The 72,089-nt window shown below is 33.7% G+C and overlaps 7 protein-coding genes across 7 annotated transcripts; 3 read left to right on the top strand and 4 right to left on the bottom strand.

The window, feature by feature from the left end:
• The first annotated feature begins 4,398 nt into the window (after positions 1-4,398).
• LOC127107400 (polygalacturonase) lies at positions 4,399-6,571 on the top strand. The gene is made up of 4 exons (XM_051044676.1): positions 4,399-5,133; positions 5,361-5,650; positions 5,731-5,959; positions 6,047-6,571. Exons 1-4 carry the CDS (start codon positions 4,681-4,683, stop codon positions 6,263-6,265), a joined length of 1,191 nt encoding a protein of 396 aa, XP_050900633.1. The 5' UTR covers positions 4,399-4,680; the 3' UTR covers positions 6,266-6,571.
• Positions 6,572-15,127: 8,556 nt separating this feature from the next.
• Positions 15,128-15,808, top strand: LOC127103104 (secreted RxLR effector protein 161-like). The gene has a single exon (XM_051040391.1). It carries the CDS (start codon positions 15,128-15,130, stop codon positions 15,806-15,808), a length of 681 nt encoding a protein of 226 aa, XP_050896348.1.
• Positions 15,809-16,445: 637 nt separating this feature from the next.
• On the bottom strand, positions 16,446-18,562 carry LOC127107399 (probable fucosyltransferase 7). The gene is made up of 2 exons (XM_051044675.1): positions 18,216-18,562; positions 16,446-18,048 (listed from the first exon to the last, which is right to left on the bottom strand). The coding sequence occupies exons 1-2, from the start codon at positions 18,507-18,509 to the stop codon at positions 16,609-16,611; spliced, it is 1,734 nt and encodes a 577-aa protein (XP_050900632.1). The 5' UTR covers positions 18,510-18,562; the 3' UTR covers positions 16,446-16,608.
• Positions 18,563-19,366: 804 nt separating this feature from the next.
• Positions 19,367-22,182, top strand: LOC127107401 (PKS-NRPS hybrid synthetase cheA). Its single transcript, XM_051044677.1, has 3 exons — positions 19,367-20,559; positions 20,687-21,851; positions 21,941-22,182. Exons 1-3 carry the CDS (start codon positions 19,379-19,381, stop codon positions 22,079-22,081), a joined length of 2,487 nt encoding a protein of 828 aa, XP_050900634.1. The 5' UTR covers positions 19,367-19,378; the 3' UTR covers positions 22,082-22,182.
• Positions 22,183-22,740: 558 nt separating this feature from the next.
• LOC127103105 (protein MAIN-LIKE 1-like) lies at positions 22,741-23,818 on the bottom strand. Its single transcript, XM_051040392.1, has 3 exons — positions 23,618-23,818; positions 22,858-23,532; positions 22,741-22,761 (listed from the first exon to the last, which is right to left on the bottom strand). Exons 2-3 carry the CDS (start codon positions 23,446-23,448, stop codon positions 22,741-22,743), a joined length of 612 nt encoding a protein of 203 aa, XP_050896349.1. The 5' UTR covers positions 23,449-23,532; positions 23,618-23,818.
• Positions 23,819-53,445: 29,627 nt separating this feature from the next.
• LOC127107402 (polygalacturonase) lies at positions 53,446-55,419 on the bottom strand. Its single transcript, XM_051044678.1, has 4 exons — positions 54,874-55,419; positions 54,344-54,633; positions 54,035-54,263; positions 53,446-53,931 (listed from the first exon to the last, which is right to left on the bottom strand). The coding sequence occupies exons 1-4, from the start codon at positions 55,324-55,326 to the stop codon at positions 53,713-53,715; spliced, it is 1,191 nt and encodes a 396-aa protein (XP_050900635.1). The 5' UTR covers positions 55,327-55,419; the 3' UTR covers positions 53,446-53,712.
• Positions 55,420-59,713: 4,294 nt separating this feature from the next.
• Positions 59,714-66,420, bottom strand: LOC127103106 (uncharacterized). The gene is made up of 9 exons (XM_051040393.1): positions 66,310-66,420; positions 61,216-61,273; positions 60,940-61,134; positions 60,779-60,855; positions 60,586-60,668; positions 60,420-60,471; positions 60,246-60,314; positions 59,855-59,941; positions 59,714-59,752 (listed from the first exon to the last, which is right to left on the bottom strand). The coding sequence occupies exons 1-9, from the start codon at positions 66,418-66,420 to the stop codon at positions 59,714-59,716; spliced, it is 771 nt and encodes a 256-aa protein (XP_050896350.1).
• Between the last annotated feature and the right edge of the window lie 5,669 nt (positions 66,421-72,089).

Here is a 72,089-nt window from a genome sequence, read left to right on the forward strand (position 1 = left end):
ACTATTGTCTTGTCTGTATCTATTTGTTTATTTTCTTGTCTAATTTTTTCGGCAAACATATTTTATTCTATTTGTTTTATTTTAGTTGCTTACTTTCAAAATTTGATTGAATTATTTACTTGTTTTAAAATATATAAATGTTAACTCAAAAATATGAATCAGACTATTCGAAACTAAAAAAAAGAAAAGAGTTAAAATTTTGATTGAATCAAAAAAGGAGCTTTAGACAAATTTGTTAAGACGAACAAAAAAGTAAAACTCAAAAAACAGGTGATTGCTCAGTGAATGAACAAGTTAATAATGCAAATGCTAATAAAAATGTAAACTATGATGAAAATGAAAACCGAGAAGAGGTAGTTGATGAACAAGTTAACAATATAGATGCTAATGAAAATAGAGAAGGAATAGCTGATGAAAATGAAACTATAGTATTGGTTAATAGGCATGATTGTATTGATTCTGACAGTCAGAATGAAGATAGAGAAGAAGTATTAGAAGAATCATCTCATAAAAATATATATGACCCAAGTCAATGGATAACTATTGACACAAATCATTTTAGAGATTTATTAGTAGAGAACCGTCTATAAAAATTACTGATATAGATTTTCCTAAGGATGCATATGCAAAACACTTTTCTTCATCACTTTGCATACACCAATTGTCCAACGGAGAAAAGTGTGAAAGAAGATGGTTGATTTGTTCTCAAAATTTGGATAAAGTATTTTGCTTTAATTGTAAATTATTTAATGCTCTTCCTAGTACAAGTGAATTAGTATATGAAGGTAGTAATGATTAGAGAAATATTAGTGTTAAGTTAAAGAGTCATGAGATGAATAATAAACATATTGTTAATATGAGTTTATGGATTGATTTAGAAATGAGATTATTAAAATATAAAACAATTGACAAACATGTTCAAAAAAGAATTAATAGAGAAAAAGAACACTGAAGAAATTTTAGAATTATTGCGGTTGGTAAAACTCTTGAAAAAAACAACGTAGCATTTCGTGGAGCAAATAATTTTTTTACGAAGAACATACTATACATTTTTTAGGTCTAATTGAAATGATTGTAGAATTTGATCCTCTAATGCAAGAGTACATTCGTCGAATAAAAACGATAAAATTCATAAGCATTATCTTGAACATAGAATATAAAATGAATTAATAGATTTGCTAGCAAATGAAATTAAAATAAAAATTATTTTAAAAAAAAGTTATGGACTCAATTTTTTTAAATATACTTGATTATACTCCTGATATAAGTCATCAAGAACAAATGTCTATTGTATTACGATGTGTAAATTTTTCTTCAACCCTAATACAAGTAGTTGAGTATTTTTTAGAATTTTTAGTAGTAGATGATACATCTGAAAAAAGTCTTTTTGGTGTTATTATGAATGAACTAAATATACTTGGTCTTGATATTAGTAACTTAAGAGAACAAGATTATGATAATGGTTCTAATATGAAAAGAAAACATCAAGGTGTTTAAAAAAATATTTTTAGATGATAATCCTAGATCATTTTATAAACCACGTGGTTGTCATAGTCTAAACTTGATACTTTGTGATATGGAAAATTGTTGTTCTAAAGCTACACCATTTTTTGGAGTGGCGCATCGTATTTATACAATATTTTCTTCTTCTACTAAAAGATAAAAAATTCTACTAGACCATATACCTAGCCTTACTTTGAAGTCATTGTCACAAACACGTTGCGAAAGTCGTATTGAAAGTCTAAAATCTATAAGATTCCAAACTTCACAAATAACATATGCTTTATTGAAATTAGGTGAAGTAAATGATGAACCTAAAATAAAAAAAGTGATATTGAATGTTTGGCAACTTATGAGCTTGAAAATCTTGAATTTTTGTTAGACACGACTATTTGGTATGAAATATTGTTCGGAGTAAACTCAATTAGTAAATATTTTAAATCAAAGGATATGTGCATCAATGTTTCTATAGAGTAACTGAAAGGACTTATTTCTATTTTTGAAAAATATAGGGAATATGGTTTTTAAAATGTCATAATTACTGCTAAAAAAATTGATATCGAAATGGATATAGAACTTAAGTTTCGTGAAAAACGTATTATTCGTAGAAAGAAATAATTTGATAAGATTATTTCCAGTGAAGTTTTAAAAACTCCTAAAGAATAATTTAAATCTGACTATTTTTTGTACATATTAAATCATGCAAATACATCATTTCAAAGTTGATTTGAACAATTTAATATATGTCAAGATATTTTTAATTTTCTATTTAGTATTGAGAAATTAAAGTCATTGGAAATTAAAATTTTAAAAGAATATTGTCTTAACTAGGGGTGTGCATGGTTCAAAACCCAACCAAATTGAACCAAATATATGGATTAGTTTGATTTTTAAAACCACTTTAATAAAATCGGTTTATTTTTTTAAAATCGGTTTATATTTGGATCAGTTTGGTTAATCACCGGTTTGCACTAAAAAAATTAGTTTTTGTTTGGATCAATTTTAAAATCAAATTTCCCTCAAATTTAGTTTTCATTCCAATAATTTCTTAACTCTATCCAATCACTTTTGAAATCAATCATTATTCGTTGGCGAAGAAGAAATGCTAAGAAATTATAAAAAAATAGTTTTAAATTTCAATCTGAAAAATCAAAATTGAGTAATTACCTATAATATATATATATATATATATATATATATATATATATATATATATATATATATATATATATATATATATATATATATATATATATATATATATATATATATATATATATAAAATTCTCTTTTGTTTCACCTTCTCAAAAAACTGTTCTCTCTTTATATAATATTTTTTATAGTTACCATTTTCATGACTCCGTCCATCTTCACTTTCATTTTACAAAAGTGGAAGAAATTTCTTAAAATAAACCTGAGTTTAATGAATGAATTAATTTAAGGAAATATATTAGTTATCATATAATTTCAACTTACCAAAAAGTACTTACTATATTATGTTGAATGTGGAAGGAGAGACTAAACACATCATTTTGCGACAATGAATTTAAACACAAAGCTCTATTCAAGAAAATGTAATTAATGTATATTTTTTTATCTTATCATAGGAAACAACATTTATGACTTTTTTATTAAATATGCACTATCTTAATTGTCACTTATGAAAAATGGACTAACCATTCATATATTAGTTTTAAAAAGTGGATATTAGTTTTTTGTGATTTTAATAAAATGGATCTAGGTTAGCTTTCAAACCAAATAATGTGGATTTTTAAAATTGGTTCACCGTATTTTTAAAAGTGGTTCTTATGAATCTATTTTTTTGCACACCCTTAATCTTAACCTTGAATGTTCGTTAAAACAAAACGACAATTATGATTTTAATGGATTAAATTTATTTTCAAAATTTAAAATATTAAGAAAAATCATACATGTCGAAAATGATACACCAATTAATATACTTAATTATATAATAAGACTAAACTCTTTCCCAAATATATTGGTTGCTTATAGAATAATGTTAATTATTCATGTAATTGTTGCTTCAGCTGAAAGAAAATATTCAAAAATTAAAATTAATAAAATTTTATCTAAGATCAACAATGTCTCGATAAATATTAAATGGATTGATTTTATTATCGATTAAAAAAATATTAATAGAGTATAATTTAAATAAATATTATAATAATTTAATTTAAATTTTTTATTAGAATATAAAAGATCTCAATTTAAAGTCCGCTTATGAAAGGTACAAAGTGCAATATTTATAGGCAAAAATCTTTTTATTAATCAAAATATTCTGTTATGGGATTTAGTCTTACTCATCTATTTTGTATGTAGTATGAAATTATCATTGTTTGGAGTACATGCCGTCCCACATTTGTTTTTTTCACCTCTTTCATCACACTTTCTATTTCGTCTATCCAAGTTTACATCATTCTCATAAAATGTGTGTTCGTATAGAAAGCAGTTTGATTAGTGATGCTATAAATATGAAACACAAGTAAAATGTCAAGTTCCAATTCATAATTTTCTCATCAGTAATAAATTAAAATATTGAATAAATGCATATAATTTTTTCATCAATAATTTCCTCAAGTGTTTTGACAAAAAAAAAAAAGATATGGATATAGCCCATGTGCCAATCGGTTTGTATTGTATATCCTTTGACATCTCCATTTTATATATTCCTCTTCCTTTTATGCATGAACGAATCTGTTAAAAAAATTCTTTCAATTCAATCCATGCATTGCATATACACCTAAATAAAAGAGAGAACACTTACGGTATTCAAACAGTTGTAAAAATACCAAATTAATTAATGGATAATTAACACACAAATGAAGGCCACACGCAAAGGCCATTTCCGAAAAAACAGTCTCCAAATTATCGGCGCGACTTTTCCTTTGCTTTCAAACATTTTTCGCTCTAAACTTCAATCAATTTTTCACTTTCTATAACTTGTACATTTGATAAAAACACATGAAAAAACTAACATAAACTATTCAGTTTGTAGTAATTAAGCCAATATTCGAAATCCTTATAGCTATAAATAGCCTCATAAACCGTTACAGCCCACTACCTCCACCACTTCTACCACTCCATCTTCCAACTTGTTCTCTAATCATTCATTCACATCTCATCTCTCTCTTCCAGTTTCTTCAACATTTTTTCAACAAAATGTCAAACAATAACTATCCTCTTCCCTTTCTCTTCCTCCTAATCACACTATCTTGTTCCTTCCATTTCTCAACTGCAAAATCATCCACATACAATGTAATCAAATTCGGAGCCAAACCTGACGGAATAACCGATTCCACTAAAGCATTCCTGAATGCTTGGACTAAGGCATGTTCATCGCCGTATCCCGCAGCAATTTACGTTCCGCAAGGGAAATTCTTACTCGGAACCGTAACATTTAGTGGAAATTGTGCTAACAAAGCTATTTCCATAACGATTGATGGTACTTTGATTGCTTCGTCTAATTACCGTGTCGCCGGTAAAGGCGGTACGTGGTTGAGATTTCAGCATGTTGACGGAGTTTCGATTCGCGGCGGTGTGCTTGATGGCCAGGGGACTGCCTTGTGGAAATGTAAAAATTCAAACAAAAAGAATTGCCCAACCGGAGCCACGGTAATGTCTATCAATGCATTGCCATTGCACATGATTATTATTTTTCACCTAATATTCATAATTAATTTAAGAGAATTGCTATATATATAATAATAGAATTTAAAAAACTACTTTCTTAGTGGGGAGTATGGGATCATGGAACTGCTTAATATCCTAATTATTTGAAGATTTTATTTGATAAGGTGATGAGATGAGAGTGATTCATTTTATTTTGTGATGGTTTTCAGACACTGGAATTTATTGGCTCAAAAAACATTATGATCACTGGATTGACATCTATAAATAGTCAAATGTTTCACGTAGTGTTTAATGGATGTCAATATGTAAAAACACAAGATGTAAACATCGTGGCCGCCGGAAACAGCCCGAACACCGACGGCATCCATGTCCAAATGTCCTCCCATGTCACCATCATTCACTCCAAAATTCGCACCGGTGATGATTGTATCTCAATCGGACCTGGAACCAATAGCTTGTGGATTGAAAACATTGAATGTGGACCAGGACATGGAATAAGGTAACAAATCTCTTTGATCTTAGTAATTTTTATTGTGATACTGATGACTAAAGTCATGATTTGTTTGATAATAATGGCAGCATTGGAAGCTTAGGATGGGAATTAAATGAAGCAGGTGTACAAAATGTGACAGTTAAAAGAGTTACATTCACAGGAACTCAAAATGGTGTTAGAATAAAATCATGGGGTAGAGCTAGCAATGGATTTGTTAGGAACATTTTTTTCCAAGATGCAACTATGGTTAATGTCCAAAACCCTATTGTCATTGACCAGAATTACTGTCCAAACAACAAAAACTGCCCCGGGCAGGTTGGTTTTCTATATAACATCTTATTATAATTTTTACATGAAAATAAGCTGATTTTTTTGTTGTTGTTGAAATTATTATATTATCAGGCTTCTGGAATTAAAATCAGTGATGTAACATACGAAGACATTCATGGAACATCAGCAACAGAAGTAGCAGTGAAATTTGATTGTAGTTCAAAGTATCCATGCAATGGGATAAAATTGAAGGATGTTAAACTTACTTACAAAAACCAAATAGCTGAAGCATCTTGTAACCATGCTGCTGGAGCTGCATTGGGTTTAGTTCAACCACACAGTTGCTTATAAAATAAATTTGCTATAATCACAAAAAACATATTATTAAGGAAAGATTCTTGATATATATAGATAATGAATTCGTACTAATAGCACTATGTTGTAATTTGAGAAGTTGCTACTTTTTGGTTCATTGCTTGATCTGAGGTGTTTGTGGCCATTGGGCCACATTGGAAGCTGGTGTTGCAATTGTTATGGACAATATTGAAAGTCCAATTTTCTATTACTTGATTGTATTTCTAGTATTCAAAATTTATACGCATATATTTGTAACAAGGAAAATGAAGGGTATATGAATTATATTGGAATTTTTATAGATATTCTTTTTGTTTGCTCTGATCTAATGATTTAGTACTTTGTATAAACTTTCATACTATTTGGATCATATGTGTTGGTTTCTTCGTTTTTCCATTAGACTATTGTTTCCACTTCCCTTAGAGCCTAAGCTCTTCAAAATTTAGGATTGATAGATTCAGTTACTTGATGAATGGTAAAATTAAAACACTAGAATATCACAAAAACAATCTTTCACAAACGGCAACAATTACTTCCAGAGGGAATACAAAGGTCTTGTTTGATAAAATTAAACTATTAACAAACCAATAATTGAAAAATTATATTAGGAATTTCACATTAGTCTTTTGGGTTGGACTTTTCTCATGGATTAAATTCCATCACTTGATACTTTCATTAGGAGTGATAAAAAAGCTACCATCAACGCAGTGTCAAAAGAGTAACAATTAGATGAAAATACTTAATGTAATATTAAAGCGGCAATTCTCATTGCACTCAGAAAATATTCTTCGCATTGTCCGGGGAATGAAATCTGAATCAATCCAATGTAACAATAATTTTCTTCATCAGACATGCATTCAATGCAAGTAAATATTTCTCTGGATTACAATCTTCGAAGACACTCTTCACTAATTGAAATACGGACTAATTCGAGAGAAAAAATGAATTATGCATTATCTTGTGTGTAAACTCTGCATATGTGGTACTATGTGGTACTTTTCATGATCATAAACATCTTTTCTTAAACTCTTAAAAAAATTGCATTCTTATTCAAGCTTTTCATTTGCAAACATAATTCTATTGTATTTCGATGTCAAAAGGCACAAAATTGACTGAAATTTTAAGTAATGTACATCTCTATAAATGATGATCATTATAATAATCAATTTTAATGATCTATCAATGGAGATCTAGCCCACTACGTAAGTCATCTAGCATCAGATGCTCTTGGTACTCCACAAATATCCCATCAATTTTTCCGTGGAGGACAATGGCATGATACCCGAATTGTCGTTATGCTCTCTCAGGAATATGTGAGTACATATGTTAAGACCCACAGTCCGACCAACCAAAGTATCAATATATCACCTCCAAAAATTGTGCCTAACATTATTTGTCGTACGATGTGCCAAATATCATCCGCAAGAATGTAGTCAAGCACTAGTTTGTACGACTCAGTCCCTAAATTCCCTCAGAGTGGTTTTATCTAGCACACATGTGGCAAATTTTCAATATAGTCAGAAATATACTCCCACCCAACGATAATTGAAAAATACTAGAGAATCCATGTTTGAAAATGGTTTAGATGAAATATCAACAAAGATGTAGTACAAGTATTATGAAAATAACTATTGACATGTAAATAGATTACATGAAATAGACAGTTGCTTTCAGTCATTTGTCTCGTCTTCTATTGACTACCTTTATTTAAGAGTACAGGTAGACCAAATAAGACAACCCCCAATTATAATCATGAATCATCTTCAAGTCCATGAATGTAGTTAAGGTAGACAACATTGTCATATGTCGCACTTTTGTCCATGAAAATGAGTGTGTCAACCAAATATAGGAAGTACGTCTTCAATGCACATTGTTTATGATATGCGACATGTGCATTGTCACCAACATTATTTTTAACGGCAGTCAAATGGTCAATATAATTGTCCTTTGAAAATGAAAAATCTAGTATGACATCCTCTCGTATCTAGAGTCTCATTTTGGGCCTTAGTTGGATTAGCTCCTAATACTATCACCATTAGGTCGAACGTCTCAGATTTATGAATTAAAGAGTGGTCTAAGTTTTGGTGTAAGCCCTAAAGGCCAATAGTTTTATTAGAACATGATATTTGTATTGAATTATCTAGTAGTAATAATAATAAGACGTTTCTTTATTATGTTTGGTTATTCAAAATAATAAAGTTGTAATTCCTATTGGATTGACCCATTGGATTGACTGCATTTTGCAAAATAACAACAACGGAGAAGTGCTCAAGATTATCTAGCTTGCTTAAGTTGTATGAAGGTGGAAAAGGGACACATGTTAGACACAATGTTACATCATGAGGTACGACATCTGGGCCTTACGCAACAAGTTAATACTGATGCATTTTGGAAGAGTGTCTTGTCAAAGAATGGATAAGATTTTATCGTTATTGGTTTAGCAATATGATTAAGTGATTTGTGCAGCAGTTGGACGAAGATTGATTTAGATTTAAATGAAGATTTAAATTTGAATTTAAATTGAAACAAATCATATCTTGTCAGAAAGATTTATGGAACAAATTATATCCAATAGATTTTGCATTAATTCTGGACGAAATTAAAATTGTGATCCAAGGAGAAAAGCCTAGAGTTATTATGCTATATAAGAAGCTCAAACATTTAGAAGACAATCATTCACATTGAATATTTTAGAGTGATAGGATTTACAAGAGTCCTTGTTATTTTTATGTACACCACACTATATTTCAGTAGCTTAGTATAGTTGTAGGTTTGTCTAGTTGAGTTGTAATTTCAATATCTTTATGTACACCTCTATATTTAAGTAACTTGGCATATAAGATTTTGTCTAGAGTTGGGTAGTAGTATTTAACATTGATTATTAAGTTGTAATCTCTAATAACGGGTTATGTGATTGAGAAGAAAGTGAGTAGCTTCTCATATTTAGGGGAAACCCTAAATCGAAAGTCATTGGGTAGTATTAGGAAGAGATATTGAACAACATAAAGTTTATTGTTACATGTAAGACTAATTATTCTAAACTGCTAATATTTAATTTCCTCTCTTGGGTTGTGGACTCAACCCCCCAGACGTAGGTGTTGTTTGCATCGAACTGGGTAAACAATTATTGTATTCTCTATTACTTTTCTCTCCATCATCTTGTTCAATTGAATTTGTGTTATGTGTGGTGATTCTGGTTTATCTTGTCAAACATGTTGTCTAGAACATCATGTTTGACATCTCTCCCTTGAGAAACAAAATTACAATTGGAATTAGAGAAGACACCCTAACCTGTTGGGTGAGCTATATGGAAGATAAATTATGTTCAAATGAAGAAAATTAAAGATATAGGATTAGTCAACAAACCACCTGTTTTGGATGGCACCAATTATGATTATTGGAAGGATATGATGGTTGTCTTTCTCAAATACATGGGCAACAAAGCATGGAAATCTTAGGTATGCCACTGATTGTACTAGACCCGACATTGCATATGTCGTAGGATTGTTGTGCAGGTTTACGAATAGACCGAGTAACGAGCACTGGAAAGGTATTGAACGAGTCATGAGGTACCTTAAAGGGCCATGGATCTCGACCTACAGAATCAGAAATTTCCTGTTGTACTAGAAGCGTACAATGATACATATTGGAACACCTTATCAGATGATTCCAAAGCCAATATTGACTATATATTTAGTATAGTCGGGGGAGCTGTATCTTAGAAATCAAAGAAATAGACTATCCTGGCTTAGTCCACAATTGAGTCTGAGATGATAGCACTATCCATAACTAGTGAATAATCACGTTGGTTAAGATGTCAAATAAGAAGAAGGCACATTACCATCAGAGATTGTATGTCTAAAGGCGCTGTAAGAGTGGATCATGTATGCACTGATGAAAACTAGCAGATCCTTTGATGAAAGGATTAGCTAGAGAGAAAGTCTCTAACATATCCAAGAAATATATGGCTAATTCCTATAGAGAAATGAGTTGCTCATGATGGTAACCTGACCTAGATGACTGGAGATCCTAAGAAATAGGTTCAATGGGTAATAACAAGTTGTGAGTAATATCAGATGATCATGCAAGTGAAGCATGAGTCCTGAAGTAATAAGAGGGTGAGATAGTATAAGCTCTTAATGAGATCTATACTATGTATGAGAAAGTACCTATGCTACATGAGTACTCTTGATATACTCGCCTTTGTAATTGTGGAACTTGAGTGGGTTCCTATGGAATTGCGAGGAAGAATTCCTAGAGGCTTCACTAAACCAGAATACACATGCATGGCCATTAAAGCATGAGCTATTAGAATACACCTTAAGAAAAGGTTATGTGCGGGTCTGATGTCTGAGATAGAGTTAAGAAAATAGTGTCAATATTGTTGAATCAAAATTCTACTTTCTACACAAATATTCAAGTTGTAGACACCTTTGTTTATGCACATTCTTAGAAACGTTTGACGTTACTTCAGAAATACTTTTTAAAATTCAAGTTGGAGATTGCTGGAACATTATGTCAATATTCAAATATAGGGAGATGAAAGCTCCTTAAGTCCCACATTGTGTGTTAGTTGAAAAACACCTTAGTTCCACATCGCTTAGGTGATATATCATAACTATCTCACTTCATTATATAAGAAAAATCCTTGTTTCATTTCAAAACACACCAAAAACTCATTTTATTGAGTTTTTCCTTTCTCACCCTCATAACTCTACATCTTTCGAATTGTCAAAGCGCTAACTTCTCCCCCTTTCTTTCTACTCGTTGAATTTTTCGAGTATTTTATTGAATTCTCTATAGATAATTATGTTAATTTCTCCCCGTTTAAGTTGAAAAATTACAAGTATTAATTTTTGGATTCTCTTTGGAGAATTATTTGAATTTCTCTTGTTTGAGAAATTATTTTGAGTGGTCAAGTGACCATTATTGAATTTTCTTTGGAGAATTATTGAAATTTCTCTTTGTTTGAGAAATTATTACGACTGATCGTTATACCAGATACTATGAGTGATATTTATACCATATTCGAATGGTCTTTGTACCATAAGAGGGTGTATTTCTAGAATGATTATCTATATAATATAGAACTGACCTGTTTTATCCTAGAGGCGGCGCGACAGTTTGACTGCTTTGTATAATTTTAGACAATGTCCTAAAACGTCTTACAAAGAGCAACATAATACGCGACCCAACCCGATAATTTTTCCTGTGATTGTGGTAAAATTAATGTGTTGTAACCACCACTATCTTTAGTATGCATTATGAGAGAATTGTAACCATCACATTATAATAATTATCTTTATTTAGATTTATGGTAGAGTTGTATCATTAAGATTGAGAGAACCAAAAAGTCCTCATCTTGATTACCAACTTATTGTTTCGTATGTCAGTTTCCTTCAAGCCTATATAAAAGTGAGTGTGTGGTGAACTCAATAATATAAGAGTATTAAAAAAATATATATTTTCTTACTCTAAATTCTGCAACAATATAATTTATCACATACCACCTCTAGAATACCACCAACAATATAATTTATAGCAATGTTAAAGTTCCTTTGTTTGAAGGAGAAAATTATGATTTTTGGGCTGTTAAAATGGAGACTCTATTCACCTCTTTGGATGTCTTGGAGTTCGTCCAAAACGGGTATGAAGAACTAGCACCAAGAAAGGCTGAAGAATCAGATGAAAAGGCTGAAAAATCGAGCCAATGATTTGAAGAATTAAAGAAGAAGAAGAAGATCACAGATGTTGGAGTTCTCAGGATGATTCAAAGAGCAGTCTCTCTATCCATTTTACCAAGGATTATGAGAGCAAAAACATCAAAGGAAGCATGGAATATTCTACAACAAGAGTTTGAAGGAGACTTAAAGGTGAGAACTGTGAAACTTCAATATCTTAAGAGAGACTATGAAAATGAAAGAATGAAAGAGAATGAGAGTTTGAATGAATACTTTAATAGACTCTTTGAATTGGTGAATTAAATGAAGTCACATGGAGATACAATAGATGATTGCAGAATTGTTGATAAATTCTGATTAGTTTGACAGAAAAATTTGATCCTATGGTGGCTGTTATAAAAGAAACTAAGGACCTATCAACTATGTTTGTTCAAGGATTGATGGGGTCTTTAAGGTCCTACGAGCAAAGGTTGTTACGACACTCTGAAAAATCAATTGAGAGTTCCTTTCAATCTAAACTCAATATCCAGCCCAACAATGGTGAAAATAAGCCCCCAATACAAAATAGAGGCGAGTCTTCTAGAGGTGGCAGATTTGGAAGAGGCATGGGCAGAGGAATAAACTCACGAGGAAGAGGCGCGAATGACGGAAGATGGCATGAAGGAGCATCAAATAAATGGTGTAAAATTTGTAAGAGTAACACTCATAACAAGAAGGATTGCTGGAACAAGGGCAAACCACAATGTCACAATTGCAAGAGATTCAGGCACATTCAAAAGGATTGTCATTTTGCCAATCCACAACATGCTTCATTTGCAGAAGGAGAAAATGATGAAGGTAATTTGTTATTTGCTTGTCAAAAAGCATTTTAAGAAGATAAAAATGTGTGGTATTTGGATAGCGGTTGTAGCAATCATATGACCGGAAAGAAAGAAGCTTTTATAAACATTGATTCTTCATTTGGCTCAAAAGTTAAATTGGGAAATGGAGAACATGTTGAAGTAAAAGGAAAAAGGCAACATTGGAGTTACAATAAAGCAAGGAAGCAAGGTCTTTCATGACACTCTCTATGTGCCAGAGTTGGATGAGAACTTACTGAGCATTGGACAACTTTTGGAGCATGGCTATTCTCTAAATTTTGAGAATCATGAGTGCAGAATTTTTGATTCAAAGAGAAGAAATGTTGTTGTTGTAAAAATGACCAGCAATAGAAGCTTTCCACTTTCTCTTAATTATGAAAAAAAAATCAGCATGATTATGGCACAAGAGACTTGGGCACTTGAACTACAATAGTCTCAAGTTGCTTTATCAAAAGAAGATGGTTTATGGGCTGCCAATAATTGAAGAAAAATCTGGTGTGTGAAGGATGTATGCTTGGCAAACACCACCGCCAACCATTTCCAAAGGAAGGAGTATGGAGAGCCAAACAAGTGTTGGAACTTGTACACACAAATGTGTGTGGTCCTATGAATACTTTGTCTCATGGAAAAAACAGGTATTTTATCTTGTTTATTGATGATTTTACCCGCATGACATGCGTATATTTTATGAGACAAAAATCTGATATTTTTGTAATTTTAAAGAAGTTTAAAGCTTTTGTTGAGAAACAAAGTGGTAGGTTTATAAAAATGTTGAGAAGTGACAGGGGGAAGGAGTACACCTCGAATGAATTTCACAAATTTTGTGAAGATGAAGGTGTTGAAAGACAACTCATTATTGGCTATACACCTCAGCAAAATGGTGTATCTGAAAGAAAGAACCAAATCGTGATGGAGATGACGAAGTCTATGCTATTTGAGAAAGGTTTTCCTAAAACCTTTTGGCCCGAGGCTGTTAATAATGCTGTGTATTTGCTGAGTAGATGTCCAAAAAAGGTTGTATGGAATAAGACTCCATTTAAAGCTTGGAGTGGAAGAACACCTTCAATTAACCATCTTAAAGATTTTGGATGTGTTTGCTATGCTTAAATTCCTAAACAAAAGAGGACAAAGCTGGAAGAAACAAGTGAAAGATGTGTCTTTATTGGCTATAGTTCCATGTCAAATGAAACAAGGTGATCATTGGCCATGATGTTGTATTTGATGAGAAGGCTTCTTAGAATTTGGAAGAATACAAAATGAAGGAGAAAACAGTCCCTGCAACTTTATTACAACAAAATCCAACAGCTGAAAAATGAGCAACCAATCCCATGTACACCAAGTTCTTCATCCTCTCCAAGTTCACCAATTTCAAGTTCATCATCTCCCAGCTCAACTCCAATAAAATTGAAGGACTTTAGTGATATTTATTCAAGGTGAAACTATTGTGTTGTGGAACCATAAAATTTTGATGAAGCAATCAAAGAATATGTTTGGAGGAATGTGATGCAAGAAGAAATAAATGCAATTGAGAAGAGCAAAACATGACAGCTAGTTGAAAAGTCAAATGACAAAGAAGTTATTAGAGTAAAGTGGGTGTACAAATTGAAACATAATCTAGATGGTTCAATCCAAAGATACAAGGCTAGATTAGTAGTCAAAGGATATGCACAACAACCTGGAATTGACTATAGTGAGACTTTTGCTCCGGTTGCACATTTAGACACCGTGAGAACAATCATTGCGTTAGCAGCTCAAAAAGGTTGGAATTTATACTAACTTGATGTGAAGTCAACTTTCTTGAATGGAGAATTAAAAGAAGAGGTGTATGTGCAGCAACCTCAAGGCTTTGTGATTAAAGGCCAAGAGGAAAAAGTTTACAAGTTGAAGAAAGCTCTCTATGGGTTGAAACAAGCCCCTAGAGCATGGTATGGTGAAATTCACAACTACTTCATTCAGCAATAATTTCAAAGAAGTCAAAGTGAGCCTGCCTTGCATGTGAAGCATCAAGATAAAGATGATATCCTTCTTATTGCCCTTTATATTGATGATTTGGTGTATACGGGTAACAATAAGAAAATGATTGAAATTTTTAAAATAGAAATGATGAAAAAGTATGAGATGAGTGATCTTGACTTGTTGCATCATTTTCTTGGTATTGTGGTTTACCAAGATGAATATGGAGTTTTTATTTGTCAAAGGAGATATGCCGAAAATATTTTGAAAAAGTTTGGCATGTATGGCTGCAAACCTGTTGATATTCCTTTAGTGGTGAATGAAAAATTAAAGAAGGAAGATGATGAAGATTAGTATATGCAAGCATGTATAGAAGTTTGGTTGGAAGTTTGTTTTATCTTACAACTTCAAGGTCCAATTTAATGTTTGCTGCTAGTTTACTCTCAAGATTCATGAGTAAACCAAGTCATTTACATCTCGGGGTAGCAAAGAGAGTTCTAAGGTATGTCATGGGAACCATGAAACATGAAATTATATTTGAGAAGAAATCTAAACTTGCATCTAAAGGTTATTGTGATAGTGATTGGGTCGGAAGTGTTGATGATATGAAAAGCACTTCAGGTTATGTATTCAACCTTGGTTCAGGTGTGATCTCTTGGTGCTCAAAGAAGCAAGATACTGTGGCACAATCTTCAGCTGAAGCTGAGTATTTAGCAGCTGGTTTGACTACACAACAATCACTTTGGTTGAGAAGAATATTAGAAGATATTGGAGAGAAACAAGAGGGAAGTCTACAGCTTCATTGTGACAACAAATCATCTATTGCCATGGCAAGGAATCATATTTTTCATAGTCGGACCGGACACATTAACATAACGCATCACTTCATTCGAAGTGTGATTGAAGAAGGAGACGTGCAGTTAGCTTTCTGCAGTTCACAAGAGCATCTTGCAAACATTTTTACTAAAGCACTACCTAGAGGAAAATTTCAGCAACTTAGAGAAGGAATGAGAGTTAAAGAGCAACACATTAATGGGGAGTGTTAAAATTAATGTGTTATAACCACCACTATCTTTAGTATGCATTATGGGAGAATTGTAACCATCACGTTATAATAATTGTCTTTATTTAGATTTATGGTAGAGTCATATCATTAAGATTGAGAGAACCAAAGAGTCCTCGTCTTGATTACCAATTTATTGTTTTCTATGTCAGTTTCCTTCAAGCCTATATAAAAGTAATTGTGGTGAATTCAATAATATAAAGTATTAAAAAAATATATATTTCTTACTCTAAATTCTGCAACAATATAATTTATCACATACCACCTTTAGAATATCATCAACAGATTGATTTTCAAAACCGTAAAACAACTTTCAAAACCGTAAAACAACGACAAAAAATTCAATAGAAAGAGTATAAGGGTATTCAACCAATTATAAAGAAAATAGTTAGGTGTTCCTTACAAAACAAGGTAGTAGATTTAGTAGATTAATCATCCAATCCTCAAACTTATAGTCTAGAGCTATGGCTTTTCTAAGCAAACCAATCCTCAAACTTAATTTCCATACGAGTATAAATGGATAATTACATTTTGCTATTATGTATATATTTGATTTTAAAATTTTTGACTTATGTTATTGTAATTTGTGCAAGTATACCAATATCTAAAACTCTGTATCATTATGATAACAAGATCTTGCACCATTACTTTTTGTGAAAAAACGTGGCAGTTTGAACTGCTATTATTTACATCACAAAATCATCAATTTTGCACTTCCAATTTGCATAATAAATCTAAAATAGAACTACAAACTCATGAAAAATCTCTAACTATTTAAAACCATTAGCTTACAAGCTTTACACCAAAACCAAAATCCTTACATTTCCTCATATAGAGAAAAGAAGAAGAAAACTCCATTATAGGCTTTCCACTACAATAATGCTTAGGAGGAGAATGATAACAAGGTTCCATTGAGAACTCTCTTTCACAAGCTGGATAATGAGTCTCATTGTTTACTAGCTTATATAAAAGCCATGGCCTCAAATTTCCCAAACCTTGAGCCACATATCCAAAAGTAGACAAAGAAGTAGTAACCAACACATCAGATAAACTTAACAAATACATATCAACCCAAGCCTTCATGTTATGCTCATTATCATTAAATTTCTGTTGATCTTCATGACTTGGTTGAAAAATTTCTATTACTTCTCCTGAAACCGTTGATTTATTCATATACATCGTCTTTAAATTCTCACCGTATTGTGGATTTAAAGACGCCACAAGAACGACCTTTGTAGTCGTTTTAGAAGATATTGAACTTTTCATATCAAGTACTTTCGGAAGAAGATTATTTTCTAGTGTGCAATTTAAAACTAGATTTGCAATTACTTGTTGTGGAGTTGTGACAGGATTATAAACTCGTATCTGAATGCCTATTTTCTCGTCTGCTTTAGCCAAGTGTTTTTGATAGATCTTTGTGATTAGTCTCCACGCGGAATTTGAAGGGTGGAAGAGGTAGCGTCCCAGATGGTGAAAAACCGTGTCTTTCTCGACGAACATTTTCTCAAGTTCCGTGTTGAAAAAAGGTGTCATGAAAAGAGAAGGTAAGAAATATTGATCTGACTGCAAAATCAACAAAGGAACCTTAACGAGAAGAGCTTGACTATCACCGCAGTGAAAAAATTTCTCATGAAAATTTTGTTGGTATTGTAGATTCAGAAATAGTGTCGATGGCAAATCGGATTTTGAATTATTGATAACGTTTTTCTTCTCTATCATGCTTTGATATGTTTCAACATGTTTTTCATTCCAAAATGGAGAGGTTTTTGGTAACAACCAAGTTGAATTCAGAAACGGCTCGCAAAATAGACGTTGTTTGTCTTTCCCGAAACTTACCAGCATCGCGCGGTTCGTGAGGAGAGCATAGAGAAATGCTGCAACCATGCTAACCATTTGGTTCCCTAAACCATTAACAGGTTTCCAAATAAGATATTTGCACATTTTAGCATCACCTTCAATGCTCTTTGAATGTAAAATCTTTGTCATGGTTCTGTGGTAAGGTTTACTATTAGGTCCACACCTTCTATGAATTTCTTCGTACTTTCGAAGTTTCGATATCAAATACGAAGAAGGTTTATGAGGCGAAGTTTTGCGGTACAAATGAGATTGATACCTACTCATGCATGATGGTTCATCAAATCTAGAATCTAGAAGTCCATCAAGAAATCTCTCAATGATTTTTGTGGAACTTGTCAATGAGCCATTTTCAATTTTTCCTTCCACCTTAAAGGAAATAGAGTAAGTTTTAGACCATAGCAAAAAATACAAAAATCAAAAGACGGGTTTGGGTTTGGGTTTGGGTTTGGGTTTGATTTCGAATTCTCAATTTCTTTAGAGTTTAGTGTATGAGTCTAATTACTTATATGTTTGAATAAAAAATTGTTACTTACCTTTGACGCGGTGTTGTTTTCGACATTGTTATAGGCTCCTTTGAAGTTGTGATGTGATGATGTGTTTTGAACTGGTCCTCCATTGGTTGTAACATTTGTAATGTTGTGAGCATTTTTATTCTGTCCAACAAGTTGTTGCATCTTGTCTTTTGTAAACACCTCAAAGAGAGAGAAGCTTGATTTTGAGTGCATGGTGAGAACAATAGAAAATGCTATGAAGATTACAACAAAGAGAAGTGTGAATTTCTTGGAAATCTGCAGCATCCTAACCTTGGTGACTTGAAGAATTTCCATGAAATGTTGGAAAAGATGTTAAGAGAAAAGAGTTTAGAAGTTAAGAAATAGATGAAACAAAAACCATGTGAACAAGAGTTTTTGTTCTGTTTCTAAATCTATAATGCTTTTTTATTTGGTAAACTTAGTCTACAATTCATTCTAATAATGAGAAAAGGACAATTTCATACTAGTACAAATATGTTAGTATTATTTATTTTTGACTATTTATTAACTTGTTCCCTACTTAACTAACTATAATTGATAAATATAATTCAGTAACTGATATTAATTTTAGATAAATTGTTAGACACTTTTGAATTTTTGTTGAATATAGATACTTCAAAATAAATTTTATTTTTTAATTAAATTAATATTAAAGACGACATGACATTATACAGTTGAAAATTTTACCTTGTACCCCTACGATTAATCCCATACCCCTACAAAAATTTAAAAATTCCCATTTTACCCTTAATTGGTTTTAACCAATTTACCATTTCATTTTTACCATTCAGTTGAAAATTCCAAAAATTACACTTTCACACCCCTCGCACCGGAACACTTGCAAAAAGACTTCCGGTATGTATTTTTCCAAACCGGAAGACTTTTGGGAAGACTTCCGGAACACAAAAAAAAACAAACCGGAACACTTAAGGAAAGAGTTCCGGTTCACATAAAAAAATTTCAAAAAAAATTTGCATACCGGAACTCTTTGGAGAAGAGTTCCGGTTTGCTTTTTTTGTGTACCGGAAGTCTTTCTTTAAGTCTTCCGGTACGTGTTTTTTTTTTTTTTTTTTAATTTTTTTTTTTTTTTAATTTTTTTTTTTTTTTTTTTTACAGAAATGGAAAATCTTCCCAAAATATGTGTAGATACTACTGATGCGTTTATGACGACGGAAAGATTTGGTACACGAGAAAAGGTTATCAGATGGATTAAAGAGGTTGGAATCGACAATAAAGTAACTGTTATTATCAGTCGTTCAGATACTAAAACGGGGAAGAGAGGGAGAAGTAACAAAATAATATTTGGCTGTGATAAAGGTGGGAAACACAAGATTAGTGATAGTGGTACCCAAAGTGCGTCCAAGAAATGTGGATGTCCATTTAAAATCAGGTCGACTCCGGCGAAAGATGGATCTGGTTGGAAGATTGATGTAAAATGTGGGTTACATAATCATGGTTTACCTGATAGATTAGAAGGTCATTCGTTTATTGGTAGGTTGACCACAGATGAGAAGCAACATGTCGCTGATTTGGCAAAGAGACATGTAGCACCTAGAAACATTTTGCTTTCCTTGCAAGACAAGTTTCCTGAGAATGTCACTCGTATTACGCAAGTATACAAGCATAAGAGTGTGATAGAAAAAGAGATAAGAGGTCCAAGGAGTGAGATACAACATCTGTTTAAGCTTATTGAGGATGCAGGATATGTGTATTGGAGTAGAAAAAAGGATGACTCGGAAGTGGTGAGAGAGATATTTTGGGCACATCCTGATTCAGTGAAGTTGTTGAATATATTTCCGATTGTGTTAGTTATGGATAGCACCTACAAGACAAACAAATATAGACAACCTTTGTTTGAAATTGTTGGCATGACATCGACTGAGTTGACTTTTGCTGTTGGATTTGCATATATGGAGTCTGAGCAAACAGAGAATTTTTGCTGGGTATTGGAGAAATTAAAAGAGTTGTTTGTGAAGAAAGACATGTGTCCACAAGTGATTTTGACAGATAGAGATCTTGCTTTGATGAAAGCAATTGAAGTTGTGTTTCCCAACTCGATTAATTTGCTATGTAGATTTCACATTAACAAAAACGTTGGTGCCAAATGCAAACAACATGTGGTGAATGACCTGCAAAAGACGATAGACACATTATGGATGGAAGTTGTCTGGGCTAGTGATGAGGTTGAGTATGGTCAGCGGTTGCATCAACTTGAGCAAGCATGTGTTGATTATAGTGGATTTATTAATTATGTGAAAGACACATGGTTGACTCCACATAGGCATAGATTTGTTGGAGCATGGATTAATCGAGTCCTACATTTGGGTAACACAACGACTAATCGGTACGTCTTATAATTTTATATTTGATTTTTTTTTTATGTTTTTTGATGTGTTATTTTCAATATCTGATATTTTTAATACTTGATATTTTCAATATCTAATGGTATTTTTTATATCTGATATTTTTAGGGTTGAATCTGCTCATTGGAAGTTAAAGCAGATGTTAGGAAACAGTATAGGTGACATGGTCAAATGTTGGGAAGCCATGAATAACAACTTGAGGTTACAACTGGGAAACATTAGAGCTTCATTTCAAAAGAGTTTTTACGAAGTTGAGAACGCGCACGTAAGTCCCTTTTATGGTTATTTGCGTGGTTCCGTATCTCGAGCTGCTTTGAGACGTATTGCTGAAGAGTTATTGAGAGTTGATTATGTTGGAACTAACAGGCAAATATGTGGTTGTACTCTTAGAACATCTTATGGGTTACCTTGTGCTTGTGAGTTAGGAAGATACAGAGTAGGTGGTATACCGATACCCATTGATGCTGTTCATGTTCATTGGAGGAAACTAACTATGGAAGTTGAGTTAGAGAAAGGTGAAGATGATGGATCAGAGGTGGATATGACAGCTGCAATGGATGAGTTGTGGAGACGATTTAGGTCATTAGATGTTGTTGGGAAAAGGGCATTAAGGAGTAGGGTATGTGAACTAGCATACCCAACAATGACAACATTGTGTCCACCACCTGAGAAAATAAAAACCAAAGGAGGAGTGAAGAAGAAAGGGAAAAAACCAGCAGATTATGATGTTTATAGGGACCCTTCGTATCATGAGTATGTTGATAAGGCATCTCAATCTTCACAAAGGCAATCTCAACCATCACAGACTTCGAAGAAGATCAAATTATCAAAGAAGCAACCACAATTCATTGTTCAATTTCCTAATCATATTAGGTCATACATTGAAGATGTAGTTAATGTTGAATCAGATGGTAATTGTGGATTTAGAGTCATTGCATCATTGCATGGATATGGTGAGGATGGTTGGTCAATGGTTCGCAGAGAGTTGGGGTTGGAATTAATAGACAAGGATAGGTCAACTTTGTATGACAAGTTATTTTCTAATCGGTTGTCAGCTGTGAGAGAATCTTTGATGATAGAATCGTTTGGTTCACAGCCACCTGAAAAATGGATGAGTCTACCAGATATGGGTTACTTGATAGCCAATCGTTATAATGTTGTACTTGTTTGTTTAGGCAATCCGTGCATCACTTTCTTTCCGATGACAAGTTCACATTCACCAAATGTCTCTATTTATTGCATTGGTTTTGTTAACCAGAATCATTGGGTTCAGGTATGTATTTTTATGTCTAAATATTTTAATTATTCCAGTTAATATTTTATGTTATATGACTTAATCTTTTAATTATTTTACTTTATCAGGTTAACATGAAAGAGGGGTTTCCATTGCCACCGGTCACATTAGATTGGAAGAAATTTCGTTCTCATATAGCAACTACTTGGATGCTAGGATTTGCAGGACGTATGCAACATTGGCAATTACTTACACCTGTATTAGCATGATTATGTAATCAAAACATAAATATGTAATCAAAACATGAAATCTATATTATTATGTCTATTATATTCAAAGCTTAATACATATAATCAATGTGAACGAGAAATATGCAAAGCTTCAAATAAATCAGAAAACTGTGGATCTTCCTCTTCAGCATTAACCTGTCTCAGATAGCGACGAATCAATGTAGATACACGAGCCCAATCAGGATCAGATGGCCCGGCGTCATATACAGGAACGGGTACCTCTCTAGGAGCGTCACGATGGGGAGGGACCAACCGTGGATGGGAAACACGATAATACCACTCCAGATAACCGTCTACTACCTCAGATGGAGTGGTGGCCACGGAAGATGAACCGATCACATCGACAACACTCTGATGGTAACTGATCCAATCAACATCAATATCCGTCGCCATCATACAATCCAGAGGTGGGGATGGAACATACTGTCTATACCCGAACTGACGTAAACATCTATCAGGCAAGTATGGAACAACTGTTTCACCCCACTTCAAACAGCCCCTGTAAAGACATATCTCATCAAATACACGTCATGCTCTATGATCCTCAAATGGTCGCCAGATGACGTCGGTAGGTGTCAGCTCGTCCAAAATAGGTCGTAAATCATCGACCTTCAGGACTCCCTGTCTATATGACCATCTCATCGCTCGTGAATCCAACACTGTTACAAAATAAAAACATAATAAATAAAACAAATTAAGTTACAATATTTTATAAAATGAATCCAACACTTAATTAACAAAATTAAATTATATACCTGTAGGAGAGTAGGATATCCACCTAGCTGTTTGCAACTGTACATGGACGCATCTCCAAGATATCGGTAGAGGGTAACTAGTGCAGCTGCTCCCCAACTATATCCTGAACATCCATCCAAGTCCCTAAACAGGAGGAGGTATCGTGCCTCTACAAGTGTAAAGGTCTTATCAGCAAATATGGTGGAACCCACCAACATCAATAGATATGCTCTAGTCGCATATGCCCAGCTGGAAGCAGCCCTATGATGTACGAATATATCATATAACCACTCCAACTTGTAATACGACCCCCTGCAGCTCCGAACATGTGACTGTGCCTGACTCTGTGACACTCCTAGGTAGTCCACAGCAAGTTCAACAGCTAGCTCTTCAGTCACATCCTGAGGACTCCAAAAGATACCCCTAATGGGCAAGTGAAGTAGACATGCGACATCATCTAAAGTAATGCTCATTTCACCAAACGGCATGTGAAATGAAGATGTCTCTAGATGCCATCTTTCCACAAATGCAGAGACAAGATTTGTGTCTATCTTGTTCAGACTCGTTCTCTGCAGTGAAGCTAAACCGGATCTAGATACCCAACTCTCCATCTGTGGTGGAAGAGCCAATGGAACCCTAGAATTCAACTTCAGTCCATGTCCGGCAACCTTCAACTCTTTCTTTGGTCCTCTTTCCTAAAAACAATTAAAACACATATTAGAAAACAAATTATAAAATATTCAACTATTATTCATTTTCAAATATAGTCCGTTTACTTACCTCACCGAACCATATATGTCGAGCAACATGATGCTCGTACTTCACCAAAAGCGATGTATCGTACGGCCCTCCTGGATATCCAGTCGGCTCAGCTGCAGCTGCAGATGAAGATGCACCCCGGTCTAACGTGCGGACTGGAATCCGGCCATCTGCACCTCTTCTTCGAACCACTGCAAAAATAATGTAAAAAAAAATAATTAAAAAAAAAAAAAAAAAAAAAAAAAATTACGTACCGGAACACTTCAAAGAAGAGTTCCGGTACACATCATCCAAACCGGAAGACTTGAAGAAAGTGTTCCGGTATATAAGTATACAAACTGGAAGACTTTCTAGAAGACTTCCGGTTCAGTGTCCAAAAAAAACAACAAACCGGAACACTTAAGAGAAGTGTTCCGGTATACAATTTTCAAACCGGAAGACTTACTCTTAAGTGTTCCGGTATACAATGCAAAAACGCCAAAAAAATTTCTTCTCCGGAAGTCTTCAACGAAAATGGTAAAAAAATTTTGAAACGGAAAATATACCCTATTTATATGAGGGTATTTTGGTCAAAAAAATTTAAATGTAGGGGTATGGGTACAATTGTAGGGGTATAGGGTAAAATTTTCTATACAGTTGGATGATTAGTACGTCTAACTAAACTCCAAAATATCTAAGTGTTTACTTTAATTTTATTATTAAAATTAATCTAATTAGTTATTTATTTATTTGTGCAGTTCTCAAATAAAAATATTTTTTGTGAAAGTGATGTAGTATTAGTTTTGCAACTAAAAAAAGTAATTTTTGCATAAAATGTTTTCTTAAGGTCATTTTTGTATAAAATATTGTGAATTTGATAATTTAACAATTTTTTTATTAATATTTTCGATACAAATATTTTTTATAGGTACTTAAAAGAGAATTTTAAAACACTTATAATAATAATATTAAGAAAATTAAATTGGTGGATTGGGTAACTCAAAAGTTAAATGATTGTAAATTATTAATTTCGGATTTAATCACGACATCAACATTTATTTATATTTATAAATTAAAGTAAAAAACTGATAATATTTAGGTTTAGTTACACTTTTGATTCTCCTATTTTATTAATTCACGAACTGGCCCCTTCTTTTAAATTTAAACAGTTTTAGTCTTCTCTCATATTTTTTGACGCAATCGAAAATACTAGGGATTAGCAAACGTTAAACCTAGAATGAGAACACCGAATTGCAAGTGTAAAACCTGTTAGATAAACTCTGGAATCCACTAGATAAAGAAAATACTGAATTTTATTAAATCAAAGATAATCCTGACAGTCACTCTCAAGAGTGTATAAATATACTTAAAAAAACCCTAATGGGCTTTTAATCCTAAATTAGAAATACAATTGAAAAAATAAACCCTAATGTGCTTTAATTCAAAAAGAAAGAAAAAGAAATAGAAATATGCGGAAAATATCAAAATGTTATTTTTGTGTCTGAAACAAATTCAGATGGCTTAAAAAGCCTTCTTGTATCAGTCTCCTATACCTCTGAAAAACTCGGCCCCGAATTCTCATCTTGATAAAAATCCTCATCTATTTGATATTCATGAATGTCAGCAACATTGAAAGTATTAAATATATTCATGGAATCTGGGAGAGCTACCACATACGCATTATCATTGATCATTTAGGTCACTTTAAATGGGCCATACTTGATTGACTGCAGTTGGTGTAAGTACCAACTACAAACCTCTCCTTACGCAAAAACAACATCACATCGTCTCCCACATTGAAAATTTTAACTTGAGACAAATCCTTTGGTAGTTCATCTGTGGTCAACTCCTTGAACTTCTCTAGGATCCCTAACACTTTTTCTAGAATTGTTGTTTCCTCGTTTACAACATTAATCAAACTTTTAATCACCATTGGACATAAAAAATCACTTTCTTTAACAACCTCATCAAACTCCTTTTCACTTTGCGTCATCACTAAGAAACTAGACTTCTTTCCTCCTGGATTATTATCAAAGTGAAAAACAGGAGCCATAACAATTTTGTGTGTGATATCATTATCAAACTACCAAGACCTACCAAGTAAAATATGATAAACATCCATATCAAGAACATCATAAAATACATGTTCTCTATAATGATTTCTGATGGAGATATGAGCTCTGGGGACTAGTGTTACTCGAACTGGGGAGACCTTGCTTAACCAATTGATGGTATATGGCTTCTCATAGGGTTCGGTGGACAACTTTAATTAATATACCGATTTTTGTGACATCATATTCTCCATCCTACCACTATCCATAATCAAATTACATAACTTGTTCTTGATAGAACAATATGTTTTAAACAAATTCTTGAGCTTCCTTTCATCTTTGGATGCTAGTAAAATTCCCTACAACACAAAACTTACCCTCTCATCAGATTCTTCCTCTGCAAACTCAACCCCTACATATTCATTGTTCTCAACTGCATGTCCTACTCTTTCCTTTTCCTCTTCTATTTCTTTCGCAACATCATCGACTCTTCTTGTTGAACAAACATTTGATATGTTACTTCTTCCATTATAATGATAACACGTGTCTTCAGTGGGTTTAGCATATGGATTATTATGCCTCTGGACTGGTGCTTTACCTTGCTGGACATGGCTAGGACTTCTAGTCCCCTTATTCTCAAGGTTGGAATCCCTGGTTGCTGCACTCTTTTACTTAACGCCTATTGTTCAAAGTTATTTTAGGGTGAATACCTAAAAGGTGATGAATTTCAAGGGAAATTCTCCATCAATTCTTCCTTCAAAGCTAAACTAGGTGCCTTAGCAACAATCCATACAGTTTGTAAACCCATATTCTCATGCAAGGATCCCTTTAAGCCTTTGATAGATCGAGCTACCTTATGGATCTCTGATTCTCCAAATTTATTATGCTCAGAGAAACACATGAACTCAGTTGTGTATTCAATCACATTTCTCTTGCCCTAACCACACTCAATATACATCTTATAAAGAATATGTTCATAATCCTCCGGTAAAAACCGTTCCTGAAGGAGAATGGCAATCCAAAGCGCAGCGGAATTTAAAATTTCTCCTTTAATGATCCTTACGAATGGGCATGATCAGTGATAGAATCTTTACCTCTTGTGGCGATCACGAACGTTGAACGATGACAACGCCTCTACTCAGTCCACACGAACGGATTCCTTCAATCCCAGTGCTAGCTGCTACGAATGAAGGCTTTGAGTGAGAGAGAGAGAGAAACGAAATTGCAAGTGTAACAATGCTTCTACACAAGGGTTCTATTTATAGAACCACTTGTGTGGGCTGCAAGCTAAAAAGCCCACTCAAGTGCATATGGACCATATCTTATAATATGCCAAAATCACTTAAGCTCGTGGTACCTTACTATATTTCGTATTCTACTTAAGTACACCGTACCTTACGATGTTCTATAATTCACTTAAGGGCACCATACATTACGGTATTCCTTAGTTACTCTATCTCTCATCAATCCGTCCTTTGTGTGTGACCCTATAGGTTTTCGCGGCATTGGCAATTATATTAAATCATGTATTTAACATAATAAACAGTGAGCGGTATCTAGCAACACATCACTGCTACCCAAGACACGAAAATGTCATGTGATCTGAAAAATCCTTTTGTGATAATAATTATGTGTATAATTATCCTTTTGCCCTTATGTCTATATTGAACACAAGGCATAGACCGTGTCATCCTTGTCCAGTTCAATATTGGACCCATAGACATTTATCCTGTTACGCAGGATGGGCAAATTCCATCTAGGTCACTCATGTCCCTTAGCATGCTTTGTGGAGTACCCATCAATTGTCTTTATGGTCATCCAATTACGAACAACGTTTGATCAGCAATAAGGCACTCAACTCTACATCTAGGGTCCATAGTGGTTTCAGGTCGAAGGGTGCTATACACCATTATCACCATGAGAATAACTGATGACACTTTGCATAACATTCTATATAGTATTCTCATAGCGGGTCAATCCAGTATAAATATTACTCTTAATATTCATACCTATGTTTAAGACTTGATAACTCTTTATCCATGATCCATGAGATGTGATCATCAGTCTATAAACATAATAGTCTTCATGCTTTAATGTTATCCCAGTTCACAATAAAGCTTGACTACGGATACTTTAAGAATAGTATCCTTATGTTTAATGTGACCTCATGATTAAGTCATACTTGATACATTAAACGGACTAACTATTCTAGGGACTTTATTAAACAAATATAATAAAGAAAAAGCCTTTTATTATTAATAAATAATTCGATACAAGTACCAAAAATATTGGCCTCTAGGGCTTACACCAACAATCTCCCACTAGCACTAGAGCCAATCAGGCATTCCCCTAATGCCCATAGATCTAGTATGACCATCATGCTTCTGCTGCGCAAGAGGCTTTGTTAGTGGGTCGGCAATATTGTCAAGTGTAGGTACTCTGCATATTTTCACATCTCCTCTATCTATTATCTCTCGAATGAGGTGATAACGTCTAAGTATGTGCTTGAATCGTTGGTGAGATCTAGGCTCCTTAGCTTGTGCGATAGCACCATTGTTACCACAATAGAGACCAATGGGATCCACAATGCTAGGAACTATGCCAACTTCACTAATGAACTTTTTGATCCAAACAGCTTCCTTTGCTGCACTTGAGGCAGCAATATACCCGGCCTCAGTTTTAGAATCAGCAACTATATCTTGCTTTGAACTTTTCCAACTCACAGCGCCACCGTTTAAGCAAAACACATAACCAGATTGCGATCTAAAGTCATCCTTATCTGTCTGGAAGCTAGCATCGGTGTATCCAATTACAGCCAGTTCTTCCTGACCTCCATATATCAAGAATGAGTCCTTAGTCCTTCTTAAATACTTAAGGATATTCTTGGCAGCTACCTAGTGAGCATCACCAGGATCAAATTGGTACCTACTCGTTGCACTTAAAGCATACGAGACATCTGGTCGAGTACATAACATGGCATACATGATAGATCCTATTGCAAATACATATGGAATCTTATTCATGCGATCCCTTTCTTCCTTAGTTGAAGGGGGTTGTGTTTTTGATAGACACAGACCATGTTGCATAGGTATGAATCCTTTCTTGGAATCATGCATATTAAAGCGTCTCAGCACTTTGTCTATGTATGTACTCTGACTTAGGCCAAACAGCTTTTGTGATCTATCTCTATAGATTCTGATTCCTAATATATAGGCTGCTTCACCTAGGTCCTTCATAGAAAAGCATTTCCCCAACCAAGACTTTACTTGTTGCAGGGTAGGGACATCGTTTCCAATGAGTAATATGTCATCTACATATAATACTAGGAAAACGATCATGCTCCCACTAACCTTCTTGTAGACACAAGGCTCATCTTCGTTCTTGATGAATCCATATTATTTTACGGTTTCATCAAAACAAAGATTCCAGCTTCTGGAAGCTTGCTTCAATCCATAGATTGATCTTTGTAACTTACATATCTTTTGGGCTTCTTCTGGTATGTCAAATCCTTCAGGCTGTGTCATGTACACATCCTCAAGAAGATTTCCATTAAGGAAAGCAGTTTTGACATCCATCTGCCATATTTCATAATCATGATATGCAGCGATAGCAAGTAAAATCCGAACAGATTTAAGCATTGCAACTGGTGAAAAGGTTTCATCATAGTCAACCCCATGAATTTATTTATATCCTTTTGTAACCAGTCTTGCCTTATAGGTATGTACCTTACCATCCATGTCAGTCTTCTTTTTGAAGACCCACTTGCATCCTATAGGGTTAACTCCTACAGGAGGCTCTACCAAGGTCCAAACTTGGTTTGTGTACATGGAATCCATTTCAGATTTCATGGCTTCTAGCCACTTCTCAGACTCGGGACCAGTTATGGCCTCTTGGTAGGTCACAGGCTCATCTTGATCCATGAGTAATACATCACCTTGATCAGTTATGAGATATCCATATATCTCAAGTATGTGACGTATTCTGCTTGACCTACGTTGGTCTTGTTCTACTTGAGCAGGTTGCTCTTCCACAACTACTTGTGTTTCCTGCTCTAATTCCTCCATAGGTGTATCGATGCTTTGTGATTCTTGAATTTCTTCAAGCTCTACTTTCCTCCCACTGATTCCTTTGGAAATAAAATCCTTTTCTAGGAAAACTCCAGTTCGAGCGACAAACACTTTTCCCTCAGAAGGATTGTAGAAGTAATACCATCTTGTTTCTTTAGGATACCCCACAAATAAGCATTTGTCAGATTTGGGCTCAAGCTTAGTTGAGATTTGTCATTTCACATAAACTTCGCAACCCCAAATCTTCATGTAAGACATATGTGGTTTCTTACCACTCCATATCTCATATGGTGTCTTCTCAACCTTTTTGGATGGAACATGGTTAAGTGTGTAAGCTGCTGTCAATAGTGCATGTCCCCAAAAGGAGTTTGGAAGATCGGCGTGACTCATCATGGATCGGACCATGTCTAACAGGGTTCGATTTCTTCTCTCAGATACACCATTCCATTGGGGTGTTCCAGGAGGAGTAAGTTGGGATAGGATCCCACACTCTTTCAGATGGTCATCAAACTCTAGGCTTAAATACTCACCACCTCGATCTGATCGAAGAGTTTTAATATTCTTACCTAGTTGGTTTTGTACTTCATTCTTGAATTCCTTGAACTTTTCAAAGGACTCTGATTTGTGTTTCATTAAATACACATAACCATATCTACTGAAATCATCAGTAAATGTGATGAAGTACTGAGAACCTCCTCTGGCTGGTATGTTCAGTGGTCCACATACATCAGTATGTATGAGGGTCAAAAGATCATTAGCTCTTTCACCTTTTCCTGTGAATGGAGACTTTTTCATCTTTCCAATTAAACAAGATCTGCATGTCTCATATGATTCATAATCAAAAGAGTCCAACAGTCCATCTTTATGGAGTTTGGAAATGCGTTTCTCATTTATGTGGCCTAATCGACAATGCCAAAGGTAAGTTGGATTTAACTCATTAGGTTTCACCCTTTTAGTATTAATGTTATAAATAGGCATTTCAATATCAAGGACATATAGTCCATTGTTCATTTGTGCAGTAGCATAGAATATATCATTCAAATAAATTGAGCAACAATTGTTCTTTATTATAAATGAAAAACCAAACTTGTCCAAACAAGAAACGGAAATAATATTCCTACTAATTGCAGGTACATAATAACCGTTCTCTAACTGAATTATTAAACCACTAGGTAAAGTCAATACATAAGTTCCTACGGCTAAAGCAGCAACCTTTACTCCATTGCCAACTCGTAGGTCGACTTCACCTTTTGCCAAATCTCTACTCCTTTTTAGTCCCTACACATTGGTACAAATGTGAGAACCGGATCCAGTATCTAATACCCATGATGCAGAAGTAGATAAATTAATTTCAATAACAAAAATACCTGAAGTTGAAGTCTCTACTTCATTCTTCTTATCTTCCAGGTACTTTGGACAGTTTCTCTTCCAGTGTCCGGTCTTACCGCAATGGAAGCAGGTGCCTTCTTTTGTTATGCCTCCACTAGGCTTCAAAGCAGCAACAGTGGGTTTGGGTTTGGCAACTTCCTTGCCTTTCCCTTTATCACCCTGCTTGGTGGGCCTTTTGTTCTGTCTCTTTCCATTTCTGATCATCAGAATGGACTTCCCTTTTGACTTCAGATTCTGCTCAACAGTTCTTAACATGGCTAGCAGTTCAGGAAGAGATTTGTCCATATCATTCGTATTGAAATTTAGGACAAATTGACTGAATCTATCTGGCAACGATTGCAAGATCAAATCAGTCGCAAGTTTCTTTCCGAGGGAAAAACCCAATCTCTCAAGGTTTTCCACATACCCAATCATCTTGAGCACATGGGGACCTACAGGGGCTCCCTCAACTAACTTGCCTTGAAAAAGAGCTTTTGAAACTTCAAACCTTTCATGCCTTGCTCGCTCTTGATAGAGCATCTTCAGGTGTTCGATCATATCGAACGCTGCCATGTTCTCATGTTGCTTTTGCAATTCTGAGTTCATGGTAGCTAGCATGAGACAAGCAGTTTCATTGGCATCATCAACATGCTTCTTATAAGCATCTCTTTCTGCCTTAGGTGCAGAACTAGGAGGTTCCTCTTCAGGAACAGGTTTCTCCAAGACATACAACTTTTTATCATGTTTGAGGACAATCCTCAGGTTTCGGTGCCAATCCAGAAAATTTGTCTCAGACAGTTTTTCCTTGTCAAGGATTGATCGCAAGATGTTGTTAGAGGTGTTTGTTGTCATGGTAATCTACATAAGAATTAATGAAAATATAAGTATCAATAACATATTTAATTAGGCCTTTAATTAAATATGCTCCCACTATTTTACTCAAAACAAATTACCCTCACCATTTGATTCGGAAAATCCCGTTGGAAGATTTTCTAGTGGGTCACTTCGTTTTAAGTCCGCGTAGACGGATTACACAAAACTAGGTTATTTAGGTAGGAACTCCTTCCAATTGTATCTAATACAACTCTCGAACATTTTAGTTGGATGAATAACTCCTTATTCTAATCCATCACATGGATCATTTCCAACTCTTGCTTTTAAACATATATAATCTTATTATAATTTGTTTAGTTAAGTTTGACCCATTGTTTTAACAATTGGATATTACAATTATCCCATCGCACCTTACTAATATAGAACATGCACCTCGCGTAGGCGAAACCTACATTATCCGATACTAGTCTTGATGAGTGTTAATACTTGGAAAGCATAAACTTAATATTTAATTTGAGGGAATTTGCAATTATTCTGATCTCGCCGGCTTATTTATCATATAAATCGTCTCTCACATGAATCAACATACATTCACATGCATCAACATACATACATAATGAAACAGTTATGGCCCCTAGCGCAATTGTTCTCCCAAGCCAATGAGAGAACCTAAGCTAACCTAATAACAATCTAAGCTTCTCCAAGCAAGATCTTCAAGGTTGTCCTCCTTTGATATTGACTTCTTCTCTTTCTTCATAACATTATATTACATAAAAGAAACTCGTTTTACATACGAGCGAGTGAGATGAGAAAAGAAGTTACATTGAGAGATTAAAAGAGAGGCACGACACGCAGGTCGTATTTTAAAATCCAAAACAAAATAAAGGAAAACTAAGGCCATAACCGATCACCACAAGACAATAATAATAAACACATTATTATTATTATTAATTTTAATTCTTTTAATTAATTAAAACCAAATTAAATTTCGACGACCGATCACACTACGCAGAGTTAGCCGGGGGTCCGCTGCCCGAGCAGCGCCCCTGCTCGAAAATTTTAATGAACAATTCATTTAAAATTGACGTCGTTTTTCGCATCAACACTTGATACTTTAAAGCACAACCCTTGTGCCGTCATTAACCCTAATTGCATAACCTTTTTGACAACATAACCCTTGTGTCGTCATTAACCCTAATGCATAACTCTTTGACAACACAACCCTTGTGCCGTCATTAACCCTAATGCACCAATTTCAGACCGTCAAACACTTCTCGATTGTTGATTCAGTATGATTGATCAATACTTAATTGCTTCACCATACTAATGTCGGATCAAGAAGCAAACGACCATTGATCGCTCAAAGGAAAACAATCATTAAGTGTTTGAATGAATGAAACAGAAACAGTATATCATATATACTGTATTTTGCATCAGGATTACTTATATCATATATATAACTTGATCGATCTCAATTTAATTACTCGTTTATTCTTTGATTCATTATGTCTTTTAATCGTATTAATACAGAAAATACAGAAAATAAACAGCTATCAGATGCATGGTTTCGTAAGTGGCTCTGATACCACTGAAGGAGAATGGCGATCCAAAGCGCAGCGGAATTTAAAATTTCTCCTTTAATGATCCTTACGAATGGGCATGATCAGTGATAGAATCGTTACCTCTTGTGGCGATCACGAACCTTGAACGATGACAACGCCTCTACTCAGTCCACACGAACGGATTCCTTCAATCTCAGTGCTAGCTGCTATGAATGAAGCCTTTGAGTGTGAGAGAGAGAGAGAGAGAGAGAGAGAAACGAAATTGCAAGTGTAACAATGCTTCTACACAAGGGTTCTATTTATAGAACCACTTGTGTGGGCTGCAAGCTAAAAAGCCCACTCAAGTGCATATGGCCCATATCTTATAATATGCCAAAATCACTTAAGCTCGTGGTACCTTACCATATTTCGTATTCTACTTAAGTACACCGTACCTTACGATGTTCTATAATTCACTTAAGGGCACCGTACATTACGGTATTCCTTAATTACTCTATCTCTCATCAATCCGTCCTTTGTGTGTGACCCTATAGGTTTTCGCGGCATTGACAATTATATTAAATCATGTATTTAACATAATAAACAGTGAGCGGTATCTAACAACACATCACTGCTACCCAAGACACGAAAATGTCATGTGATTTGACAAATCCTTTTGTGATAATAATTATGTGTATAATTACCCTTTTGCCCTTATGTCTATATTGAACATAAGGCATAGACCGTGTCATCCTTGTCCAGTTCAATATTGGGCCCATAGACATTTATCCTGTTACGCAGGATGGGCAAATTCCATCTAGGTCACTCATGTCCCTTAGCATGCTTTGTGGAGTACCCATCAACTGTCTTTGTGGTCATCCAATTACGAACAACGTTTGATCAGCAATAAGGCACTCGACTCTACATCTAGGGTCCATAGTGGTTTCAGGTCGAAGGGTGCTGCTATACACCATTATCACCATGAGAATAACTTATGACACTTTGCATAACATTCTATATAGTATTCTCATAGCGGGTCAATCCAGTATAAATATTACTCTTAATATTCATACCTATGTTTAAGACTTGATAACTCTTTATCCATGATCCATGAGATGTGATCATCAGTCTATAAACATAATAGTCTTCATGCTTTAATGTTATCCCACTTCATAATAAAGCTTGACTACAGATACTTTAAGAATAGTATCCTTATGTTTAATGTGATCTCATGATTAAGTTATACTTGATACATTAAACGGACTAACTATTCTAGGGACTTTATTAGACAAATATAATAAAGAAAAAGCCTTTTATTATTAATAAATAATTCGATACAAGTACCAAAAGTATTGGCCTCTAGGGCCTACACCAACAATTCCAACATCAATTGTTTCATTCTTAGCCAATATTTGATTGGTCCATTCCCTTGCCTTTTCCTCTGAACAACAACTTTATCCCACTAGACAGCAGTAGTAATCTTCAACATGATCGCCACCATCTTAATTTGCTTGTTTTCAGGAACACCCATAACATCGAAGAATCTATCAACATCAATTTATCAGTCCGTAAACTCTTCCACTCATATTGTTCCATAAAATAATGGAATATCATCCTTCCCTAGATAATCATGGTTATGTCGATTCCCATGATCAACGACCTATTCCTCGTAGGGTTCTTCTTCTTCTTTATAAATCAATTTTTTTAACAATAAGTACACGAAGATTGTTGACATCCCGCGGAACCCTAACATGTTCTCCACCTTTGTCTCTTCATTAATGCCCGTTATTGTTGGTGTTGTTCATCTGACTTGCTAAATTTGCCATCTATTCAGTTAAAGCAGTTAGAGCCGCAGTAAAATCCGCGGTAATTCCATCAAGATCTACTCTGATTACCGGTTGATCTCCCATGGTTGATCAAGTTACGAAAAGACACATGAGAAACATGTTTTTATGCCACCTGGGGCAGTCGGAAATACTAGAGATTAGCAAGCGCTAAACCTAGAATGAGAACACAGGACTGCAAGCGCAAACCTATTAGATAAACTCTAGAATCCACGCGATAAAGAAAATACTAAATTTTATTAAATCAAAGATAATTCAGATAGCCACTCTCAAGAGTGTTTAAATATAGAAGAAAAAAATTCAAATGGATTTTTAATCCAAAACAGAAATACAATAGAAAAAATAAACCCTAATGCGCTTTTAATTTAAAAAAAAAACAAATAGAATAGAAGTTTTTGGAAAATATTAAAATGTCATTTTTGTGTCTGAAACAATCGCGGATGACTTAAAAAGCCTTCATGCAATCAGTTTTGCACTTAAAACTATAGATGTTTCCAATTTTCAAATGACAAATTTATCGTGAAACATGATAAATAATTATATATAAAAATATTTAATAACTTTATAGATAAAAATATATAAAAAAAAAAGAACATCTCATCAATTTTTTATCAAAAACATGAAAGTGAGACTATAATGATTTGAATTTAAAGTAGAATGACTAATTTCGTGAAATGGATAAAATTAAGGGACCAAAGTGTAATTGTAATTTAATCTTATATTTCTAAAACAATAACTTTAAAAAAAAACAAATCCGACGAAAATGTTAATGATATTTTTTTTTTAGTTTTTGATAATTTTATTGTATTTATTTAATTGTTTTAAATATTTTAAATGATATTCATTTAAAATTTAAAAATGAACAGTGCTGCACAAAATTCAAAATTTTATGATAGTTAAATTGTGCTTATAAGTAAGTCCACACACATTTAAATTATGATAAAATAAAATTATAAGATATCTTAACAAGTTGAACTTTAGTTAAACTAAAATTTCTGCACTGACTAAAGATTCGTTGCCTCGAATACTATTCTTTAGATGTCGTTGCTTAAACGTTGTTCTGGATCAAGCTTATCCCAACATGCTAACAGTCAATACAAAATATTGTAATCAGAATGAAATTAATTAGTTGTAATCCCATTCATCATGTTAGTACTATTTCATTTCTCTTAATACATCAACATTAGATAAAGGTGAAATCATATTTATTTCTTTAGATTTTATATTGCCACTCTTTTAAATTATTCATAAGATCTATTATACTCAATAAACAAAACTTTGGAGATAATCACAACTTCATAACTTTAATTCGTAGAATATAAAAGATGGTTTAAAAGAATTGGCCGATTAAGTTCAACTATGTAAATTGATTAGTCAATTATAATTTTATTTTGAATAATAATGGATTCTTCATTGTTCTAATATCTTTAACAAATAATTTGAAAGGTATGTTAGTTGAAGATATGGCCGAAGTCTCTTCTCTAAATTGTTAGTTTATTTGTTAATTAGTTTTTTTTCCTTCTTTGAGCCTTAAGTCCTCTTATGTACATAAATAAATTGTACCTCTTTAACACAATCTCAATATTCAATTTTTATTTTTCATTTTATAATTTCAGTCAAGAATTTTATAAATTAAGTTATATGATACATTTGATAACTCTTTAACGAATATTCGTATAATAAAATTCACTGTTAGATTAAAAATTATTATCATATAAATCATGTCTACAAAATTTAATATCAACCGAAAATGATTTGACATGTCAACAAAATACATAAAAACTATCGTCATACAAAATTTTATAAAAACCGTTAATTTTTATCGTTCTTTTTAACATATCAAATTATTTTTTATTGATGTAAAATTTTATAGACATGATCTTTATGATAGTAATTCTCAATCTAGCGGTGAATTTTGTTATAAGGACATATAATGAAGAATTTCGAAGATGTCATGTTACTAAATTTGACACCTTAATGTCATTTGATTATATATATATATATATATATATATATATATATATATATATATATATATATATATATATATAATCAAATGACATTAAGGTGTCAAATTTAGTAACATGACATTTTCGAAATTCTTCATATTATATATATATATATATATATATATATATATATATATATATATATATATATATATATATATATATATATATATATATATATATATATATATATATATATATATATATATATATATTATATATATATATATATATATATATATATATATATATATATATATATATATATATATATATATATATATATATATATATATATATATATATATATATATATATAAGAGTCAACATTCGTTGATATCGGATTTAAGTCTAAAAATCTTATATCAAATTCCAATCGTTAACAGAATTGCATCAAACAGTCATATTAAATAAAATAAAAAATATATATGTTTTTCTTTTTCTTTAAAACTAGACTACTTACATGACAATTTGATTTATTTCTATTAACGATTGAGATTTGGTGTAAGATCTTTAGATTTACACGTAATGTCAACGAATCATGAATATATATATATATATATATATATATATATATATATATATATATATATATATATATATATATATATATATATATATATATATATATATATATATATATATATAATTTTATATTATTCATTCATTTTTATTAATGATTGAGATTTGGTCTAAAATTTGTAGACTTGCATCTGGTTTCAATAAATCCTGACTCTCTCCCTATATAATGAATAAACAAGCATGTATTATTAGTCATTCGAAGAATTGATTTTATTATATATTTTTAATTTCAACTATATATCATCAACAATCAAATATCACTTTTAAAATAGTTGTTTAGTTATCAATTAGCATGTTAGAATTTAAGCTCATAAAGACATCCAACTCAAAAATTAGTTTATTAGATAAAAAATTCAACTTAAATAAGATGGTGTTCACTACATCCCATGTAATATTCATTAATTCTATGTAAATTCAAAAACGTTCTTTCGCATTGTTCAAAGATTGAAATTTGAACGCATAAATTATACAACAAATTCTTTATCAGGATAACATCCTCGTCCATATTCAAATAATCACATAAATCTCTTTATCAGAGCTCATTACTCATGACTTCTCTTAAAATAAGGCATCTTGTTTCAAATAGAGTTCTCGAGTTTTTGTCGAATGTCAAGCTTGGAAAAGGTCAAATTTGTCAAGCTGGGAAGCAAGTCAAGATGATAATACCTCCTATAGACATTATGAGATTCATGCAAGGAGTTATCATTGAAGGGAAAACTAATGGTCAGGCTGGAGGTCCTCCTAACATTGAACAAAGAATTTTAGCTCAGAAGAAAAGTCTAAAGAAATTTAGCGATAATGGATTAACTCCTTATCAAAGCTCAGAGATTTTGACTAAATTGGAAATTGTGATTGGTGTTCCTTCTAGTAAGTTAATCTATAGTTTGTTTGCTTCAGACTGTGCTTTTCATAATATATCTCATTTAGATGAGAATGATTTAGTTACTAGTAAAAGTGTTATGGAAGTCCAACTCATGGTTAGATATATAAGTAATCAGTCTCTAAGTCAAAAGACTTGGACTGAAAAGATCCGGGAAACCATTCCCAGGGATCAAGATGCTGATAAAGATGTGTCAGACATCCTACCTGACATAATAAAGACCAAGCCTCAAATACATAAGGACATTGATGATGGAAATGAAATTGAAGGTTTTGATCTCACTGATCCTGATGCGAAGCAAAGTGTTATGGTGTTTGTTACAAATGATAAACAATCTCTTCTGAAAGATAGTTGTACTAAAGTGCAATGGATAAATCAAATATTGAAGGAATATAATATGGGACAAGATGTCATGACATTGTTATGGGCCATTCTGAGAAATATGAGTATTAGTCATCACTCAATTAGGAAATATGTGAATAACAAGTTTGCCACTGAGAATCAGTTGAGAAGAATATTCGCCAAAGCCGAGGATACAATCCCGTTTGAAAAGTCAAAGGGTGATCTTGGCATCTGCATATGTGAAACCTTGTAGCAATCAATGTTTAGGAGTCGTGCCAAAATAGAAAAAACATTTTTCCTCCCTAAGACCTCCATGGCACACCAAATAAGGATGATTCCTCTCATATCGAAGTTGAGTTATAACTGGGTTGTCGTTACAATTAAGAAAAACCTATCATTTTGCTTCATCATGCACTTAGATAATGAATCCCCATATGTTCTTTCAAGCTTATCCTCATTTTTTCAAAATGAATCAAAATTTTAAGAATTCATCTAAAAAGTCTATTGGGAACTTCCCTGTCAAAGAAATCAGTGCACCTAAGGATGTTGGTAAACTCCTTGAGTCTTTGGAAAATAAGAAAAAATAAGTTAGTTCCACTTCATCTAGAAATTTTAAGAATAATATTACCATTGTTGAACCTTCTTGGGAAACATATGTTTCTAAGAAGATAATGATCTCCAATTTGAACCCTGAGAAGATAAGAAAGATAGAAGTTGCGGTTGCAGAACTAATAGAATCAAGTTATTCTAGTGATTTTGAGTAGATGAGGACTGCCTAGATTGGATCTTAACCTAAGAAGCCGAAGTTTTGAGCCTTCTTCCTTGAGATTGAAGGTGGGTGATTCCATGTATTTTTGTTGCTTAGTTTTTGTTTTGGCCCTTGTATTTGGCCATATTTTTCTTCCTTGTCCTAGATTTTTAATGGCAGATAAGCCTATCTAAATTGTGTGCCAATAATTGTCATGATGCTCTAGCATAATGTTCAACACTTGTGATATTGGTTGTTTTCTTTTCTTACTCCTGGTTTATGTGTATGTTCTAACACGGTGACCTATGAGTTGATTGACTACCTAACTTTTCTGAGGAAGGTCTTTGCCAAATTGTGGAAAAAAGGGGGGAGTAATGGTATCTAGAAGGGGTAGTTTGTCTGACTACTAACTTCTGATTCTGAAGATCTGATCTGCTGATCTCTGTTGTGTTTAATATTGTCTTATATGTCTGGTACTAACTGATATTCTATGTTCTCACATGATAAAGCATCAGGTGTGGCATATGGCCCTCATGTGAGTTGCATTATGTGTGTTAGTAGTAGCTTATGATCTTTGACTATTGACTACTAACCTATATGTACATGCATGACTAACTCGTCTTGAATGATTGGAGGTCTATTATTTTGGATCATTGTGTGTAGCATACTCATGATACTCTGTGTGTGTGTGTATGTGTAACTACCTCATAATTATGAATTATGCTTTGGTTTGTGTTGCTTCTGCTGCTACTACTATATGCTCGATGGATATTATTTTGTTGTTATTGTTGGTCTAAGTATAGCTTGGGGACTAACAACTTTAAGTTGTTGTTTGGAAAGAAGACTAATCACTTCAATCCGTCGTTTGTAAGGAAGACTAACAACTTCTCTTAGTTGTTTGCTGTTTTATTTGAAGTTAGTCAGAAACTTTATTTTCCTTGTATAAAGGGGTTTGAGAGTTCAAGCTACTAAAAGCCCGTAAAATTTATTATATACTCTCAAGAAAAAATCTCGGGGAGAGGATTAGATCTTTTCTTTTTTACTTAACCTCTATAATTCCTAGTGTTATCTTTTTATCCCTTAACTATATTCTTTCCGCATTTTATTTTCTGCTGCTAATTTCTAAAATCCTTTTGAAATGAATTTAAACTCTAAAAATGATCCTAAAATTTTTTAAACTATTATTTTTCTGAAACCCACAAATCACTCCATCTTGTGGGTGGAGTCATATGTCCAACATTTTGTTCTTAGAATTTTTATATTGGATATGTTGTATTTGTATACACATTGTTGTAGACTATGTGTTCGCCTTATACTTATGGCATCTATGCATTATTGTATGGATCAATACCAATATTAATATTTTGAATGTGATCATTCAAGAAATTCTCATTTTCGGGATATTACATGTTACATGCAAAACCCTAGAGACATATTTTAGTTTAACATTCACATGATACTGTCAAATCTTACTATTGTACTGGTCAACCGACTGAGAAACTGTTTGTTAGGAAATATGACTAATTTTACGTTGTTGTTTAGACATAAATAACAGATGTTGAGAGATATGTGATATTGTAAATTGATGGATGAGAATATACATGATTGACCGAGAAAAATCATGATAATTGGATAATGAAATCTAACCCCTAACAACCACAACTACATATGTTAAAATCTTATTTTTGTTTGCTGCTAATTTTAACTTGATTACCAAACTTTACTTAGAATTATAAAACTTATGGAATTAGAGAATTATTGTTGTTATTCTACAACACCAATAAAAACTAGGAAGTATGTCCTCAAAGTACATGCTCTATGATAAATAATTTGTGCCTCATCACCCATATTATTGATAGTCACATTTAAGTGGCTAGTATAATTTTCTATGAATGAAAATGGTTGGTCCTTTTGGGATTGGTTGCATTATGCAAAATAACATCCAGTTTGCTCAAGCTGGTTCTGATACATAAGGGACACATGTTGAACAAGATGTTTCAACATGTGGGCTGCAACATTTGGTCTCTTAGAAACAGACATATCGGAATTGCAGTTGGTTTAGTATTTTTTATCCAATATTCACTCTACATTATAAGATCTACAAGTTATGGAGATGAATGAATTTGGATGTACTGTTGCAACATTTGGAACACGATGTTCCAACGTGTGTAACACAACATCTGGCCCTGGTTCAGCAGGCCAATATTGTTAAGTTTTTGAAGAAAAAATCTAGTTTATATTCAATCAAATTTGTTGTTGTATTTATGCAATGCATTTGTGATTTGTTGGACAAATGTTGAAGTTCAAATCAATTTAAATGGAGATTTAAATTTGAATTTGAATTAATAAAAAATCATCTCTTTTGGAGAGATTTGAGGAGAAAATCATATCCAACTGATTCAGCTATTTTCTGGAAGAATTAAATGCAGATCCACAAGGAGAAAAAGTCTAGAAGACATTGTTATATAAGAAGCCTTAATTCTCATTCTTTGGTAAGAGTTTTGGTGCATAAGAATTAGGTTATTTGTGTTAGGGTTTATTATTTATTTCTTGTATTCTAAGGTAATGCCATCACTGGATTATGGTGGAATCTAAATGTTGTACACCACTATGTTTTAGTAACTTGGCATAGTTGGTTTGTCTTAGTTGAGTTGTATCATTCAACATTATTCATAAAGTTGTAAACACCAATCACGAGTTGTGTAATTGAGAAGAAAGTGAGTAGGTTCGTATATTAAAGGGGAGTCCTTAAATAGAAAGTTACTAGGATTAGGAAGAGACTTTGAATAACATAGGATTTTTGGATTCTTGTAAGACTAAGTGTACTAATTCAAAGTGGTGAATTTCCTTTCTTCGGTAGAGTCCCCCTCAAACGTACGTAGGTGTGGTTTCACCAAACTGGGTTATCAATCTCTTGTGTTATTTGACTTCCTTATGTATTATTTTATTATTGTCTTATTACTGTCATTCTGGTTTATGTTGGACATGTTTTCTCAACATCTGGTCCAACATCTGTCCCCCGTGGAAAAGAATTTCAAAATTTTGGCATGACACCCCCATGGTGTCTTCCATCTCCCTTTAGGATTTACCTAGATAAGCCCCTAGTTGTGTCACCATTAGATTGAGGGCCTCATGTAGACTAATTCTAGAGTGATCCAACAATCTTCATGTGATTGGAAGATGGAGGAGGAATGATACATCATCAACGATGATCGTCCTCACACTCCTTGAAAGATGAAATGACGACGTCTCTGCGTGTTATCTCTCAACAAATGCAGACAATAAACCAAGGTCAATATATGAATTGAAACGTATGAATGATACACTCGGGAATCAGTTGCTAGAATCAATAGATCTTCAAATTGTTCATTTGAAAAAAACGAAATCCCTATTATTGGATGACTATTATACTTCTCCAAATTCTAAATTATTGATCAATGGGATAGAAAATCAAGACAATTGGCTGAATCATGTGAAATGTTTTCATAGAAGTTCATTGCTTTCCTCTTTTTATAAAGTAAATCGACTTCAATTCTTGAATAATCAATATAAATTCTATTTCGATTGTAAGAAAAGATTCTCTTTTCATGGGGAAAGGTCATGTAATTATGATTTTATGTGTAAACAACTCCTTTATGTCTTGTTCAGTCGAAAGAAAATATTTTCTTTGTGCGGCGGGAAAAAAACATGCTTTTTGGACAAAGATACTATTTCACCAAGCGAGTTAGAGGTCTCTAACATATTGATAGCAAATAATTTTTCGCAAAGTGGTGATGGCGGATATGACTTGTACAAATCTTTCCATTTCCCAACTCGTGTTCCTATAGCTATTTACTCGATCATGGACATTTTTGGAACACCTCTAACAGAGGAAGAAATAGTGAATTTTAAAAGAACTTATTGTCAACCTCTTTCCGCTATTAATCTTTCTAATCCAAAATGGAAAAAGTTGCATCAATATTTCGATTTCGATTCAAACTTAGATTTGCTTGACACTGATTTGTGTGACACTCTATATACTCTATATTATGATAATTTTTTACCATCCGAAAAGAGGGAAAAAAACCTCTAAAAAATTCCTTAAAAAGGGCATATGTATAGAAACTTTCAAAGAAAGAGTAATATTTTAAATGTTCTCTCCAAATTGAAGCGATTGTACCCATATATAATATTGTCGCCTCTTACCAGGATAGGGCAACAAAATCTAACTTTATTATTTATAGAGACTTTTTCAGACCTATTTGCGATACTAAGGAAGATTCATAAATGGAAAAAAAATTGTATCTACTTTTACTAATATTATGCATGGAGCCAAGGAAATTCTTCGGAAAACACTTTACGAAGATTTCAAGTAAATGCTTACATGATTTTCTTGTAGACATGTATGAAGATATTTTTCACACAAATAATGAGTCACCATTCATATCGACACATCTAAGATCACTAAATATTCAGGAGTTTCTGTTTTCAATCCTTTTACTTCTTCTTCTTATTGGATATTTAGTTCTATCTATATATTAGGAAAGATACTTCCTAATATATTAGTTGTCTCAAGATACTTAATATTCTTTCCTTTCTATTAAAAAGTTGCTAAATAGAAAAGATTACTGATATTCTGAATAGATCAAAATATCCATTTAGGTGCTTTTAGTACTTTTTATTTCGTATGAGGTGATAAAAGGAGCATAACAGGCCCTTGATTGATACTTCCAGTTATGCATGTGAGAAATATTCTATCAATTATAGTAGTTAGATATCCATGACATGTACCTGTAGAAATATCCCATCGCCTAATTGAAATACCTATCAAGGGCTTTTAGTTTAATGTTTCTATTCAACGAGTGTGGTTATTGGCAAGAACTTATTGAATTCATCGTTTGGGCTTATAATAATTTAAAATTTGCTCTTGCTACTCATCATAGAGTCTTAAGCATTGTACAGGGACGTGTTGTAGGAGTAACACATTACCTACTGGGTGGAATTTGTAACACCCTATTTCCCCAACAAATAATTATAATTAAATCAGATATTTTTGCCTAACATTCACGTATATGATGTTACACATCACGAAACACACACATGCTGATCATGTAACACTTAATTTAAATATACATGCAACACCTATAATCACATGTTCACCTTCATTCAGGGTATCATCGCAACAAAATTACTCAATTAAAACACACCAACTTAAGGGCCAGTTTGTTTTAGCTTTAAAAAAATGGATTTTTCCTTTGTATTTTTGAAAATGGATTCTACAAAAATCTTTTTCAAAATATTACAAGTTTTTCTAAATTTATTTTTTATAAATTAAAAGATTGAATTGTTCATTCTATAACATAAATATATATTATTGAAGATCAAAATATAGTCAAAATCACAATTTTTTTAAAAAATTGTATCTCAAAAATGATTTTTATGAAAAGCTATTTGAAATAGCTTCAAAATTAAGTGATTTTTTGAAATTTTGATATCCAAAAAAAGTTTCGATAAAATGATGAAATACCTAAAATAACATTTTAAGAATAACTATTCAAACTAAATTTTCATTTGAAGCTTTTATGAAAAATTTCTTTGTAAATTTTTTTTACACTAAAATATTTAACACTACAAAAATCATTTTTAAAAAAAGCCAAAACAAACGGGCCCTAAATCTCATAATAAATTTTATATCATAATTAAAAATCATCGACTCGTAAGTCTTCTTCAAATGCTTATCACACCAAAACATAAAAGACGAGAGCATACATTCTCTCAGAAATCTCAACATAAAACAAAGAAATCACTCCCCAATGTTACATATCAGAGCATAACCAAAGCTAAAACAAAGAAATTTAAAAGAAATAGCTCCAGGAACGAGCTTCCACTTACGACAACGACTTTACTCTTGAGTATCTGCACGATGCACATGTAAAGGCAACATTCAAACAGAAGGGGTGAGAAATCACATTCAATAGTAACGGACATATAATGCAAGGTAGGATAATAACACAACATTCTCTACACAATTTCATTCACAATATATCTCATCACAATCTCATACCCAAAACTATCAATCAATCACAACATAACACTATGCATATAACTCATTATGAAATGTAACTCGACTATACAACTATATGCATATGCATATCGTATCAACTCAATATTTGGTTCTTCATGCAAATCAGATTCCAATCTATACGAACCCCGAGCCCCCTCTCTGAGATTGGGACAAGCCATTAGTCCCCTCTCCGAACTAGCAGACATGACTCTTGACACAACTCTTGACACAACTCTTATGATGCATGATCATATCATTAAACCAATGTGTTAAGACCCCTCTCTGATCCTAACATAAATGCATTGAAAACTCAAGTAATCCCCTCTCTGGATTACATCACAATAAAATCACAAAATGCGCATTATATATAAATCAATAGTGCAACATAAGCATTCTAATAATTCATCTCAACATAATTATATTTCAAACATGCAACAATACAACAAACATGACTCAAAATAATCCATATTCACAACATTTTCATTTTTCATACTTCTTCTCAACGCTTAAAATTTCATCATAGCAACATTTAATTCAGTGCAACTCAAGTATTTAATCAATTTCCTCAATTATATTGTTATTCATATATGAAACAACACAATAGTCATAAATATCACCTCAAACATAATGACATCGTCACACTCTCAATTCACACGACAACATCATTATATAAACATAATCATCAAGATGGCATGAATATACTTGAACATGAAAAATCATAAAAACATCATCAAACATTAACATCATAGAAACTATATCAACATCAACAACTCAACAAATTCATATTCACAAGCATTCAAATCATGTTAATTCATTATAACATCAATATATCATCAAATTAACACAATGATTCATTAATCGATCATACAAGTCATTACAACATCACTACAGTAGGTACATGATTATTACTTAAGTATTTATCCAAGCACTACTAATATGTAGCTCTGAGCTTTAGATTTCCAACGCTTTGAATCGCACCTCAATTTGAGTCACGAAACTCAAGTTACGACAAAAATAGTTGGAACCGAAAAATCAGCACACAACAACTGTAATCGATTAACCATAACACGTAATCGGTTACAGTCACAAAAATTTCAATTTTTTTATCAGTTCAGTTGTAACCGGTTACACCAACTCGTTAACCGGTTATCAATGTACCTAAACAAAAAAATGTGGTTTTCACCATTGGAGACCTCCAGGGCTCCAATTTCGATTCCGTAAAAAATCTCAATCTCAGAATTTGACGTACAACAATTATCCAATGATTAAGACCTCAAATTAACAATTTATCACATATTAACATCAAGAAAATCATGTATTTTCATACCTCCACATTTACCCCAAAACTTCAAACCTTCGACAATGGTGGAAAATATTAACAATTTCAAAACAGTAATCACATACAACATTTTACACAAAAATACACATCAATTCAACCAATCAACATCATAATATCATAGAAACTCAAAATTTTATGAACAACTCAATTCCCTATTAGAGGTTAAGGACTTCTCTACCCTACCCCTCATGCATAAGTCCTATTGAAAGTTATTCTCCCCTAGCTTGTTCTCCTGAAAATAATGGTTGGTTCTGTTATTGGTTATCCTCTCCTTCTACCATAAGTCTCCTCTTTCTCTTCTCTTTACCCTAACACTTTCACTCTTCCAATGCACGTATTGTCAAAAAAGCTTCTAACTCTCTAAGTTTCTTTGTATAATAACAAAACTCCTAAATTTTATATTTATCTTCTATCCTCACTAACTCACAAAATCCAACAATTCCCTTCCTTTATTATTCCTATATTTAATTATTCTATTCTTATTATTTTATCTTTAATAACAAAATAACTAAATTCATTAAAAATGCTGCTAATCATATCATTTCATTTACTACTCTATTATCCTTAACCATCTCACTATACCCCACACACATAAAACAATTATTTAATTTAAATCAATATGTAAAATCATATTATCATGCTAAACCACTCCAATACACAAATTAACTTAATTAAATAATTAAATAGAAAAAAAGCGGGGTGTTATAGAATTTCCACAACATGGGCATTCTTCTTAGCAAGAATTATTGCAGTAGGATAATGATTAGGACGATTTGAAAATCATTATGGCATTAAGGTTTCCATGGTTTAGCCAAGGCTTAGCTCATGACCCCACTACTTGTCATATTTGGTTTGGTATTTCTACCACACATGACTTCGGGAGTCATGATGATATTATTGAGGAACATCTTTATCATAATACTTTTGCTTCTCCTTTCGGACAATTAGCAATAATTTTTCTGTGGACTTCTGGGAATCTCTTCCATGTAGTTTGGCAAGGAAATTTTGAGGCATGGGTACAAGATCCTTTACACGTAAGACCTATTGCTCATGCAATTTAGGATCCCTATTTGGTCATATAGCTATATAAGCTTTTATTCGAGGGAGTGCTCTTGGCCCAATGAATATTTCATATTCTTGTGTTTATCAGTGGTGGTATACAATTGGTTTACGTACTAATGAGGATCTTTACGTTGGAGCTATTTTTCTATTATTCTTTCTTTCATATCCTTATTAGCGAGATGGTTACACCTATAACCGAAATGGAAACCGAGTGTTTCGTGGTTTAAAAATGTCGAATCTCGTATCAATCATCTTTTGTCAAGACTATTTGGAGTCAAATCCTTAGCTTGGGTAGGGCATTTAGTCTATGTGTCTATTCCAGGATCCAGAGGAGAATATGTTTGATGGAATAATTTCTTAAGTGTATTGCCTCACCCTCAAGGATTAGGGACACTTTTTATAGGTTAGTGGAATCTTTATGCTCAAAACCCCGATTCTGGTAATCATTTCTTTAGTACTTGGAAAGGCGTGAGAACTACCATTTATATTCAATCCTATTGAAGTCCTTTAGCTGGGATAGTTACAAGACTTCTTGAAACAATGGTTCGCCAGGCTGCAACATCTTTGATATCTTCATACCATGGTTTATGCAAATTTAATGCCTCACGGTACTGCAAAATGAAATACATCAACATATGACAATTCAATTAGTATAAAACAAAAGTTTAAAAGATTAATTAAACATTTATGCTCTCTCTCTCTCTCTCTCTCTCTCTCTCGAACTGCGTGATGGTGTCCATATATAGCAATTAGTGAAGTGTCTTTAAGGTCTCCTGGAAAACTACCAGGTTCAACTGTAGGATTTGGATCATCTACATGTACATCAACATGAACGGGAGCAACATGTGTACGAAGACAACAATTTAGAGGGGGGGGGGGGGGAGGGTGTGAATAAATCACAAACAATATTTTTTTCAACTAAAATTATGTTTTGAAAATATTTACTATGGCAAACGAAAGCAATTCTAGATCGACACTCCTCTATCCTGAACAGTTATCGGAAAAATTGAATATGTGTTTAAACTATAACGAAACATATACTAATGATGAGAAAATAAACAAATATGGGGGGGGGGGGGGGGGGGGGGGGAGGGTGTGAATAAATCCCAAACAATATTTTTTTCAACTAAAATTATGTTTTGAAAATATTTACTATGGCAAACGAAAGCAATTCTAGATCGACACTCCTCTATCCTGAACAGTTATCGGAAAAATTGAATATGTGTTTAAACTATAACGAAACATATACTAATGATGAGAAAATAAACAAATATGGGGGGGGGGGGGGTGTGAATAAATCCCAAACAATATTTTTTTCAACTAAAATTATGTTTTGAAAATATTTACTATGGCAAACGAAAGCAATTCTAGATCGACACTCCTCTATCCTGAACAGTTATCGGAAAAATTGAATATGTGTTTAAACTATAACGAAACATATACTAATGATGAGAAAATAAACAAATATATTTTACAAAATAATCATTTAAAAATGCTTAAATAGTCTTTTGGTCCCTGTAAATTAGAGAGTTTTAGATTTTGGTCCCTGTAATTTATTTATTTTGGTTTGAGTCCATATATTTCACTTTTGTGTTGATTTTAGTTCCTAAAAGTAAAATCCGAAGAAAAATCCGCAGGAAACCTGCAGATTTTGACTTAATGGACTAATACCAACACAAAAAATGAGATATAGGGACTCAGACAAAACAAAATTACAGGGACCAAAACCAAAAACTCGCTAAGTTACAGAGACCAACAGACTATTTTAGCCTTTAAAAAATATACACTTTATAGTCAACTTTCAATGAATTTGAAAATAAAAATTGACACAAACAATTTATCAAACACTTGGTGTGCAATAAACACCAAGTAATTTTTTTTTTGGTGTTGAAGATATGAAAAACCAATTTCAATTGTTTAGATTTCATTTATCTTTACAAAACAATTTGAATTACTTCAACACAACCAGAAAATTCAATTTATCAAATTGCACACTTGATATATTTTGAAAATGTAAAGAAAGTGTGTGTGTGTGTGTGTGTGTGTGTGTGTGTGTGTGTGTGTGTGTGTGTGTGTGTGTGTGTGTGTGTGTGTGTGAGAGAGAGAGAGAGAGAGAGAGAGAGAGAGAGAGAGAGAGAGAGAGAGAGAGAGAGAGAGAGAGAGAGAGAGAGAACACCAATATTTGTTTAGGTAGCTCCCCAATTATCCTCACTATGGGCATGTCTTCCCCTAATTCCAAATATAATTGAGATATGTAATTAACCTTTGCAAGAGTTGTATACAAGAGAAAAAGTAGAAATCCAAACCCCTAAACCATATGTTTGATGTTGATCATAACTTCTTCTCTCCCTTTGATCTTAAGAAAGATCAAGTGACCTAATACTTCCAAGTCTATCCTTCGGTTATTGTTACTCCTTTGACAGAACTCTGATCTTCAAAGCTTTCACTCAGCTGAATCCTCTTTGTGAAATCTTATACAAAACCCCCCAAATTAATCCTTGATCTTTGAGGAAAAATCCTAACCGATTTTATCAATGAAACTCCCAAAGAATACTCAACCCAATTCGATTACAACAATCATAAATTGGATCTTATCAATTTGATCTAGATGAAACTCAACAAAATGATTATGTGTAATTGTTGAATGTATGAAGAGAAAAGGTCGAATATGATGAAAAAATTATTTGTATGTTCTTGATTTAAATGTTGATAAATGATGCATTAATGCATATTTATATGTATGTATGTGTGTAGAAAAATAATAACAAAACAGATTTTTTGCAAAAAATTACAAGTTTTGTAAAATAGAACAGGATGTATTGACTCCAAGTTCGTATGAGTCAATACATAAGGCCCAGGAGTCGCTACATAGACTCTAGGAGTCGATACAAGTCAGGCAGCGTTATTTTCTTACAAAAAAAAGCTTCAGCAGGAGCCGACACAAGTCACTGATGTACCGCTACATATGCAGTATGTATCGACTCGAGGCTCCTATGTAGCGGTACATAGATGGCATAATTTTTATTTTAAAAATCCTTCAGTATGTATTGACTCATAGAGTCAATGTATCGACTCATAGACTTGTTTTTCATGAAAATTCATAAGTTTGACTTGGAATAGCCTATCTAACCTGATTTTAAGTGTCCTAATATGATAATGCACTTCTAGTCATAGACAATAAGATCCAATGTACACAAATACTAAGTGTCCTAATTTTGACATCATTCAAAACATGCCTTACGAGGATAATGCACTTACATCACGTGCTTCGTCATGAGCCAAAGATACATGACCCCAAGAAGACAATCCCTCAATAACATACAATAACTCTTCAACTGCGGCTCACAGGAGTCTAGTTGTCTCCCTGCGCAATGAAGCATGTTAGACCACTTAACCATGTTTGTATCTATGTTTTTCGTCAACCATTTTTCCTATAATCAAACAAGATAAACAATATCATAATCAAAGAAGTGGAAACAATGTATACGAAACATAATTTAAAAAAAGAAATAAAAACAGATAAATTCAGATTTCGTTATCCATACAAAGGGTCTGGATTCCAAAGTCCAGACTAAATGCACCAGAGCAGAACTTGTTCATACACCTACACTAACCCTTAAATGTCTCAAATTCATACCAAATCTTATTATGACCAAACAAACCATACAATTTTATTAGATGTATCCTAATGTAGGATAACTATAAACTATTAAAGAACTCCATGCATGCCAAATCAAAAATAAATAAATTAAAGGATATGAGAAATTTTCCAAATGTGAGAGATGAATGTGCTTAGTTTGAATGGAAATGAGTAGAACTTGATGAATATCCTAGGTTTGAACGAACTTGAGAGAAAGATTGAGACAATGTTAGAACAGGAGTAGACATTGGTGAGAGCTCTATTCTACACTATTTTTTTTATTTTTTTAAATGGAATGGAAAGAATATGGAGAGACAAGACGTTGTTACTTAAATAAAAGCGTCTGAATTTTGTTGGGACTACAAATCGGAAAGTCATCATAAGGGAGCGTTTTACACTTTTGAGCTTTTCTTTAAGAGCAAGACACATTTATAAGAGACACACCACATACTCACCTAAAACCTTAAGGTAATAGACATGCGGGTTCTCTTACTTATAAATGCTCAAATATCCACATTTCTAACTAATGTGAGATTTCCCCACATTATTCACACTTTTTATTCTCAATATTCCCCCTCAAGTGTAAGTTTATTCACAATGATCCCCTCAAGCGGAAGCTCTTTTTTTTCTGTCACATACACTTGTACCACATTGACACTCTTCAACGGGACACTCTACCCACAGTCATGTGGAGATACTTTCGATACAAGTGAGTGAGTCCCTTCATTCGAACCAAAGACTCATGATACCACTGTTGGGACTACAAATCGGGGGGTCAATACAAGAGATCATTTTATATTTTTTGAACTTTTCTTTTAGAGAAAGACACCTTTGTGAGAGACACACCAAATATTCACCCAAAATCTTAAGGTAATAAGTGTATGGACTCTCCCACTTATAAATACAAAAGTCTCAACATTTCTAACTAACATGAGACTTTCCCGCACTACTCATATTTTATTCTCAATATATATCATATTTGTAAGTTGAATATGGATTTTGTAGTCCATACATATTTTTGACTTTAATTTCATCATGGTTATGAGATTGAGATTGTTGAGGTGTGTTGGGGAATGTCCGGATTTAAATATCCATACATTGTTTTACTTGTATTTGACATGTGTTTTGATCGGATTCCAAAATTTGGATTGGGAGGATATGTTAGAAATTTCGATAGTGTGGATCAGCAAAGTATGGAGGTGTAATGAAAAATTATCGGTGTGTTTATAGTTTATTTCTATCAAACAAAACATTTGTAATTCTTTCCCTCGGTAGTTGTTGCTGTTCGTGTAAGATTGTTATATAGATAGACTAGCGTTTTAGTTTTACCATTTATCAAATAATCGAATATATCAATCCTAAATTCTGAAGAGTTTTGAATTTAAGGGGAGTGAAAATGATGCAGTCTAATGGAAGAACAAAACAACCAATACATATATGGTCCCAACACTATGAAAGTTTATAGCAAGTACTAAATCATTAGAATCAGAGCAAACAAAAAGAATATATATAAAATTTCCAATATAATCCATATACCCTTTCATTTTCCTTGTTACAAATATATGCGTATAAACTTTGAATACTAGAAATACAATCATGTAAACGAAAACTGGACTTTCTATATTGTCCATAACAATTGCAAGACCAGGCTCCACTGTGGCCTAAATGAACCAAAAATTAGCAACTTCTCAAATTACAACATAGTGCTATTAGTATGAATTCATTATCTATATATATCAAGAATCTTTCCTTAATAATATGTTTTTTGTGATTATAGCAAATTTATTTTATAAGCAACTGTGTGGTTGAACTAAACCCAATGCAGCTCCAACAGCATGGTTACAAGATGCTTCAGCTATTTGGTTTTTGTAAGTAAGTTTAACATCCTTCAATTTTATACCATTGCATGGATAATTTGAACTACAATCAAATTTCACTGCTACTTCTGTTGCTGATGTTCCATGAATGTCTTCGTATGTTACATCACTGATTTTAATTCCAGACGCCTGATATAGTAATTTCAACAAAAAAAAAATCAGCATATTTTCATGTAAAAGTTATACTAGTGTAAACCAACCTGCCCAATAAGATGTTATATAGAAAACCAACCTGCCCGGGGCAGTTTTTGTTGTTTGGACAGTAATTCTGGTCAATGACAATAGGGTTTTGAACATTAACCATAGTTGCATCTTGGAAAAAAATGTTCCTAACAAATCCATTGCTAGCTCTACCCCATGATTTTATTCTAACACCATTTTGAGTTCCTGTGAATGTAACTCTTTTAACTGTCACATTTTGTACACCTGCTTCATTTAATTCCCATCCTAAGCTTCCAATGCTGCCATTAGTATCAAACAAATCATGACTTTAGTCATCAGTATCACAATAAAAATTACTAAGATCAAAGAGATTTGTTACCTTATTCCATGTCCCGGTCCACATTCAATGTTTTCAATCCACAAGCTATTGGTTCCAGGTCCGATTGAGATACAATCATCACCGGTGCGAATTTTGGAGTGAATGATGGTGACATGGGAGGACATTTGGACATGGATGCCGTCGGTGTTAGGGCTGTTTCCGGCGGCCACGATGTTTACATCTTGTGTTTTTACATATTGACATCCATTAAACACTATGTGGAACATTTGACTATTTATAGATGTCAATCCAGTTATCATAATGTTTTTTGAGCCAATAAATTCCAGTGTCTGAAAACCATCACAAAATAAAATGAGCGACTCTCATCTCATCACCTTATCAAATAAAATCTTCAAATAATTAGGATATTAAGCAGTTGCATATTAACAGTTCCATGATCCCATACTCCCACTAAGAAAGTAGTTTTTTAAATTCTATTATTATATATATAGCAATTCTCTTAAATTAATTATGAATATTAGGTGAAAAATAATAATCATGTGCAATGGCAATGCATTGATAGACATTACCGTGGCTCCGGTTGGGCATTTCTTTTTGTTTGAATTTTTACATTTCCACAAGGCAGTCCCCTGGCCATCAAGCACACCGCCGCGAATTGAAACTCCGTCAACATGCTGAAATCTCAACCACGTACCGCCTTTACCGGCGACACGGTAATTAGAGGAAGCAATCAAAGTACCATCAATCGTTACGGAAATAGCTTTGTTAGCACAATTTCCACTAAATGTTATGGTTCCGAGTAAGAATTTCCCTTGCGGAACGTAAATTGCTGCGGGATACGTCGATGAACATGCCTTAGTCCAAGCATTCAGGAATGCTTTAGTGGAATCGGTTATTCCGTCAGGTTTGGCTCCGAATTTGATTACATTGTATGTGGATGATTTTGCAGTTGAGATATGGAAGGAACAAGATAGTGTGATTAGGAGGAAGAGAAAGGGAAGAGGATAGTTATTGTTTGACATTTTGTTGAAAAAATGTTGAAGAAACTGGAAGAGAGGGATTAGAGAACAAGTTGGAAGATGGAGTGGTAGAAGTGGTGAAGGTAGTGGGCTCTAACGGTTTATGAGGCTATTTATAGCTATAAGGATTTGAAATATTGGCTTAATTACTACAAAAGTGAATAGTTTATGTTAGTTTTTTCATGTGTTTTTATCAAATGTACAAGTTATTGATTGAAGTTTAGAGCGAAAAATGTTTGAAAGCAAAGGAAAAGTCGCGCCGAAAATTTGGAGTTAGATATATGAGGCTGTTTTTTCGGAAATGGCATTTGCGTGTGCCTTTTAATGGTTGGTTAATCATCCAATAGTTAGTTTTGGTCCTAATGGATTTGGTATATTACTAGTACTGTTTTAATATGGATTAAACTGAAAGAGGTTTTTTAACAGATTCATTCATACCTAAAAAGGAAGACGAATATCAAAATGGAGATGTCAAAGGATGCAATACAAACCCATAGGCACATGGGCTATATTCATATCTCTTTTTGTTTGTCAAAACACAAGTGGAAAATTCCACAATCAAATTTAATTTATAGCTAACAATTGAGACGTCCTTACCCGAGGTATTATAACATATTTTAGGTAACATTAGAAAATAGATGAATGTAGATTGATGAGTATTTTTCCGGTCCACATGGATTTAGGGTTGTTGGAATGTTAGACTAATGAGTCTTGTCTTTGCTCCGTAGAGTGAGGGTTTTATTGTGTTTGTTCCCTTCTATCGGTCGTTGTTTGGCTTGAGCGAAAAGTCATGGCGTGATGTCATTGTCATGGAGAATTCACGTCTTAAATGTGTCACATACTCTAGATGTCTTTTTTTATATGTTTTTATCATGATGATCTTTGAGAACTAAAGTACTCTAATGTTTTTTTAGGATTTTTGGACCATAGATAGTGCTAATTTCTTTTCCTTTCCTTTAGTGAGGCATTGTATGGTTTTTCAGAATAGTCATACGGTTTTTTTATCATTAAACTTGTTCTTTCATCATATGTGTTTTTTGCAACATACCATTCTTCTTGACTAATGGAAGTGATATCTATCATGTGCCAACAAGCGAAGGAAGATACTTATGTTGCTTGGGTAGACCCTGAAATTTCAGCAATTATTTATATCTTTACTCGCGAAGGTATCTCGAAGATGGATTTTCTTGAAGTGGATTCTTCTTCTATCTTAGGCACATTGATCGTTGAGGAAGACAACAAGTTTTATAGTGAATGTAGCGGATGCACTATCCTTTTTTAGGAGTCCACCTTTTCGATTTTAGGTCTCTGACTGCCTTTCAATGGTTTTGAAGTTGATGTGTTGAACCATCTAATGATTTCCCTATCACAATTGAACCCTGTGAGTTGGGCCTTTATCAAAGTCTTCCAATACTTGTGTAACTATTGGGGAGGAAAGTCATCTTTGTCACCCTTCTTACATCTTTTCAAGGTATAACGGAGTGCGGAGAATCGTTTGCAAGGTCAAGCCTCAATTAAACTGATGCAGGTTACCCGTTAGTTCAAAGCGTATTTTGATGCTGTGAAATATCCTAAAGTTTGATTTTTTTAGTTACTTCTCTAAAAAAAGATTCATACGAAGGTCGGCGTCGTAGAGACTGAACTAGAATACCGATATACGAGTTTATTTCATAAATTTTGGAGCTAATACCATTATTTCATGGGGAAAGAGTCATACATCTACAAGGAAGGTGACATGTTTTGAAAGGAGCTTTACCTGAAGAAATGGTTAATTACCTTCTTCAAAGAATTGGGTTATGTCGAAGGTGTTGTCCCTCGGGATGAGACCTCAAGGAAACATTTGAAGTGGTTCATCAAAAAATCGTATATTGATGGATGTTAATTGTAACACCCTAATTCCCCAAAGCATAATTATAATTAAATCAGAGATTTTTGACAACATTTTCACATAGGATGTTACACCTCTCAAAACACACACATGTTGATAATGTAACACTTAATTTAAATGAACATGCAACATAATATTTTAATGCACACAATTGCACTTAGGATGTTTACACGATATCAATTCATCTGATCTGTAATTGGGATGTTTACACGACATCCAACTCATATGATATCATGGCAGCAAAGTCATAAATAAACCAATTTAAATCCCATAATAAAACTTCACATTAAAATTAAAAGTATCGACTCGTAAGTCTTCTCTAAATGCCCATCACACCAAAACATAAACATACGAGAGCATACATTGTCTCTCAAAAAATCTCAACATAAACCAAAGAAAATTGTTCCCCTGTGTTACATATCAGAGCATAACCAAATTAAAAATAACGAAACTAAAGGAAATAGCTTCAGGAGCTAGTTGTCACTCACAATAACGTCTCTACTCTTGAATATCTGCACGATGCCCATGTAAAGATAATATTCAAACAGAAGGGGTGAGAAATCACATTCAATTATAACAGGCATATACTATAAGGTAGGATATCAACACATAACATAATTTACACAATCTCTAATCACAGTATATCAATTACATTCTCATACTAACTCATCAATCAAAACTTATTCACACTATATCTCATCACAACCTCACACTCAAACTCATTAATCAATCACAACTCAACAATTATGCATATAACTCATTATGCAATGTAACTCAACTATGCAAATCTATGCATATGCATGTGGTACCAACTTAAAATTTGATTCTCGCTGGAACTGGGTCCCCTCTTCTAAATCCCCGAGCCTCCTCTTTTTAGCTCCAAGCCCCATCTCTGAGCTTGGGACAAGCCACTAGTCCCCTCTTCTGAACTAGCGAATATACCTATTGACACAACTCAACATAAATGCATGAACATATTAACAAAATTCAATGCGTTAAGACCCCTCTTATGATCCTAACATACATGCATTGGCAACACAAGTAATTCCCTATCTGGATTACATCACACCAAAATCATAAGATGCACATTATCAATCAACAGTGCAATACAAGCATGCTAAAAATTCATCTCAATAGAATTATATTAAAATAGCATATCAATTTAATCAACTCATTATGCAAACATAATGATCACAACAATTAATCATACAATATTCCATAAACAACATCAAAACATAAATAGCATACAACAACGTAGTTCCTCCTTCGAACTACCACCACCACAATAACAATTATGCATATTCACATACAAGCAACACACAACTCAATTATTCATACACCATATACAACCAACTTTATGCATACAAAACATCATCTTTCGTTAATCACATAACATCACCAAATAGCATTATCAATTTAGTTATAACAATTAAATAATTTTTCTAAATTAGTTATTAACACTCAACAATCCAATATAATCATACAATTAATTAATTTAGGTCACCAAAAACATGCACGACAGCAGTTAACATCAACCGCACGACAACACAACACATAAAACCCAACTCAGCAGTTAGAAACACAGTCATCGATATTACACCTTAAGTAAAATAGTATATTCACGTTATTAAGTGTACATTCAGCCTCTTAATGCATCATCATAAGATAGTACTACGCGTTAGATTTCCAACGCTTTGAACCACATCCAAAGCAGAGTCACGAATTTAAATTATGATATTTTTCGCTATGCATAGCGAAAGTCATAAGGCTTGACAGACGTCACCCAAAACTGAGTTTTTCCCACGTCCAGTTTGTCGCTAATTCCCAGAATCCGTGGATAAATATCCAAAATTTACTTTTCTGCGTTTTCCATCATAGAAGCCCTTCCGAACCTCCGATTTCGATTCTGTAAAAATATTTGATCTCAGAATTCGACGAAATACAATTATCTAATGATTAAAATAACAATTTAATAAAATCAAAATATTATTTTAATTAATAAGATCAAAATATTATTTTAATTAATAAAATAATTATAAGTTATTCTATCTTTCTCTAATTACTCCACACCATACTACAATGTCACACACCTTCATCACACTTATTCATTACAACAAACAAGACCTTAGACAGCGCTTTTTTTAGCCTTAGACAGCGCTTTAAAGCGCTGTCTAAACCTCCGCTGCTAAAGGTTTAGACAGCGCTTTTTTAAATCTTAAAAGCGCTGTCTAAGCCCCCCCCCCCCTTAGACAGCGCTTTGGCCAAAAGCGCTTTCTAAGACCCTCCTATTTTAATTTTTTTAGGTATACCTTAGACAGCGCTTTTCAAAAAGCGTTGTCTAAGCCCCCCCCTTAGACAGTGCTTTTGCCTAAAGCGCTTTCTAATCCCCCCCTTAGACAGCGCTTTTTACAAAAGCGCTGTCTAAGGTATACGAAAATTTTTGAAGCTTTTGTTTTAAACCATATTTTTTCCAGGTTTATAAACCAGAATTTCTACCTGTTTTCAACCAGATTGTAATGACAGAAAGTACAACCAATCCACCTGTAATTAATATTATAACTTTGTTAAATTGTAATGAAAATTAGTATCATGAATCATGTCATAGCTTCCCAAAAATGTATTGAAAATTTGAAAAAATAATACCTTCTGGTGATAAAAGAAAACTCTGAAAACCACTGCCCACATATCAGCTGTTAGAAGAGAAAGATTAAACATTGTTGATCCACTCAACTGCATGGGAAAAAGTTACACTCAGTTGTAATATTCAAAACAGAATTGCCACATTGTCACAACTGAGACGTCCGACTTAAGTTTTTGAAGGCTCTGTGTAAATTAACCACGATTCAATCATGACAAAATAATTAGAACGCTAATTAGTCATAGTTTAACCTGATAAATCTATTATGAGACCCTATTTAGCCATGATTTATCTGTAAAAGTTCTACGATAATATGTGTTGTAGTCCATCTTACACACCCTCAAGGCTCAAAGAACGACCCTCTGTCACAAACATGTTCATGAGAAGGAAACTAACCTTAAGAACAAAAGGAGCAAGTGAGTAAAACACGAAGCTTGACACACCATAGCCAGCAAAAGCAAGTACCTGTTAAGGAATTCAGATATATCTAGTATAAACATTCAACTATGCAAACATGAATTTTCAATGTTTTGTATTATACCTAAAATGATTTGAGAAACGGCCACTTACAATATCTGCAGACCATTTGATTGATTCCAAAGTCTTCAATTCTAAAACAGATCTATCAAATAATGAAGTTAAGAAACTAAACCAAATTATAAGACAAAAAAATCAATTTAAATTTGTAGTATTAGGTTTCCATTGAAAAACCAAATTAGAACAATATGATGGATACACTTCAACGGCGGTAACTAGAAATCCATAAACACCGATCATTGCAACTACTTCAACACGATCTTTTTTCTTAACACAAAACTCCTGCATTTTATAAGATCATGAATATCAAGTTAGATTACGTTACGTACGTGATTTTTATACTAACTAGCGTGCAGATAGTCATGCAGACGGACAGACAGACGTGTCTATACCTCACCAACATTGCTTATTGCGTAGAAAACTGTCCCTACAATAACAAGAACATCACCCAAGATAATTTTTGATCCACCTGAAAATTTTGAATTTGGAATCAAATTAATTGATTGGTTGAAATTTTCTATCAAAATAAGTTGAATAAATGAATGTGACTAACCTCCATCACCACCATCCCATGTGTCAGAAAGTAAGACTAAAGAGAGACCAAGCACACACAATGTTCCACCAAATAACTGCCATAGTGAATATCTTGTGCCAAGGAAGATCCATGTGAGTAGAATCACCCAAGGCACTGTCCAACAGTCCAATAATGTTACACTTGTAATTAAACTGTATTGATATGCTTTGATAACTGCATACAAAATCATAACTCAGAATTCAACTTAAATACAAGAAATGATTCATAGATGGAACAACACTGCTTAGTACTTACCCAAGTAACACCCTTGAGCATCAGCAAAACCTAATAATAAATACCAATACCAAGAAACCTGCACAAAATATAAGGACACATGCATTGCGCAAGATCTCAAAAATTCTAATAATTTAAATTCATTAAGCAATGATATCTATAATGCACCAACATCTCTTAAAAAAAAGTATCAAGTGTTCAACACATGTTAATATGTAACACATACACGACACTAACACAATATTATAATTGATTTCGACATATCAGTGTCTGTACTGTATCTATGTATCTATACACCTCCAAAACTAAACTTTCTGCAGAACACACAGACCCAGAAATACAAACCAGAATGACATAATCAATCAAAAGACAACAGCCTGACATCATCGTAACAGCTGAAACCATAGGGGAAGCATTTGACTACAACTTAGCAACATTAACTAAAATACAACATTGCAGACTTGAAGAGATTATTATCCAAATCATTAGGTGAGCTTATTGGTTATTCAAAAGCCTAAGTATTGCTCCCCTGTTATCCCAAGTTCACATAACGTAATAGAAAAAATATATTTCCTTCATGATTTACACAAACAATAAAGTAGTTGTGATTCAGATTTCATGCATCTCTATATGTTAAACAATAAACCCTAAAGTTGAGTCAACAAGCCCAACTGTGACTCCCACAACACCAATTACTAGAAATCTTAAACCCTAAAAAATCAAAAATTCAAAGTAACATAGTTTCAATTTATGATGTGATTCCAACAATCATTAGTGAGAAAAATACAATAAAAAATTAAACCCTAGCAAGAAAGCAGTCAAGAGAGATGAGAAAAGGGTACAACAGAGGAGCCAAGAGTAAGTTACCGGTGCGAGCTTCGATAACCCCCGTTCATGAGTGACCGTCATGTTCTTTGTTAACCTTCGTTCTCGAGTGACCAGTGTGAAAAAGCTTACATAGGATATACAATCGGTAAGGACAAAGCTTACATGAGTGACCGTCATGTTCTCGTTCGCTGTTAGGGTTCGCTGGAGGGGTTTAATCGCAGGAGGGAAAACAAAAAGAACTGAGAACGAAAATAGAAGTCTGAAATTTAATTTTAATTAGACCTTAGACAGCGCTTTTGTGGAAAGCGCTTTCTAAGATAAGCCTTAGACAGCGCTTTCCAAAAGCGCTTTCTAAACCCCCACCTTAGACAGCGCTTTTGGTTTTAATTTGTTTTTTTAATTGAAAGACTTTAAACAGCGCTTTCTCAAAAGCGCTGACTAAGGTCTATATTTAAAAGCGCTTTCTAAAAGCGCTGTCTAAGGGGGGGTCTTAGACAGCGCTTTCTAAAAGCGCTGTCTAAGACCCCCCCTTAGACAGCGCTTTCATTATTTTTTTAGAACATTTTCCGTGTTTTATTTTTATTTTAACCTTAGACAGCGCTTTCTTTTAAAAGCGCTGTCTAAGATGCGCTGTTAAAAAACCTTTTTGGCGTAGTGATTTATCTATTCCATTAAAATATTTTTTTATTCTAATTATTAAGATTCTAAATAATATATATAGACTCCAATAAGTCACAACTTATCCTCTACACCTCTATCTGTAGGACATACACCCATACCCTCACACATTAATTAAATAAAATACATATAAATTACAAAAAATTCACAAATAACTTAACTAAAATAATTTAATAAAAACTAGGGTGTTACATTAATCCCAAGGAGGAGAGGAATGTCATTTTGGGTAAGCTTCCAATATCTTTATCTTTCGATGTTTGTCATTTTTACCTACAATATTTCTTGATGTTTTGATAATTACCACATGTGGACTCTATGAAGCATGAAGAAGTAATTCAACAAATGAATAGGGTGAGCATTTTGGGTAAGAATTTTTTGTAAGCATATGAGAATATGTATATATGAATTTGATATTTGGATATCGATGTTACCTGATTAAGATGTGCTTGTTAGATCCCGAGTACATTGCTTCATGAATAAATTTTACTTTACGAGGTTTTCGCTCAAAGTTTATTCACCGTCTCTAGGGTCGATATGCCCCCCCCCCCTCGTGCCAGGTGAAGAACTGATTCGAGGATGATGTGTGGCGGACCCACTATGGCTTATAGAGTGGTCATCTATAAAGAGACCGGTGGGTCGATTATTTACAAATTTGTGGCTCTACCACTTTCTTTGTGTGTGTGCTTTGCATTGTGGGGTTTTTAATTTCTCTAGTTGTACATATGTGGCATTTATGACAACACCTTTGAGTCTTTGTGGGGGGCTTCGATTTCCTCGGTCGTACCCTAGACTCATTGTTACCTTTTACAATCACAAAGAAAAGAGATAATTTTGATGTATATTCGTATTTCTTTAAATGAAAATATTATGATACACTGTGATGGTGTAATTTAGTTTTATATAAAACTATTAGCATAATCAGGTAGGCATGTCACTGCTTAACTGCCCTGTCTCTTGCAGTTTGCTGGAATTAGCCAATTTTTCTTATCTAGATGACGTAACTTGTTTTACTTGTGGGGGATGATTTGCATGTCCCTTATCTGGCCGAGGATGAAGATGTGGATTTATGTGCTTATAGTTATGTAGCTGATGATCATGCTGATAACCTTCCTAAGTGTTTTGATAATGATAACACTAATGATCCTTGAATTCAATGGTAATGACATTCCAACTCTTTGATAATGGTGATTAAATTGAAAACATCTCAAGCCTCATCACGAAGGGGACTCAAACTTCCATTGAAGTGCTTATATGATCGGTGTATTTGGAAAATGAACTTGAAAACCTCAGAGTTCTGAAAGAGATGAAGTGTTAAAGCTTTCCTGGTCATGTTTATCTGAGTGACCAAAGTCTTGTGAAAGTGTGAGTAACTCCTAAAATACCAAGGTAACTCTCTCTCTCTCTCTCTCTCTCTCTCTCTCTCTCTCTCACTCACACACACACACATACACATACACACACACATAAAAAAATTTAAAATCTTCTTTTAACTAACAAAACAACTAAAAATATTTTTTACGCCTTAGCTAGTTGATTAGGAAACTGTCAACTTCAAACAACCATAAGTTATATTTCTTCATGCCCATCTTCTTGAAAAGCTCCAAGTACATTATGTTGCAAGAGATTCCACCATCAATCAGTATCTAGGAAGCTTCAAAGGGACCAATTATGATTGTTATAAATAATTGAAAGATATCATTCGGGATGCCCCTGGCCTTTTCATTATCTCATCAAATGGACTTTGTTCGAATTTTTACAATTCCACAAGACATTGCATTGTTGGATTAAAATACTAATTCTCATCCATATTTCATGTACAAACTAGTACTTATACAAGTGAACATAGAGTTTTTATCATTACTTGTGTAGCGAGTAATGTTTTAACTAACTCTCAACTAACTAATTCACCTTCTAACAAACAATGCTTATCAAGAATATACAACAAACTCTCTCTTACTTTGATTTCTATAAAAAAGAAATCAAGTAATTCTAATTAATGTATCCATTCGTAATCTATCCCTGAACTTGACAAATGACTCAAGCTTTAATGGATTAGTGAGGATGTCAGTCAACTAGTCTTGAGTGTTGCAATGTTTTAACTCAATGACTCCATCCTATGTCACATCCCTTAAGAAATGGAATTTAACATCTATATGTTTGTGTCATACCCCAATTTTGTCTGAGTATTTTAAAATTTTCATAAATTCGATTTTAATTTCAGTTTGCATCATATGTACAACATAATATTCATTTCATCATGAATAATACATAAAATATCAGTCGGAATAAATTCTTGAATATACAGGCAAATTGGTTGAATCATTCCTCAAGTACATGCAAAATCAGCGGGTAAAAAGTTTCAAAACCAAGCTTGCAGACGTCAATATTATTAATCTACGGTTCACGTAGTTTAACCTGGTGTGCTCATTATATTTTTCGACGACTTTTTCAATTGCATTTTGATCCGTCTCAACCTTTTAACCGGTCAAAATTTATTTCAGAATTAAAAGAAACGATGTATTTTTTTCAATAAGTTTATTTCGTGCTGATCATTTTAGTGCATCCGATTTAATTTTTTGAGTAAATTTTTGCCCAACTTTTATTCATTCTTAGTCGTTTTATTTTTATTCTTTTGTTAAAATAATCGGGATGATAAAATAGAATTTCCCATGTCTTTATTTTATTTTTATCGTATTTGTTTTAAAAGTTGTAAATTTTATTTAATTTGATTGATTTAATTCTATGCAAATCGATTAAATCATCTAGAAGGGGCAACTTTGTCATTTTTAATTAAGTGGGCTTCTTTGATTTAATCCAGATCGTCGAGTCGAATTTGATCAAAAACCCACATGCATTATCCACACTCATTTTCATTATTCAATCAAAATTAAGCTTTAAATAATAATAATTATTAAATAAAAATCTGAAAATATAAATATATTATTCCTTCTTATCATTTAGTGACATGTGTCACAAGAGACAAAAGAAGAGTGATTTTCGATGATCCAAACAAAACACTCTCATCCACTCCAACGTCTCTCTTCCAACGGAAAAAGGAGGGGACCACCAAAGAAAAGGCGGCTTTTCCACTAACCCAACGGATAAAAGAAATAGAAAAAAAAGAGAGAAAAGAAAGAAGGGAACATTACTAAAAAGGGGAAATAGAAAAGAAAACGAAAGAAGAAAAAAGGGTTCATGAACAGTTTTCTCTGAAAAATCCACTTTGAAAAGAAATCTTTTCTTTTCTCCTGTTCATCTCCTCCCCACACCTATAGCCTTCTTCCATCCACAACCTCAACACCACCCGTGATTCTCACCATAAAAACCTACACCCTCATCTTCCTCACACAAACCCTCTTCTTCTTCATCACACATCTCATCTTCTTCCTCATCCGCCATCACAAACCCTTCCGACTGCCTTTGTTTCCAACGCTCAACAACCACCACAACTCAATTGGAAAACCATCTAAACAACCTTCGTCCATCACCGAACCACCTCCATCAAAAGCCCTTTTGCGACCTCACTCCACCTCCATCGCTACAACCCGCCGTGAGAACTCACAACAACACACCTCCAACTCATTTCGTGGTTTCACTCCGACGAATTACCGCCACCACGAAACACCCTCGCCGTTCTTCCAAATGCACCACAACCAACCACCTCTCTCTTCCACCAGCACCGCCGTTATCTTTCGTGTCTTCCCGCAGATTTCCATACATATTTCCAAATGGCTTCAAAGAAGAAGCTATCGAATCCAATGAGAGAAATCAAAGTACAGAAACTCGTTCTCAATATTTCCATCGAGGAAAGTGGCGATTGTTTAACCAGAGCCGCCAAGGTTCTTGAGTAACTTAGTGGCCAACCCCTATTTTCTCCAAAGGTACTTTCTAACATTTAATTTTCATAGTTTTTTAAATGTTTTATGAGTTTAATTGTGATACATGATTTTACACTGGAAGAAAATCACAACCAACTAACCATATGTGTGGCTTTATAAGCGGTTATCAATAATGGCTATTGTAATTAATGATCTAACGGTTATGATTATCAAAGACTAATGTGGTTAACTATCTAACTGTTATGATTGGTTGAATGTATGGTTTTTTATGTTCTTATCTGTTTTGTTAACGAAGGGGATTAATTGGTAATTGAAGAGTGTGAAAAAAATGATAATTCTGTAGCAATGGTTGTTTATGTTATTATTATAGATTAGTTTTTAGGTTTTAACCAATGGCATAATTGAAAGGTTATGTAAGCATATTTTGAGTTAGCTATTATTTCTCTATTTGGGAAAGAAAGTTCTTTCATGATATCTTAATTTCTCTACTAGTACTAGAAGACAAAAAAAAAGGACCTAAGCATAATTTGGAGTTTTTTTTAAACTAAAAGTTCTCGTGTAAACTGAAATTAGGTTCCACATTTCTGTTTTTTTTAGAATCTCATTTAACTGTTCTATAGACACTTATAAGCTTAAACAAACCTTTTTATAAGCAAAGAGCATGAACCTGTTTTATTGACAAATTCCCATATAGAAGAAAGTATTAGAAACTACTTGGTACTCAGATGCATTATCTTGATACACAATGTTACTATTTTTATTACCAAAATATTCTACTATTATCCAATATATATGGCTTGAAAAACCGTACTTTCGGTTTTTTGTTAATGGTTACAGTGAATTTTTGATAAGTTGGTTTATTGTGGCTTAAAATAACGGATTTCTGCCTTCTGTGATTCCAAGACTATAAGCCCAATTCCAAACCACTTTAAACCATGATAAAAATCACACAATTCTTGATTCAATGCCGAGATCATTTTCCATACCCTTGTAAGTCGATTGCTTTTAGCATCGCCATCAACCTCCCATAACTTTCTCTTGGGTTTTCTTACAATGAGACCTACTCGGTTATTAATTAATCAATTAGATGATTGATACACTAGTTATAATTTAATTAATTAACAAACACAAACATCAAACCCTCGATCCAACATTGAGTATTTTTATTCAAAATTAATTAAAACATCTACTTACGATTAAATACCATTTCATTTAGAAATGAAAACGGGGATGGTTTTGAGCCTTTAATTCCTCTCATCGGTTGTTTGAATACGAGTTCTCTTACTCGGTTAGTCAAACAATTGTCATTTCTATCCGCCTAAACCTAATTAAATCAAATCATTTTCATAATAACGAAATGAAAAGGGGGATGGTTTTGAGCCTTCAACTCCTCTCCTCGATTGTTTGAATATGAGTTCCCTTACTCGGTTAGTTAGACAATTATCATTTCTTTACCAACTTCTAAACCCGATTAAATCAAAACATTTTCATAATAAATTAAACGAAAAGGGAGATGGTCTTGAATCTTCGATTCCTCTCCTCAAATACTTGGATATGAGTTGCCTTACTCAGTCATTCAAAGTATTTGTCGTTTATCTTAAAACTCATCAACCATACATAAACTTATTTCCATAATCACTCAGATGAAAAAGAAAGTGGTCTAGATCCTTCTATTCCCTTTCCCGACTATTAGGATATGAGTTTCCTTACTCGACTATCCGAGTATTTGTCATCCATTCAAAACACACTATTATCAAATCCTTTCACAATAAAGGATGAAAAAGAAGATGGTCTAGAGCCTTCGATTCCTCTCCTCGACTATTAGGATATGAGTTGCCTTACCCGACTATCCGAGTATTCGTCATCCATTCAAAACACATTAACTATTGTCAAATCCTTTTATAATTAAGGATGAAAATGGAGATGGTCTAGAGCCTTCGATTCCTCTCCTCGACTATTAGGATACGAGGTTCCTTACTCGACCATCCGAGTATTCGTCATCCATTTAAAATATCTTAACTAATATTAAATCCTTTTACAATTAAGGATGAAATGGGAGATGGTTTAGAGCCTTTGATTCTTCTCCTTGACTATTAGGATACGAGTTGCCTTACTCGACTATCCGAGTAATCGTCATCCCACAAAATATCTCAACACATTAATCAAATCTATCTTTTTCTCGCCCACGTGCTATCGAAACCAACAAAACATCAAACATATTAACTCAACTTGTCACCCCCGTGTGATCAATTTTTTTCCAGAAAGAACACTATTTAATCCCTTCTGGCGCGCACAATACACTAGTGCTTAAGCCTTCGTCGAGAGTAAACAAGCCAAGGTTTAGCCTTTAGAATGCAATATATGCAGTTGTTCACTAAAAGACACCAACCAACTGTAGTTCCCCGAACTACGAATGCTCTGATTTCCTTATTGCACCATAAGGATACGTAGGCAGGAGATTGCTAGATCTTTGCGAGCACACTAATAAAAAACCTCCCTTTTTCCCCCTTTCTGGGGTTTCCATCCATTTCTATTTTTAATCCTTTATTCACTTGAAGAAAACAAATAAACATTAACTAACATTTAAATCGCAAATCAAACTAAAAGATTCCTGTTGAGTACAACGGACATGAGGGGTGCTAATACCTTCCCCTTACGTAATCGACTCCTGAACCTGAATATGGTTGTGATGACCATTATTCTATTTTTCAAAGGTTTTATCGATATTTTCCTATTCCTTCAGTGGAATAAATAAAGTTCGGTGGTGACTCTGTTCGAACTAATTTGTTTTCGTGACCATCGCGAGGAATCGTATTTTTCGAGATGCGACAAATGGCGACTCTGCTGGGGATATTTCTGCTCCAAGCAAGAGAGAGTCAAGCCTAACTTAGTTCAATTTTTGTTTTAATATTAACCTTGTTTGTTTGTTATCTTTATTTTGTTATTATTGTTCTTTTGTAATTATTTGTGTTATGATTTATTGATTGATTCTTATGTTGCTATCGGGGTTCTTTGATCGTTGTCACTTTGTGAGATAGGCTCTCTACCCGAGCTTGAGGAAAACCATAGGATTAAGATAGTGGTTGTGTAGTAGAGGCCCACAAGGAGCCTTCCTTGTTGGGACGATACGAAGACCCCGCCTAGAGTAGATTCTCTTGAGATATTATCGTCTGATGAGCCTTTATCATGACGATGGTATTTTCAAGTTGGAACGATGACTCTAGGGACCTTTTAACCCACTCTATCTGGCGGTTATATAGTATTAACCTATGAAGTTTCAGACTTATTGGGTTAATACGAAAGCCCCAATTAGATGAGATCCCTTGGACATATTACTATCTTACAGTAATATTTCCAACCTCGATCTATGACTCTGAGAACCTTGTTAGAACCTTGGACTCGAGAGTTGCGTAGTATAATCCCCAAGGAGCCTTCCTTGTTGGGAAAATACGAAGACCTCAACTAGACGAGATTATCCTGAGGGTATTACTGTCCGATGAGCCTTCGTCACGGCAGTGACGTTCTCAAGAAGGATCCATGACTTTAGGAACCTACCAACTGTAGAGCCTACCTATGGGGTTCCGTTAATTAGAGATAACAATTATTTACCCATTATTCTGACCAACCTGTGAACTTATTTATTCATGTGATCCTGAACATTGCATCACATTTCATGCATTCGCATGCATGCATATCATTTTCCAACACAAAAAAACTCATCTCATCCTTTTGCCCATTACCAGCAGGCTGATTTCCCGACACTCATACTAAACCCTTGAGAACTACTAAAAGACAAGGGAGCACTGGGAACATAATCAAGTTGAGCTAAAAATGGATACGAACAACATGAAAGGCAAGATAGACCAGATGTTGGAAGCTAGGCTAGCCCAGTCAAAGAATAATCTTCAACATGGTGTCATAGAGAATGTTAGTTCCTCATCAGGCTTTACCGTGATTACCAACCCAATGTATGACCCTTTCCCCGAATATAATCCTCCACAAGAGAACATTCCTACTCAATCCCAGTTGATACCATTGACCAATCCTGATGTTGAAAGGTTTCATGCCCTTGAGGAGAAAGTCCGAGCAATGGAGGTACATGAAAATCTTAGGCTCAATATGTGCTTAGTGTCAGGCCTAGTGACCCCTTCGAAATTCAAAATACCCAAATTTGAGAAATACAAATGGGATAGTTGTCCAAGGCACCATTTGGTGATGTTCTTCTGAAAAATGGCATCACATACTCACGATGACAAGCTGATGATTCACTGTTTTCAAGACAATTTGATCGAAGCATCGTTGAGCTGGTATACAAAATTAAAAATAAGCCATATTCAGTCATGGGAAGACTTATCCAATGCTTTTTTGAAGCAGTATAACTACAACTTGGACATGGCTCCAAACCGGAGGCATCTGCAAAGCTTATCCCAAAAGAGCGGCGAATCTTTCAAAAGATATGCACAACGATGGAGAGAATTGGCAGCCCAAGTGCAATCACCACTCTTGGATAAGGAATTGGTTGACTTGTTTATGGATACCTTGCAGAGTCCTTACTTTGAAAGGATGGTAGGCAATGCGTTATCAGACTGCGCTCACTTAGTGACAATTGGAGAATGCATCGAGGGTGCCCTAAAAAGCGGAAGAATCCAATGCGCCTCCAGCAGCCAAGCTAGCGAGACAGAATCCCTCAGCAATTCCTAAAAGGAAGAAGAGGATGAAACCAATGCAGTTATAACAGATGTTGGGTATTCGCATGGTGCACCAGTAAGACCTTATGATCCCTTATCTTTTCAGCAGTCACCGGTTCCAACACCACGCCATCCTTATGGGAAACCAGCAACGCCTAGAGCACCATTCAAGCAACAATGGACTACTCCTCATACAAATCAAAGATCTTGTGGTCAAGGATATCAGAATCAACATCTGAAGCAGCATATGCCTCAAAGCAATCTGGAAAGGAGGAATGCTCCTCTGATCCAATCCCTATGTCATGCCGTCAACTTCTGCCATATCTAATTCAAAGCTCGCTGGTGGAGCCTAAGTTTCTCAGGCCATTTCCGGAACCATACCCACCTGGGTATGATCCCAATGAACAATGTGGATACCATGTTTGATCAATAGGGCACTCAACTGAAGACTGCAACGCTTTCAAAGCCAAGGTTCAACAGTTGCTTGACAAAAAGTATATATCCTTTTCAGAAGGAAGCCTGTTGGTGCATGTTAACCTCTCGTCAGAATGAGTTCTAAGACTTTAATAGAGCATCTCCTAATGCGAGTAGTTCTGACAGGAAGACATCCTTAACACTGGCAACCATTGGATTGATTTGCCTTTATTTTGCATTTAGAATTTTCTTGTTACTGAATGCTACTTGTTTTTAAATTTTGTTGTCTTTAATGGTAATATTAATGAAGTACTGACGCATGTTTTGAATCAATTATCTCGCATTCGCTCATTTTTCTTCTCTTATATCAAAAACAAAAAATACACCCATGTTCTCTAACTCACCTTCTTTATCAAACTGTTATTTTAGCAATATTGGAGGGAGGATG

Source organism: Lathyrus oleraceus, chromosome 7, assembly GCF_024323335.1.
Source record: "Lathyrus oleraceus cultivar Zhongwan6 chromosome 7, CAAS_Psat_ZW6_1.0, whole genome shotgun sequence".
Classification (NCBI taxonomy): Eukaryota; Viridiplantae; Streptophyta; class Magnoliopsida; order Fabales; family Fabaceae; genus Lathyrus; species Lathyrus oleraceus.

What these genes read in the sequence shown, in the direction of transcription:
- LOC127107400 (XM_051044676.1), top strand. Translation starts at nt 4,681, where the DNA reads ATGTCAAACAATAACTATCCTCTTCCCTTTCTCTTCCTCCTAATCACA. An exon ending in GGACCAGGACATGGAATAAG is followed by an intron (nt 5,651 to 5,730) that starts GTAACAAATCTC and finishes TAATAATGGCAG; the next exon opens with CATTGGAAGCTTAGGATGGG. An exon ending in ACAAAAACTGCCCCGGGCAG is followed by an intron (nt 5,960 to 6,046) that starts GTTGGTTTTCTA and finishes TTATATTATCAG; the next exon opens with GCTTCTGGAATTAAAATCAG.
- LOC127103104 (XM_051040391.1), top strand. Translation starts at nt 15,128, where the DNA reads ATGTATAGAAGTTTGGTTGGAAGTTTGTTTTATCTTACAACTTCAAGG.
- LOC127107399 (XM_051044675.1), bottom strand. Translation starts at nt 18,509, where the DNA reads ATGGAAATTCTTCAAGTCACCAAGGTTAGGATGCTGCAGATTTCCAAG. An exon ending in AAAACAACACCGCGTCAAAG is followed by an intron (nt 18,049 to 18,215) that starts GTAAGTAACAAT and finishes ATTTCCTTTAAG; the next exon opens with GTGGAAGGAAAAATTGAAAA.
- LOC127107401 (XM_051044677.1), top strand. Translation starts at nt 19,379, where the DNA reads ATGACGACGGAAAGATTTGGTACACGAGAAAAGGTTATCAGATGGATT. An exon ending in GGTAACACAACGACTAATCG is followed by an intron (nt 20,560 to 20,686) that starts GTACGTCTTATA and finishes TGATATTTTTAG; the next exon opens with GGTTGAATCTGCTCATTGGA. An exon ending in ACCAGAATCATTGGGTTCAG is followed by an intron (nt 21,852 to 21,940) that starts GTATGTATTTTT and finishes TTACTTTATCAG; the next exon opens with GTTAACATGAAAGAGGGGTT.
- LOC127103105 (XM_051040392.1), bottom strand. Translation starts at nt 23,448, where the DNA reads ATGGAGAGTTGGGTATCTAGATCCGGTTTAGCTTCACTGCAGAGAACG. An exon ending in GATATCCTACTCTCCTACAG is followed by an intron (nt 22,762 to 22,857) that starts GTATATAATTTA and finishes ATTTTGTAACAG; the next exon opens with TGTTGGATTCACGAGCGATG.
- LOC127107402 (XM_051044678.1), bottom strand. Translation starts at nt 55,326, where the DNA reads ATGTCAAACAATAACTATCCTCTTCCCTTTCTCTTCCTCCTAATCACA. An exon ending in GGACCGGGACATGGAATAAG is followed by an intron (nt 54,264 to 54,343) that starts GTAACAAATCTC and finishes TACTAATGGCAG; the next exon opens with CATTGGAAGCTTAGGATGGG. An exon ending in ACAAAAACTGCCCCGGGCAG is followed by an intron (nt 53,932 to 54,034) that starts GTTGGTTTTCTA and finishes TTACTATATCAG; the next exon opens with GCGTCTGGAATTAAAATCAG.
- LOC127103106 (XM_051040393.1), bottom strand. Translation starts at nt 66,420, where the DNA reads ATGTATGGAAATCTGCGGGAAGACACGAAAGATAACGGCGGTGCTGGT. An exon ending in ATGGGATGGTGGTGATGGAG is followed by an intron (nt 60,856 to 60,939) that starts GTTAGTCACATT and finishes CAAAATTTTCAG; the next exon opens with GTGGATCAAAAATTATCTTG. An exon ending in CTAGTTACCGCCGTTGAAGT is followed by an intron (nt 60,472 to 60,585) that starts GTATCCATCATA and finishes ATTATTTGATAG; the next exon opens with ATCTGTTTTAGAATTGAAGA.